A 61,162-nucleotide genomic window follows, 5' to 3' on the forward strand; every position below is an offset into this window, starting at 1 on the left:
CAGATTTATGCATGTGTTTCACTAGCAGGGCTTGTTTCTATGCTGCATTTGAGCTCCCAGCATGTGGACTATTTTTTGAGCAAGCAGTGGGCAGAGAGAGCAGAAAGAGCAAACATACACAAATCAGAGAGTTTGGTTTTATTTCCAAACAGGCATACACAAAACCATAGGGAGTACAAGAGGGAGAGGGCAGCATATCCTCTTGCTTCAGTATAAAAATGAACTTCCTAGGCTGACCTAGACACCTAAGAGTAAAGGCAAAAATATAAGCTACGTGACTAGTGGGAAGAGAAAGAGCCAGCAGGAAAAATCTATCAGAGCTTTCCATGGTTCAATCAGTCAGAGCCTGCTTCACTGGGGAAACAATCAATTAAGCACTTCCACTGGGGCAGCCACAGACGTGCTGCTCTGGAGGCAGTAAATCTTGGAGTTCATTTGTTCCCGCCTGCACTCTCAGCTTATTTACAGCATCACAGGAATCTTCCCCCCTGTTTATCCTCACTTCTGCAAGTCCCTCCCAAGGATCTTGCAGTCCATGTCGATCAATGAAGAAGAACTCTTAGAGATTAACAATTTCCAGCTTCATTGCAAATCCCCATTTCCCTTAAACAGGCAGCCAAAACAAACAGTTTCCTCCAGGCATCCGGAGGGCATTACTCCTTTAACTGTCCATCCCATTTCCAGCTGTCAGTGCATTTTGGCTCACTTTAAGGCAGATGGTTTTGGTTTAGGAAGTTTTGGCCCAGCCAATAATCAAAGAGCCCTGCAGGACACATATTTGCCCTGGCTCTGAGGAGCAAAATGTAGCAGTGAAATGAGAAGCAGGTGACACCAAAGCTAAGGGATGATGTTTAGAGCACTCAGCCCAAGCCACTCTGAGGCAGACAGGAGCAGGGAAGGACTTGAGCATGGCTGGTCCCACAAATATAGAAAAGAGGGAGGTGGAAGACAGCCTGGAAAAATGCACAAAAGGAGCATTTAGAGAGTGTGACCTAGTGGTGCTGAGTTGTGCAGGTGCAAGGGGTTCAGACTGTGTCTCTGGCAGATGGATGAGCATGGAGAAAGGTGCACAGAGGTGGGGGGGGGATGATGGTGGTCCCCATTAGCACCTCAAAAGGAGGTCTCAAAGCACTAAAAGCAGAAGGGTGTTCAGTCCTAGTATGCTGGTGAAGGAAACAGAGTGTTGGAGACAGAGATTAACTCTCCATGCCTGTGTCTGCCATCTCTGTGCTTCCAGGATGTAGTGAAGCAAGCAATTTAGATGGACACAGCATAAAGCTGGGATTAAACTTCTATTCCCCATTTAAATTTTTTATTGCAGTCTTAAATGAAAAAAAAAAAAACCAGCTGTCAGCACTTTTAGGTAACTTCTGTGCCTGGCAACCTGGAAGCAAATTTTGATTCACAGATGCCTCTTGCTCCTCTGATCAAATGTGCTGGCGGGACTGGTAGACAGGAGCTGTCTTAACAGTTTTAATGCACCTAAATTTGTGCCTGTAGCTGCTCTTAATGCCTTGATTGGTGCTATTGAAATCTCTTCTTAAACATATGGTAATACATTCCTCACTGATTCCTTTGCCTTTCAAAACTCAGACCTGGAGATATCATTGTCTGTAATAAGTTCATTCTGTTCCTTCTGCTTTACTGCCTGCCTAGCCTAGCTTTGATGAAGTAATTCATATAACTCACCAACTCCAGAGCAAGTTTTGATTAGTTTTTGAATTAAATAGCATGTTTTCTTTTAGGAAGTCCTGCAAACTCATCTTGGCATCTGATATTCATACGACCTCTGCCATTCTGGATGCATCACCAGTAATGAAGAACCTGGATGTCAGGGCTGAGTACAGTTGGCTGTAATTACCCCAAAAACCTTCATTTGGGCCTCACATTTACCCTCTCTGTCAGCAGCTCCATTTAATCTCCAAGCCTGGGGGGCTTCTAGCTCTTGCCTAGGCTGTAGGTGAGACTGTCTCAGACCTGATCCTGAACTGTTGTTTGGCTTTCCATGGATGACTTTGGAGCTGGTGTGTTGACAGGAGGCACTGCCATCCCCTCCTGCTCTGCCTCCCATGGCAGGGGACTCTGCCTGGCCATAGGTTTGTCCCTGGCACCCCTTCCCTGGGAGCAGCCCTGCTCCTGCTGCTTCTGGGCACTGGCAGCCACAAACACAATTTAGCTCTGATAGGACTTTCAGTAGACAGAAAACTTTTAATGGATTGATGAATTAACTGTTTGAGAATGGAGAATACAGGCTGTTTAGCCACACTTTTCCTAAGGGAGATATTGGACTCTCAATATGCATTTTTGGAGTAGGACAAGCAGGCCTGTCATCTCAGTGGGATGACATTTAGTTATCAGGATGGGGGGACAGACCAAGCATGAGGAACATCCTCCTTTGTTCCCTGAGGGAACAGCAACCTTTTTGTGCTGACAACTAAAACACTCTGTCTAATACCATCCCAGGGTTTTGTTGCACTGAATAAATAAGGCTACACTGCTTTCCTTCCCCAAGGCAGGACTGGGAGATGCTGTGATGCCTCTGCCATAGGCAGCACCTGTGGACAGCTGGCAGCCTTGAGCCACTAATTCTCCATAAAGCTTGTTGGAAAAAAATGCGACACGGGGAAGGATCTAAAATTCGCTCATTTCACAGAGCACAGCAGCTTCTATCCCACAGGGTGCTGCAGAATGGGCTCAATGCTGAGCCACAACAGGCACCAGCCTTCCTATTTAATGTAACACACCAAGGAAAACCTCCCGGTTTGTGTGCTTTCTGCCTGGGAGCTTGTATACAACCAAATAGCGGCTTTTATATTTTGGGAAGGGGTTTTTTGTGTGTCTAAAGAGAGGTACGTGGGAGAAGGCTGGGAGCCGGGCTGCTCCTCCATTCACACCGGGGTCACTTATATCCCCTCTCTTTCGGAAGAAACCTTCAAGGTTCTGCACCTGAAATCTTCAAGGTTGTTTTCTGCCGTTGCACTCAGTGAGATTAAAGCCAGGACCGCGCTCTTCCTCCTGCATCTCCCCCTCTGTCAATTACACTTTCTCGGTGTATAACTGAGAAATAAATACATTTCTGTCTATTTCAGAAATAAATAAATAAATAAAATTCTATTTCAAAAATATAAACACATTTCTATTTAATAAATAAATACATTTCTGCCTATTTAATAAATAAATAAATAAATTTCTGTCAATTTCAGAAATAAATCAATTTCTGTCAATTTCACTTTCCCAGATCAATTCACACGCAAATCTACACCTGCGTTATCCCAATGCGAAGGACCTTCCCGGCCCGGGGAAGGCGAGAACACAACCGGGGCTGCCCCGGGCCGGCTCGGGGCAGGCGCAGCGCGGAGCCGGGGCCGCCCAGGGCTGAGGGAGCCGGGGCCGCCCGGGGCTGAGGGAGCCGGGGCCGCTCAAGGCGGGGGCAGCGCGGAGCCGGGGCCGCCCGGGGCTGAGGGATCGCGGAGCCGGGGCCGCTCAGGGCGGGGGCAGCGCGGAGCCGGGGCCGCCCGGGGCTGAGGGGACCGGGGCCGCTCAGGGCGGGGGCAGCGCGGAGCCGGGGCCGCCCGGGGCTGAGGGGACAGGGGCCGCTCAGGGCGGGGGCAGCGCGGCCGCGCCGGGCCCGTCCCGCCCCCGGTTCGCGATTGGCGGCGCTGCGGCGGGGCGGGGGCGGGCGGCGCGCAGGGCCGGCCGGGCGGCAGCAGGTGGCTGCGCTCCGCTCCGCGCTCCCGCTTGCCTTGCCTTGCCTTGCCTCGCCTCGCCTCGCCTCGCCTCGCCTGCCTCTCCTCTCCTCTCCCCGCCGCCTCAGCGCGGCCCCGCCGCCGCCAAGACGCCGCGGGCCGTGCTTCGAGTGAAGAATGGGGCGGCCAAGCTCGCCAAGCCGCCCGCGGCCGCGGGCGAGACCCCCGGCGGCGCCCCCGGAGCTGGGCTCTTCATGGAGCGGTCGCAGAGCCGCCTCAGCCTCTCCGCCTCCTTCGAGGCCCTGGCCATCTACTTCCCCTGCATGAACAGCTTCGACGAGGAGGACGCGGGTACGGGGGGCCGGGGAGCACCGGGGGGCGGTGGTTCCCGGGGCTGTGTGTCTGGGCAGGCCAGGGTGGGTGTGCTCCGTGTCAGCGCCATCCCCGACCCCGCCGGGGGTTCATCCGTGCGGGTGTGCGAGGGATGCTGGGGACCGCTGGATGCGGGTGCCTGTGGAGGTTAGAACTGGGGATGTGCTCCAGCGGTGGAACACGCTCCGGCTGCCGATCGATAGGAAACACGGGTTATTTGCAAATGGAGCGGCTCCCGCTCCATCCTCCTTCTGTGAGAATGAAGGGCAGAGCTCAGGGAGGAGGCGTCCATCCTGCCGGGTGGTGTGTCCGCTCTGATTTATACACCATCAACTCTCGGGCTGATTGTTCCCAGGGGTTGTTAGCGCCGTACACCGTGCTGCTTTTGGAGAGACGAATAATGGATTCCGTTTAAATGAGGGCAGAGTAAATCCCAAAACAATAAGCCTTTCAGAATGGATGCAGTGATTTTTTTTTTGCCGGCATCAGAAAGACCTTTCTGGCCTCAGACAGTTGGCGGTGGTCATAAAATGCGACCAAGCTTAAAAAAGAGGAGCACTGGTAGGAAAAAGTAGGAAAGGCATTGGGTTGAAGGGGCGAGGAGGGGTGGTGGGAGCTGGGGAAGGTGCGGGGAGTAGAGGGCAGCGCAGCCGCTGCGTGGGTAGGGACAGAGGGAGGGAGGGCGTGCGCGGGAGTGGATGGAGAGCGGTCGGTCTGAGAGCCCTCTGTCCATTCCCGGCGCATCCCTGCTAACTGAGGGGTGTTTTTCCCAGAGCACACTGTACTAGGGACTGAACCTGTGAGTCTTGTGAGTGGCAAATAATAAAAAGTTGGTAACTAAGGCGTATTTTAACGCTGACTGTCATGGTTGCATCCCTCAAAATGCCGGCATGCTCCTTTGTCTAGTGGCTCATCCCAAGATGTGCAGATGCCAGCAGGAATACATCAGCCCGCCAGCTGCTACACCTGTAACGATGTTGTTTTTAAAGGAGTTGACGTAAGAATCAATTCATCATCTGTGTGATTAACCTAGACTTGTCATCAGCATCATGCAGGGGTGGCAGGCAGAGGATTGTCTCCTCCAACAGATGTAGTTTAAAAAATTTTTATCTAAAAATTTTGCTGATGATTTATTTGCACTTCAGTTTTGGCTGGAATGCCGAGGAGCGTACAAGACAATAATGGGAGCTTTGGGAAGTCTCAGCGCTGTTGCTTCAGGAATGATTGATAGTGAGACATGCTCAAGTATGAGAACCCAGCACAATGCCTGGGACAGCATTTCATTCCCTGGTGTCCAGCCCCTCCTGCCCTGAGCAAGGTGATAGTTTAGCTGAATGCTTCCTCTTCCAGCGCTAAAAAAAACATTTTTGCGCTCAGTTTTATTTATTCACGCTTAGTGAATGTTCATGATTGGATGTTAATAAGCTGCTCTTGATACGACACAAGTATTTGTCTCTGAATTGAATAAATCTCCAATTAAAACCTCATTCTCCAGCAGCTTATGAGCAGATCCTGCCTGTGTGAGTTGTCTGGTCAGTGAAGCTGCTGAGGGTGGATTCAGTGCGATGGGGATGTTGCAGTGCTGCTCCTGTATTTCCTGCCTGTGAGTGTATGCTCAGACATGTATGAGCTACCAGCCGGGAGGAACGTGTGCTGCTTTTTATTTTTGGTCTTAAAACTACAAGTGTGTAATTTTCTCAAGCAAGTAGATTACATGGAAGAGAAATTATAAGAGAAATGCTGAAATTGTGCCAGATAAGATTCTGTATTATTCATACCCATGCATGCTTCTGAAATAGTGAGAGATTCTGATCAGTTTGGGTTGCACAATGATTTCTGTCAAAAAAATGGATCTTGATAGCTCATTCAGGGAGATGAATACTGCACTTGGCAAGATGTTCTCTATAGGAGGAGGCAGAAAAAAAAAAGAAATTGATCCCAGGGGCATTGACAAAGTAAACAATCCTATTTCAAACAGACACATCATCCATTTTGTCTGAAGCTGAGAACCACATCTTTAAGAGAATAGCCGTCCTACAGAAAAAGGAGAAGAGCTGATAAATGACCACGCTTAAGGGAAATGTGACGTTTTCCTCTGGAAGGGGAAAACAGCCTAATGATCGTTTAAATCTACAAACAAGAAAAATTCTTGAGGTATTTCATTTAAGTTACTATGAGTGGGTAGTATCAAAGGAGCCTAAAAGGAAATTTACAGATGTGCTGAGAGCCGTGGCTGCATTTGGGCAGTGGTAACAACACCTCTGGCTTCCAGTGTTTCACCCTTTTAGTCTGGAAAAATGACACTGCTTTTGAAAAATACAGAATATACTTTTACTTATACACTATTTCCCTTCCTGCCATGGCTCTTCTTTGCTGTCTACCTTGTGGACATAGGGTGAGAAGACTCTCCTCATCTTCCACAATTCCTTTGCCTGGTAGACCTGCAGTGTGTCTGGACGGGGTTCTGAGCAGTGAATCTGGGTGCAGATGATCTCTTCATGTGCAGAAACAGGCAGCCAGTGGAGGCAGGAAGGCAACAGAGCAAGAGACAGATATTTGAGTGGTTTCAGAGCATGAGGGTGATGAAGTTTCAGATATTTCATGTCCACATGTCTCTCCAAAGAGGTGGATGTAGACTTCAGGGTTCCAATACCCTTTTCATTCCTCAGCTGCATCTACAAAAGAAGATGCTCTGAGCAGATGCGGAGCTTTTTTTGCCAGGAAGTTGCAGTGGGGCTTTGAAATAGCCAAAATGCACTCAGCAGATCAAGGACTCGGGGTTAATAACTCTTTTGATCTCAGCATGGTAATGTTGCTGGCTGAGTGCCACTGTCTTCGCTCCACTGAGGTCCCCAGCAATGTCAGTGAAGTTTAAGGATTTTTAAACTCCAGTCATTAGCAGAATAATTGTTGGTTTAACTTATGCAAATGTCTATCCTACATTTCAGTTATGGAGCAGTAGAGTAAGAGTAGGTAAAAGTCAGTCATGCACTCTTTGTGGGCACATTTCTAGAATGCCTGTTTCTGACACAAATCTTGTGAACACAAATCTGAGCTGTTCTGACGATCTGCCATACGTTTGGTCTTGGCTGGAATCAGCTGTTTGGAATGCTGATATCCCTGTGGGAACATGTCAGAAGGAGCCAAACTGCTGAGGACTGAACTGCCAAGTGGCAAGGGCGTGTAGGTTAATAACAGGATCCATGATGGCTGTGGGCACCTGCCTTGTAGGCAGCTTATGGTGCACCTGGGTGCAGCTCATAATGAAAGCTGAGGGAATGGGGTGTATGAAATCCCTCTTTGACTGATGGTGGCCTTAGCACAGCCCTCCCCAGTTCAGGATGAAGGTCATCCGTAAGGCTAATGGTGTGGAGGAGAACCATTTTTGTGGGGCACGAGGTTTGGAAATGTAGCTGAAGCAGAACAGAAAGTAAGGATTTTGAAGAGAGTACCAATAACCGACTTAGAGCTGCACATGCAGATCAGGCAGGCTTTGAGCAGGGGAGAGGAGGTGGTTTGAGTAGCTGGGACAGTTGATGTGGCAGTGCTGAAGCCGCTGGGAGCTGGGAAGTCAGAAGCAGTGCTCAGCTCTGGAGGGGTGACAGCTTCCAGACCAGGACCCTGTGTACTACAGAGGACAGGAACTACACCTAAAGAAAGACAGGTAGGTAAATGCAAAAAAACACTGGAAGGGATGGGTTTCCTTTCTTGTGCAGGATCCAGCAGCACTGCTCAGGTCTGGGCGTGTGCTCCAGCTGTGCTCTGGCCCAGGTGGGTGAGACCCTGCAGTGCACCAGCTCCTTTCATCCTACACCCTGGTTTTCTATGGAAGGACACCTGCTTGCACTGACAGAAGGCATTTGTAGCGTGCCCTGACAAGGATGGAGATTTGGATGTCTGGAATTGTGGCCATGGGTCACACTGCCCATGCAGCTCCCCTGGAATCCAGGTGCAGCTTGAGCATCTACACCAGGTTCCTTGCACACACAAGTGTGAGGAGCAGGGCTGCTCTGTCAGGCAGCAGGGGAAGGCACAGAGCAGCTCTGAGGGACTGGCAAGTGTCCCCTCCCTGGTCAGGACCTCAGCACAGGGACTGTCCAGCTTGGCAGACCCCTGTCCTTGCTGCAAGACAGGAGAATCAAATCGTGTCTCAGCCAGCTGGAACCAAGTGTCTGGCAGAGAGAAAATGGTTTCCAAAGTCAAAATGTCTCCTAGATACTGACAGTAAGCCTTCCTTGTGTCAGCTGCTCATTCAGAAAAGAGTTGAATTAGAGATAAAATTCAGCCCAGGCTGCTGCTTTCACACATTATAAAGTACTGGCAGAGGCACTGTGTTACGATCAATTGCTTTGAAGAGAAACTATGTGAAATACAAATTTAATGGATTGATAAAAAACATTTAAACTATCGGGGTGTAAGAAGGGGCTGTGGATATTTAGGTTAGTTTAGGATATTCGTTTGTTTGGGTTTTATGCATTGAACTTCCTCATAATTTTAAACATTGACCTGCTCTATAATTTCAAACATTAAGCGTTACAAAGCTATTAAATAGAGAGAGCCCCTATGTGTGTTTTCATGTTGCCATGGATATATCTCAGTTGCAGCACTGTATTGGGGTACGTATGGTTTAAAAGAAAATTATGATTCAAGACTTAACTAGTCCATTTTTACTTTTTTATTTTTTAATATAGCCCAAGTGTGTTAAGTCCTTTTTGTGCTTACTTTGGGTTTGCTTCATCCAGAGTTTTTGGAGCTCTGGAAGCCTCTAACCAGTTTTGTTAGTTGTTTGTAAGATAGGTAACCGGGCTCATGTGGCAGACAAGTAGGGAACAGGGGAAATTATACATCCATCTGGAATGTTAGCTATTTTTTAATCAATGTTTTATAAATGATTGGATAGTTAATTCCTGCAAAGATAGCCCCTAGAGCTCACCTGGGCATGCATTGCCAGCTCTCTTGGTTGGTGCGGGAGGCAGTAAAATCCAGGGGTGCCAGCTCTTTTGGTTGGTACAGGAGGCAGTAAAATCCAGGGGTGCCAGCTCTTTTGGTTGGTACAGGAGGCAGTAAAATCCAGGGGTGCCAGCTCTTTTGGTTGGTACAGGAGGCAGTAAAATCCAGGGCTTTTCCCTGTTCGTGCACAGTAAGGAGTGTATCCTTGGCTGTAGGTTATCCTGGTGATTGTAAGAAATGCCTCTCTCCCTGCTGGGCACATTCTAGCTCTAGGTAAACATGTTTATTTCATAAATGGATTAAGTTGAAATAAAAAAATGAGAACAGTTCTGGAAGAGCTGCTGTCAAATCAGTCTTCCATCAGAGGAAATTGTATGAAAGGGACCAGCAGCCTGGAAGAGGAGGCTATGGGTATGACCTGCAGAGGCTGGTGATCCAGATCTGGTTATGAGTTAATCCTGATCCTAAATACAGCGACTGATTCTTTACCTGGTCAGGCAGAGCTGAGCAATCTTTGCTGTCCCTTCCCTGCCCTGAGCACTGGAGCAGCTTTCTGCTCTCAGGCCCTGCTGCTGCTGCACGTGTGCTCAGGGGAGCGCAGGTACAGACAACAGGTTTTGTCTTCAGTGGCCATGGGAGGCTGAGAATGAGTCAGCACGAGGAGCAAGCGATTGGAAACCTTGTCCTTGTTTGTGTTGCTCTCGGTGCTGTGGCTGCACGTGAGAGCCGTGGTGCTGGGCCAGGTTCTTGCTGTGCCTGTGGAAAGGCAGAGCAGGATGTCAGCGTCAGTCGCAGGGCGCTCGCGGTCCGTGGCAGAACCCGGCAGATGGGGACGGGGGGACAGATGGGCGAGCGCGGGGAAGGGTGACGTGGCATCGGCCAGGGCTCAGCGTGCCAGCCTGCCTTCCTGGCCCACCAGCTGCTCCCCACTGCTGTCCCCCATGGGGCATCCTGCAGAGCACCCCCCGACCAGCAGCATCCGCCTGTGCCGTGTTGGGAATTGTTAGAAATGCTGATGTAAGGTGGAGGAAGAGCAGCAGCTGCTAGCCCAGGGAGCTCAAGCACTGTGCCACAAGGTGCTGCCTAGAAGTTTCCTTGGTGGTCAGCTGGGTGTGGGTTTACAGGGGAGAGGGATGTGGATGGGTCATGGGCCTTGATGGTGGCTCTGCTGTCCCCTGAGCTTTTGCAGCACACACGTGCAGCCATGGGGAGCACAGCGTTGTGTCTCCTTCCCTGGAAGGTGGCCTGATGTACTTCTGGATATTCAGAGGATGATGCTGAGTTCAGCTGTGTGTGCAGGAGTTGTTGAGGGTGGGTTAGATGTGACCCCTGCCAGCCACAGGAAAAGGATGTCTCTTTCTCTTGTTCTGCTGTCAGCTGGTTTCCAAGTAGAAGAATCTGTCCCTAGAAAGCTTTCTATCTAGGAGACACTGTTTTTTTACTGCTTCTATTTCATGTGCAGTTAATTCTAATGCAACATTTATTAATTCAAAAGCACTCTGTTCTCCAGGCAAAAAAAAAAAAAATTATCTTTGCTCTGTCAGATTCTTGCATCAGGACAAGTTGTGAAACGCTGTAGCTACTTTGCTTCAACATTCCTGTTTGACAGAATGTGTGGATCTGCTTTGTGTAGGGAAGAATTAAGTTTGATTGGAGTAGTTGTCTCGAGGAATAATTTATCTGTGCAATTGTTTTCTGAAGCACTATTTGCTTATATTTGAATGCCTTCAGTTAGATTAGAAATGTGAACAATTTAATTTAGGAAATGGTCTGTAAGTCATTGATGGTTTTAGTGGGGCAGTGAGACCTGACTCACTCAAGGCTCTCAGCCCTGCCGTCTCCTCCTCTCTCCCACAGACATCTGTTGAGAAGCACCATTAGCATATTTGAATAAGGATTTCTGCTCCTCTGCGGAAGTGTTCAACACATTTTGAATATCCCATCTATCCAGATGATGTTCCTTGGGGTTTGGTTTTATTTTCTGGGAGGTTGCTATACTGTATGGCAACACGTGTCACGACTGGGGTTCTGCAACACAATGATCCATCAGTTGTGCCATTGCTTAAGTCATCTGCTGATGACACACAAAATAGGCACTCTCTGCTGTCTGTCAAACCATGCCTTGAAATCTGCATTTAAGTTTTGTCCTTGGCTTGGCTTTTGCAAAACAGCACACGTGTAAAGGCTGAGTAGCCCTGATACAGCCTCCCCACACGGGGGTACAGCAAGCTCTGTAGCCTGACCTTATATTCAGATCCAGCCACAGTTAAATCACTGAGATGGATAATGTTCCACCTTCATGCCATCCGGGTGTTCTATTAGCTTTGTCCAAAACACAGAGCACTCATACAGCCTTGCAGAAACCAGTCTAAAATGTCTGAGTGCTCAACAATTTGGAGAGTACACTGTGTACAGAGGTAAATGACACATTTTTCTCAAAACTGTTTTGTGACTAAGAGAAATTTAAGCTATTGTCTGTGTCCTTATTCTTGCAAATGTAGAGGTAGAGGGGTCACTTATATCTGTTCCCTAAGTAACTAATCTACTCCTAATCAGAAGAATAGTTTATCCTAAAATTTAGCTTAAATTTGAATAAAAATAGCGGATTGCTGTTGCATTGCTCCCAGCAACATGGCAAGCAATTGATCACTGCTCTTCAAAGCAACTCTTCACATCACAAAGCTGTTCTTTCTTGTGCCAGTAATTCCAAGCCAAGAAATGGCTGTAATGACAGCTAGTGCTGCCTGGCATCCCTCTCCCTCCTTTTGCTGTTTGGACCAAAGAAACCTGATGGATGGATGGTTTTGTTTTCATCAGGTGTTTTGGTTTTTTGTTGGTCTTCTTTTTTGTTGTTGTGGGGTGTTCTTTTTTTTTTTTTTTTTTTTTTTTTTTTTTGAATAAAGCAGTTTTCCAAATGTTGGCCTTCTTGCTGGGCTTGGGATTGTGCAGGAGGAACAGTGTGGTCAGTGCCCTGGTTGCTGTGCTGTCTGGCCCCTTGCAGTGAGAGTATCTGTTTCCCACACTTTATATGCACTATTCCTGTAAATACACACTCCTGGCTAACACTCAGGGTATGATCCATGCTATTTTCCAGATCATCCCCAGCATGAATGCTGTTGGCTACTCATTCCCTTTCTGGCATTTGTATGTTAATTTTTTCAGTGCTCTGAAATGACTGGTTTTTACACGTGCCTTTAGTGATTTTCTTTGTGTTGATTTGGAGGGCTGAGCTATTTCATCCCATGGATATTGGTCTGAATTCAAAATCTGTTGTTTAGAGAGACCCATGCTTATGGAATATTTGTGGGACTGGGAGGTGGGGTAAATGTCTGTAATGAGATGCTTTATCCTCTGGGCTCCAGGAATGCAGCCATGTTTGTGGATGAATTTGGGCGCTGGAGGAGATGCTCTGTAAGAGATGAAATCCAGCATCCTTGAAGACCTTTGCGTTCAGAGTGGGCTGTTTTGCCAGGCACCTTCTCATCACTTCACTCTGTGATGCTCAGGTCAAGGGACTGCCAGGCTGTCATTCCCATTTAGCAGCTGCAGTGAGGATAATCGTGGTTCTTACTGTGCTTCACTTTGGTGACATCTGATTGAAGAGGCTACTGTCTCTGTGCCCAAGGAACACGTGGTTGTGTCCCTCTCTGGAGCTGCCCATCCTCTGAGGAGCAGCAGCTCAGCTTTTGGTAGGCTCAGACTTGCAGAATGATCCAGCAGCAGTGTCACCAAGGGACAGGAGTGTGGGGACAGGCTGCCCCTCGCTCAGCTCCCTGGGCAGTGTGGATGAGGCTGACATTTCCCAGTGGTGACAGTTTCCCAGTGGTGACAGCTTCCCAGTGGTGTGGGACTTTTGCCAGCTGCCCACCAGCAGTATGCATATTTACAGTTAGCAGGGAATGTATCCTGCCACGTGGATGGAAAACATGTTAATTGTGTTGCAGCCAAGATGTCTAAGAAGATTAAGATTTTTTTTTTCCCCTGTTGTAAATCCAGCTCCTTGTTTAGCACTTTTCAGCATCCTGGGAGGATTGTGTGGGTGGGTTTTTCTTTTTTTCTTTTATTGTTACTATTCACCTTTCTTTTCTTGTATTTCATGCATGTTATCACAGCTCCAGTGGAAAGTTAGTAAACCTTCACTCAAGATTGTAAGGTGGCTGCTTTATATCCATATTTGTGTTTTAATCAGATTGTCAGAAGAAAAAAAGAGAAGGCTTTTCCTTTCTAATGCCTGTTGGATTTCCAGCTGCTGTAATTGATTTATTCCTGAAAGTATCATAACAACTCAGACCCAGTAACTTTCCCTGTCCCTTAGGTTTAGGATGTGCTGCTGTCCCTCTGCTGAAGCTCTGCTGCCTCCTGCCCTGAGACCTCTCCAGTAGCCTGTGGGATTAGAGCAACTGCTCTGCAGAGCCCTTCCACCTTTATGGCAGTTTGAATTAAATTCACAATAAGGGTAGACAGTGCTCCAGACTAACTTTTGAAGCTTGTCAGTATTCTGCTTTTCCCCAGATCCCTCCAAAGCAGAAGGAATTGCAGGAATTGCTGTCACAACCCACTGTTGCATTACAGTGGTGAATTTGGTATGTTTGCCAAAAACCCAGACATTTTTGTGTGGGTTGGTCCCCACACATCTGCCTTTGTGGATCATGTAGTCCACAGTACATCCCCTCCAGATACAGGATTTGTGTTGTAATGTAAGTAAAGAGGAAAGGCTTAGATCGCGTTATCTAGTGTACCTTGAGATAAAACCAAGCATACTGCCATGGGCAGTTTCTACTAGAGTCATGCTTGTTTTAAATATTAAATGTGCAAAGTTGGGCTTTTTCAAAAACGCCTATGAGTTTTGGTCTCTGGCATTTGTTGAAAGTGAGTGGGATTTGGGGCTGTGTCTGCTTTTGGCAGTTCAGAAGATCACCCCACTGCTCTGCAAGTGTGGGGCTGAGGCTGCTGCCCTGGCTGTGCAAAGCCAGCTGGAGCAGAGGAGCAGACCCTCCCTGGACCCTGCAGTTCAAGAAGTTGAACTTGGATGGGGGAGTGTAGCATTCACATTCTCTGAAAAAAATCCCTTCACTCAGGACTTTTCTCCTGGGAAGCTGAGAAGCCTCAGAGAAAAGGAAAACAATTCTTATCTCATTTGCTTCTACTGTGTTGTGCTCACATGTGGAATGTGTTTTGAGGTTGTTTTCCTGCTGGTGATTGTTTCATTGGATTCTGGTGTGAGTTGTTTTGACTCTCTGGCCAATTGGGGCCAAGCTGTGTCAAGACTCTGGAAACCAGAGTCACAAGTTTTCATTATTAGCTTTTTAGCATTTCTGTATTCTTTAGTATAGTACAGTATTCTTTAATATAATAGAGTATCATAAAGTAATAAATTGTCCTTCTGAGAACATGGGGTCAGATTCATCATTCCTTCCTGCCTTGGTGGGGACATTCCCAGCAGATGCAATAGGGGAGCATTGAGAACACTGGTGTGGAAAGCAGGGCAGGCAGCGCTGGAAGTGGGCGTGCAGGCCAGCGCTCAGCCTGGCAGACAGAGCCTGTTAAATCAGGGTGATTTATGGAGCAGTGGCTGTTAAAAGCTTCCTCGTGCACTTTAGGAAGTGGAGCTGCCAGATTGGTCAAAGTCCAATGCCCAGACAGTTTGAATTGGCTGCCGGCTGCGGGAACAAGCGTGGCAAACTCGCACAGCCGCTTCCTCCTGCCTTTGCAGGCTGCCACATCGCCGCTGCTGCTCGCCAAACAGACAGTGTCAAAATGTTACGTGCTATGAGGACATTGCCATGGCAACCTTAGCATCCCATGACACCCGTTCTCCTGCTGTGGTGTCAGCGCAGGCTGTGTCGATGTACTTTCCTCCTCCATCTGGGGCCTTGAGGAGGGCTCTGGTACGGGATCATGTGGATTTCTTCAGTTGTGGGGCTGAGGGTGGAAGAGAGGCTCTCTCTGGGCTTTTGGGTATCTTAAGTAAGGCAATGATTCCTTCTTTTAGCATAGCAGTGCTCTCATGATCATGGTTGGGCTCAAAAGCACCTGGATCTGCTTTCTGCTGCGCTGAGGAAGCGGCTTTCCCTCCATCAGAAGGGCACAGCTGCAGTAGCCGTGTCCTACCTGGCATCAGAGCACCACACTCCTGTCAGGCAGCTCTGAGATCACTCAGTTTGGACAGACACTCTTTGGGACAGTCCTTTGGCCTTGCTTTGGGACGTCCTTTGAGCCCAGAGAAAGCCTGTTGCTGATGTCGATCTGTAGCCTGCTGGTCTGCTCCCTCCTCCCCTTGCTTAGCAGGAGCCATCAGCTGCCCTGGGCTGGTTTTGGACACCTGCCTCACACCTTTTGGTGGAGTTTCCTCCATGGCTACCTGGAGGTTTCATCATATCTTGATCAATGTTTTGAACTCCCCTAAAAAATATTTCAGTTTTTGCTGCTACCTCTGTGTCCCGCCAGGATTTTCAGTATTCCCCAAGGTTTATTTTCTCCTTGTCTTCCTATATTTCTGTATTTCTGCCAGGTATTCCAAAATTAGCATCATGTTTTTTTTCCACACATGTTTATTGGCTCTTTTCCCTTGACATAGGGAAAGCTGTTCTCAATATAAGCTAGAGCTTTGGCAAGAAATAACAAAGGTGGAGATGTTTCCTGTATGGCAGCCTGTAGACCTTCCACCAGTGCACGTTCCTCACTTCTACTTGGTATTTTATTAGAACAAGAGAGAGATCTGGGGTTAGTTATTGTGCATGTGAAGATTCTGCAAATGGCAAGGACAAAGAGATATTTAAATAAGGATTTGCCTGCCCAATGTGTACAGGCTGTGGATGTGCAATTCAAGGAATGTGGGTACACAACAAAGCTGTTTTTCACACAGTGGTGCTACAGCATAAAGGGATCATCTCTGATGGAACCCGGAGCTTGTGATCTTCACATCTGGTCTTAAGGGTCTGAGAGGGTAAATGTGAGGTGTGAGAAAGTACCTGTTGAGGCTAGGGGAAGGAGCAGGACTTGATTTTTCAATAATTTTTGTTTGTCCAGACCACTTCTGAACTGTTTCACAACAATAATTCTCAGCTCTCCTGTCTTGCCCAGTGCTCTGCTTTGAGTCGTGCCAGAGTCCCAAGTTAATAATTCTGTAAACTTGTTTTTCATCTGTTTCCACTGAATTCCTGGCATCTGCCTAGTAACAGGAGTAGGTCTGTTCCTGTGACCTGGCTGCCTAGTCTCTGCAGAAACACTTTTACTGCTCCTGCACAGGAGACACTGCTATGTCCTAAACTCAGTTTTTCCCAAGACCCAATCCAAGCCAAGTGCCTCTAAACCTGGCATCGTGTGGGCCCTATTTCAATATTTTTCTATTTCTGTCTCAGTACTGCCTAGCTTACCTACTAAAACACACTATGAAATATTGCATGGTCGGTTAAGGCAAAATCTGGCTTGTTGCTCTAGGAATAATACCAGGCAAATTATCCACAGTCCATTTTATTTGGTGAATTTGACTGTTTTCACAGCCTGTTCACTGCAGCTGTCTGCTGCAGAATGGCAGCAAGCTTGTTGGACAGAATGACTGTAAAAATCAGGAAGTCTTATTTCAGGACATAATTTTGTTTAATTTCCTGAAATCTAGAAAGCTGTATATTTTCTAAAACATCTTTGCTCTGGAGCTCTAAGGCTGGGTTTCCAAAGATTACCCATACAGGGTATGCATACCTGCATGAAGAATGTTGGTGAGAGGTTGAATCCTGAAGCAGGGACAAAATGATGGTCTGAAAATGCTTCACTGAGCAAAATATTAATAACTTCACAGGCTTGTGCCAGTTTTTTTAAGAATGTGCTTTTATATACAAGCTGACCAAGACAGGAGTGTTCTGTGAATATCAGTTATGCAGATGAAAGCAGCATTTGGCATCTAATACTCAGTTAATGGTTTGAAAACTGGATTTTGCCTGCTTTAATGCTAAACTACTATGTCAGGAAAGATTATCAGCCTGTTATTTCAGTTTGCAAAGGGGGGGAAAAAAAAGCTTAACATTTTGATATAAATACATCTTGGAGGGTTTAGACATCCTGAAAGGTTTGGTGACCTGTTCTTTTAACTCCTTATAGTCTTCAAATTTGAGAGGAAATTGCGGTCAAAAGTGAACATTTTATAACCTGCTGGTCTGAAGAGTCAACCTGCTTTTTCCTCTTGACATTCCTCTGCTTAGTCCACTAAGGCTGCAGTGCAGGAAGGGGGAAAAGAGCTGCAGAACTAGGACAGACTTGGGGTATATTTAACAATGTTCTATTTCGATGTGACAACAGCTATCGAACACCTACAAGATTGCAAACTGTGATTCACTCGGAAGCTGATATAACTGATGTCACGTTGTATTAATAGCTACAGAATTGTAACTGCTTTTAGCACTGAGATTCATTAACAGCCTCTACAAACACTCTTGACAATCAGTTGAAAACCTGAAAATATTAGGTGTATGTAAAAATGGATTATGCCATAAAGGAACCTCCCTGTGCTGCCAAATGTGTTTACAGCAAGTTCTTGAGGGTGTTATGCATAATGATTCCTCTTCATCACTTTCAGGAGGTCTTAGTGATAGCAAAAGGTGTTTGAGAACTGATCCACATGCTAAATTAATTAGGAGCTGCTGATCTAATGGGGTTGCATGATGTGAGTGCATTTGGGGATTATGGTGTCCGTGGCATTTTTCTTGGCATGTGGGAGCTGCACAACCTTCCTGCATAGTGCTGGTGGTGTCTTGTTCCTTCACCTGTTTTAGCTGCACATTTTGGCTTCAATGGGTGTGGCAAACCATGCCTGGACAGAACTCTCCAAGGGATACCAAGTGCAGGGTCTTCTGCTCCCCTCTGAGCTGAGAGCCATGTCTGAGGGGATGGAAGAGAAGGAAATGGCTGTGGAAGAGAAGGAAATGTTCAGTTCTTCCTATCCTTGGAGATACTGAATTAGTAGCTGACAATGGTGGCACATAATGGCCCTCTCTGGCCTCTGTTGGCTCTCCTCTGGGCTGAATGAGCTGGCTGCTCTTCCAGGCACTTCATGAACTCATCTCTTCATTACACACATGTGGCTTTAAGCTTTGCATCCCCTGCATGACAGGTCGGGACACGGTTGTAGAAGTGAAATGAAGACTGAGGTGCAGGAGAGGAAGTGTTCAGGGTGACATTTGCTCTGTGTCAAGTTGTGTAGTCAAGCTTGTCACTGGGAGTGAATGTGTGGACGTGTAAAGCTGGGCTGACATTTCCATTGCTCTGGGTGTTTCTGAGAGTTGTTCCATCACGACTGGCCACCTACTTCGCTCAGTTCCTTCTTTCCCATATATCACAGTACTTCTCTTCCTTTTGGCCATGAATAATTGCCTTTTCTTTAAGTTTTCAGGTGATATCTGCTGTGTCTCATTAATTTGTCATCAGGTTTTGGCATCTCTCATTTGGATGTGACCTTACTTTTGGTGGCCTGTGACTCTTAGGCTGTGGTGTGCTGACTTCTGGAGATGGAGTCTTCTGAGACTGGTAGGAAAGGTTGGCTCAGGATGCAGCAAAATTGCAAATAACAGTACTTTGAAACCAGTACTGTCTGCCAAGCATGCAAAGCTCTGTATTTGGAGAAGATGGAAACCCTAAGCCTTTTTTTTCCTTTTTCATTGTTCTTTTTTACAAGATTGGAAATCTTGGTTTTGAGTACATTGTTAAATGGTCATTTGCCCTTCCTCTCTAGAGTTACAGGAAGTTGTTCAGATAATTAAGTACAGTTGATAATCTTCCAATAGCATTGTTTATATTTTAAATATCTCAATAGCAAGGGATTCATTGGGCACATAAAACAGCAAGTGATCAAACCACGTCTGGCTCAACATGTCTGTTGAAACAGCCTATGACAGTTAAGGAGTGTAATTAGCAAGACACATAGAATGGGATTGAAAAAAGATGTGAAAATAAGCGGAAGGATTTGAAAAGGATTAAGAATGTTAATGACAAACCAGTAGTTAAATGGTGCATGATTAATGACTGTAGAAGTAAAAGGTTGACTAAATATTGTGACTCTGTAATGGCTGCCCCAAAGTTATAGAAGAATACTCTGTTCAGAAGAATCCAGACCTGGATTTATATTGACACATATACTGACTCTGGATTTAGACCTGTTTCTTAGACTTGGTTTAGGTGAGCATCCCCTGAGATGCCTTTCATGGTTGACTTGATGACCTGAGATTCCTCTTCCATCTTCAATATTGATGATCAGGATCAATATCTCACCACCCCACTGAAATGCTGAATCCCCTTCTGAACTGTGTTACAGGTAGACTGGACAGGCAGTTTGCAGTGTTTCAGTAAAGCTGTTCTGAGGAACATCAGGCTCTGTGCTCAGTAGCTCCCAGCTTACAGAGTTTAGTTTTGTCCCTGAGCACTAAGTTGCTTTGATTTCAATAATTCATCTCCATCCAACTGTTTTATTGTCACTTGATTTATTAATGAGTTGACTCGGACACTGTCCTAGTGCTTTCTCACAGCTGAGTGAAACCAAGGGTTGTGCTAAGCACAGATTGTGTGAAAAACACACCATTTCAGCTGGCCCCTGAGGGGCAGCATGGTTAGACTGATGTGCAAGTGCTGTAACTCCCAAACTACAACCTTGTTATCAGTAGCCCTTCCCAGCACTCATTCTCTCTCTCTCTTGTTGTAGAAGAACTTCAGATCTTGCTTTCTTTTTTCTAGGAGTGGATTGTGATGGTTAATTGGATAATGTTTGTAGAACAGTGTACAAAACCTGCCAAGGGTCACTGTCCTCGCTGGTATTATTAGAGCTGGAGGAAGACTGCCAGAAGGTATTGATTACTTGGTAAAAATAAACTCTTCAAACTTCTTTGGGTTTTATTCATTGCTGCTTTTTATCTCGGCATCCTGCAAACATTTCAGAGGGTGGATTTGTTTGCCAGAAGATCAAAACAAAATATTGACAACTACTGGTGCCAATTTGTAGCCTCCCGTGTGGGTGGCATCAGAGGAATTTGTGCAGTGCTCTGGGAAGTCTTTCGAGGCTCTGAATCCCCTTGGATCCTGGAAGTGTTGTTTGAGCAAAGCTTCCAAGTGTCCAGGTGGGATAGCCCATTGAGAACCAAGCACAAGAGGATCTCTTTGGGGCTTGTGAAACTCTATTGTGTATAGAAGCTTGTAAAAACTTCCTGAAGCTGACATTTTGATTTCTTTAGTGAAGTCTGTCGATTAACTGAGTAAAGCTGAGCCTTGCAAGGTGCAGTGGGTGCTGCTGAGAGTGCTGTGTCTGGCTGGTGGGAAGGGCTCAGTGCCCTCTGTGTTTTCTAGTTCATCTCTCAGCCATGGTTTACACTTCTCACACACCTCACCGTGGAAAACAAAATGTCACACTTTGAATTCATTAAGCAGCTGTGACTGTTGAAAGGGAAAGCTGTTCCATATGACAGTAAAATACGGGGAAAAGTCACGGATCTGTAGCAGAAAATACGTGGGAAAGACAAATATTGCATAATGTTCAGAAGGGCCAAGTCATGCTTCATAAAGGGAAGTTTCTAAGGAGAATGGATACAACAGGAGGACAATTCAATCAGGAATATGGCTTATGTGATAGAGGGAGGATGCATTAGTCAGTCATGGATCCAGAGGAATAGAATTCAGGAGTGACTTCAAATCAAGTGTGGCCTTGTGGTTTCTCTGATGAAAATATGCAGTTGGAGCAGAAGCAAGATGTTACATCCTTCTCCAAAACAGGCCAAGGACAAAGCACAGACCTCCAAACATCTGCATGTGTACTGACCTAAAAATTGCTTCAGCAGGGAGACTAAACCAGGCTTTGGTGGAGACTGCAAAGTGCTTTCTGTGCATGTGTCAGACTTGCAAATGGGTTCACTTTGATTATCACAAGTCCCCTTCATGTTCATTCTGAGACACTAAGCTTCTTTGAATGAATATTTGGTGAATGAGAAGTTTTTAAGTGGACAGACTGTCATCCAGCAATCTTAAGAACTGACTTGTCATGGAGCAAAGGGCAGGACTTGTCAAAGCAGACCAGTGGTGCTTGAAGGTCCAGTGCTGGCCTGGCCTGCCAGTCTGCTTCCTCAGGCACAGAGCACCTGCTGGGGCTGCACTGACCAGTCACACTTTGGTAATCTTGAACAGGTACCAGCTGCTTTTCTTTTAAAATTCAGGACAATTCATGAGCAAAGGAAGAGCAAGAAGCACCAGCACATGCTGTCAACTCACTCCCTCAGTGCTAGTTGCTCAGGTTTGTTCCAGAAGTAACTGAGATGTGAGCAAGTATTCCAGCTGCCTGCTGCATAAAGAATGAGTCAAAATGGTTTAAAAAAAAAAGGCAGATGACAGAATTAACATCTGTCTGTTTGGGTACATGGCTGGTGAAAGGGAAGAATGGTGCTAGTGCTGAGAAGTGGCAAAGAGGTTTCTGTTATTGAGATTTTTATTATTTCAATATGTCACAACCCATCAGTAACTGAAAGATGGAGAAAGAGCCATGGGAAATGGGACAGTAAATACCTGCCAGCACAATTTTAATGCTCTTTCAGTTGAGCTGTTTAAATGTAGTTGCCTGTTTGAGGAAATCACTGAATTTCAATTTTAATGTTTTTGCTGTTTGGTAGGTTCTCTTGTGGGTATTGCAAAATCATCCCTGATGGTCCAGGCACAGGTGGAGTTACACATGAGCATGGGAGAGGAGTGGCAGATTCTCTGCAGGTGTGATGGGGCTTGCACAGACCATAGAGGGCACTCAGTTTGCACAAACTAGAGAGGAGGAGAACCTGGAAGCAGCTTAGGAAATGGTTGGGGAACTACTGCAGTCTGAGGACTGATCTCATTTCTCTGCTGTGGCAAAAGGAGTAAGAGATCTTTGTGTCTGTCAAGGTAACTGGAGAAAGTCAGGCAAAATTTCTTAGGATGCTTCTTCAGGATGCTCTCCCACCTTCCACTGATTCATGGCTTAGGGACTTTCTCTACTCTTGAATTTTTTCCTCATTGATTTAATCCAGTTTCTTTTTGACCCCTCATAAATGTCCATGAGCCCCCCAAAGTCCTGCAGTGAGGAGATGCCCAGCAGTGCCCCTGTTGCCTCATAAGGATATCTGATAAAGTTGGCATGATGAGTTCTTGGCTGTGGGTTGCCACAGAGCCGTGGCAGGGCAGACCCTAATTATAGCACATTATGCTGGTTTAATGACAGTAATAGAAAGTCAATTTATAGGCAAGAGCAAATTGCCTTTTTATATGGGGAGGAGGATAATTCCTCCCATGTGTTGCATTATTAAATTTGTAATCTTCATTTCTAATGCTTTTCAAAAGTGAATATTAACAGAATCTAAAATGCAGCTCATAAATTTATGAGCTGCATTTTTTTCCCCAAACTCTTCAAGTTCTATAATTTGTCTTAAAAGGTGAACTTCAGCAAGGTTAGGGGTTTTTTCCTTTCTTTACTTAATAAATTAAAATCTCTTACTTACTACCTACCTCTGGACAACCTTAAAGGCTCCAAAGATACTGCATTTTAAATAGCAGTAATGGATATCTATTTCCATTCTTGCTGAGTGGAAAGTTCTGAATTCAGGCTTATTCCCTGGTGATGAAAGACACTGGAGAGAAAAAAAAAGTGACACGTTTTCATATGTCATTTGCTAGCAAGGAGGCTGTTATGATGCTCTTTTTTGTTGCCAGGGAAACAGAGCCTTGAACTCCTGTCTCTGCAGGAGGAGGAGGAGGAAAGGATTATTTCACTCCTGAGCTCGATTTGTAATTGTGACTTGTGATCAGAGGCTGTGAATGGGCTGGGACTGAGGGTCTCACCTTCAAGCTCATTTTCAAAACTGTGTGTCCTACCTCCTTCTGTGTGTTTCCCTGTTGGAATGAGTGTGAAGGGTGGGGCCTGGTGGGGTGGGTGGCTGGCACAGGTCGCTGGCACAGTTGCTGTACAGCTGAGTGAAACAGAGTGCTGCGAGCCCAGGTGGTGATGGAAGGGGATTGTACTTCTCTGACCTTGCCAGTAACATCTTGAGAAATCCCAAGGCTTCCTTATGTCTGCCCAGAACAGAAACATGAAAGTTACCTGCAGGTATCTGAAGGGAGGAAGTGACAGTGATGCAGGCGCTTCGTAAGCACGGTGTCCTCTCCTGACCTTCTTCCATTACTGTGGGGAAGTCGTTGCCGGCACATTTGATAAAGAGATTGCCATTAAACTTTTTTTTTTTTTGTGGTTACATTAAAACTATTTTTTCACTCACACACTGCCCTTTAATGCGTATTTGATCTCACTGAACTGTCAGTGTTGCCTGCGAGGCTGATGCTGTCTGTATCACAATTGCTTCTTCATCTGCTCTCTTTTCTGCTCTCGTAGTAGAGAGAGATAAGCAGGGCACTCTAAAGCATTTTGTTCGTCCTTGCTCCTTCTACAAAATTTGTTCAGAAATATTTGGGACAGATCATGGGATTTTGGTGAACTTTCTGCCAGGTACATGTCATGGAGTAGCTGCAAACAGGCATTGCTTCTCAGGATGCTGTGCTGGTATGTGGCTGTTGTTCACTGTGTGTGATTAATGCAAATTCAGTTCAATAAGATATTGAACACTGATGTGCCTCTTCTTCACAAGGGACTAATTCTTACTACATCTAGTTGCTGATAATTGAGAAAACGAGATTTTGGTATTGTTCCTAAAGTGTATTAATTAATCTATATTAATCTGATAATTTTTTGCTTCCATCCTCAGTAATCTACATCGAGACATGATATTTTGGTTGGTTTTCCACATTCTGCAGCATCTTTCAGCAGAGATGAACACATCATGTTTATTTTCCAGCTCTGGCCAAAAGGCTTTTTCTCCTCTATTGAAAGCTCAATACACTGCATAGACAAACAGTGAACTGAATTTCCCAAAGGACTTCAAATAATCTGGGATGTTTTTCTCTCTGAGTGCTGCTTTTGTGCATGCAGCAGGCAGATGTAGGAGGCAGCTATGTGTCTGCCATGTTCATCTGTGGGAGAGTGTGTCACTCCTGTGAGAGCTTGCATGTGTCTCTTCAGGGTTTGGGCTGTGAAATTTTTGCTTGAATGTTTTTTCTTAGGTGTCTGCTAGTTAAATTCCAGCGCCTCTGTTTTTGGTATTGGGTGGTGTTTTCCATGTGTGACGGCCTGACTTGTCCCCAGTTGGAGATATCTGTGATGGATGATTGGCAGGGCTGTTTGCAGTGATACAAACTCACTTTGATTTCTTAGTCACCCCGAATGACTTAGCAGCGTAAAGAACCATGGCTCCTGTCCTGCTTCTGGGTATTGAAGCCTGACCTTTCCTTCCAGCTGTCATGAGATATCTGCAATGAAATTACTGCAGTCATGAAGGGCTGGGTGCTCTCCTTTCACTCCACCCCAGCAGAACCTGGCACTTGATCCAGAATCTTGATCCTGAAAGGGATCTGTGTGAGAGAAACACTGTGAGTGCACTGGATCCATTTGCAGGCTTTTGGGAAATGCAGTCACTCTCTGAGCTCTCCCTTCAGCACCACAGGTGTGCTATAAACAGAGGATTTGTGCAGTTCTTGGTACCATTTGGGAAGAAAAGGGTTCCCTTTCGTGCCCCTGTGGTGTGCTGTGGTGCTTGCCTGGCACAACAGGCACTCCATAGCCATGGACCTGTCATGGGATGTCCCTGTGGGAGTCAAAACAACATGTAGAGTTAGAGGGGAAGAGCATGCTCCTGTAGCATTTGCTACAGGTATTCCATGAAAGCAGCTTTGGTGAAGCCCAACACAAGTAGTTGTAGTATCTGGTGAGATTGTCTGCAGTTAGGAACTCAGTGCCTGAAGTTGTTTAACTTCTTTGGAAACCAGACCATTGGCTCCCCCCTCTCTCCTTCCATAGTGCATCAAATAATTGCTTCCAAATGGACACAAGTTATTAAGCAGTGTGTATAATTAAAGTTTCACTCCTTGTGAATTTGAGCATTCATTTCCTTAAGGAAAATATGATGGAGTAATTATTACCCAAGCTAAACACAAATCAAATGCTGTTCTAAACGTTCTGCACGAGGATTCTAGTTTATGAATGACTCCAGGGTTCTGTGTGGCTTTGTGCCTGTTAAGGAAATGGGGCTGTGTTTTTAATTGTATTTATAACGAGTGAACAAAAGGTTGCATGACTCATGCATTGTGCCAAGACTGTTGCTCTCTGCACTCACACACACGTGGTCTTGACAAAGCTGCTCGCTCCTAAAAGAGCATCAGTAGGACAGAAGAAAAGGCAAGAAATCTCATTAATAAATATGGCCTTGTCAACTGCTTCCTCTGAATTTTGTCTGTCAAAACTAAACTTTACCTGCTGTGTAGTAGCTGTGATTTTGAGGGAGGCAAGTATTTCTTCAATGCTTAAGCTGCTGTCTCGACTTTCTTCCCATCATTACTATGTAGCAGACACTTTCTAGTTTCAGCTAAATTTGGGGGAGACATCCAAGATATGCAGACTTTAGAAATGCTGGAAAAGATGGCTCTGGGTAGAGAGAGAGAGAGACATACACTAGTGCCTCTGGGAGAAAAGGCCTGATACCTAATCTCAGTTTAAAATTCACCTTGTGGATGGAAGCAGACTGCTGGTGCTGAGCATCCAGTGGGACAGAAAGGTGTGTCAGCACCTCTGGCAGGTTTTGGTGGCTTCAGGAGGCTCATGACCCGAGTTCTCTTCTGCAGCAGGGAAGCACAGCTTGCAAACAGGCTGCTGAAGTTACTTTGCCCCTGTTTGCTTCCCAAAATTGAAGAGCCAGATGCTGGGCTCTGCCAGGAGGGGCACTTGGTGAGCAGGCAGGTCCAGCAGGCTCAGGAATGGCACAGCAGCCTCATGCAAAATTTCCTGGCTCAGTGAAGTGTAGGCAGAGCAGCTCTTTTATCTCATGCCATCTTTCTCTACAATGGCTCTTTCTAGTAGCTTTATTTTTGTGAATTCACCTCATTTTTGTGATCCTTTTCTAAATCAAGAGGTTTTCTGCAGCTCAGGCTCATTCATATTTCAGAACCTGGACTTAGGCAACATCCTCAGTTATTAATAGTGTGAGATGGATGGCAGAATTAGGACATCAGGGTGCTCTGGTTCAACTCTCTTGTAATTAAGCAGAGAACCTCACCTGGCCTTCACAACTTATGTCGGTTAGCTGGAGGACTTCCAGCCTTGGGGACATAAATTGGCTCAACCTCTAATTCTCCTTGTGAATTAAAACAAGAAGAAAGCCCTGAGATGGTGTTGGCACACTAACCAGCCACTTGTCTTTCTACTTTGATGTTTTCCTGATACCCACATCTTGACAGCTGGCAAAGTTCCAAGAGTTTGGAACTGAGAACATGGAGAGCATCTCTGGTTGATATTTGTATGTACAGCACTTCCCTCAGCTTTCTAGGGAGTAAATATTACAGTGTTGTAGTTTAAGTAAATCAGTTACCTGTGCCAAATGTACTTATTCTCTGAGCCCATTGGGTAAATTTTCCTGGACTTGGGCTGAAGACCCGCTGGGGTTCCCAGATGGGCTGATGTCAGAGGGGAGTTTAACTCTTGGTGAGGCTTAAAACCCAAAATGCAAGAAGTGGAAAGATTGAATCCCCCAACTGCCATGCAGTGGGAGAGTGTGTGCGTATCTGTGGTTTACTGCACTCCAAGTATCATGGTAAGATTACATTTTGAAGCCATCACCCCTTGCCCAAGCACAAAAGCAGCAGATGACGAAGGGTCTGGGATGTGGGATGTCTGTCCCAGATGTGTCCCAGACAACATCAGCAGTTCTGTGCTTGTCTTTCCCTGGAGACCTGGGCTACAGACAGAGCAATGTTCAGGTTTCATTGCTGCAGAAATATTAGAGCAGTGAATTTTCTGGGTGGCTATGGACGTTTCATTTAATCAGACTCTACTGCAAAGCCTGGCAGATGGGGGGAAGAGAAGGGGGCAGTGTGTTCCATTTTCTTATAAAAATAAAAATGCAAAAGCATCCATCAGATAAAGCTATTTGGATCCTGCTGCTGCAAACAAAATAGAGACATGGAAAGAATTCTGAAGAGCTGGATCTAGCTGCAAAGTGGTTCCCATGAAGTACTCTGAAAGAACCAAACATTTTTGTTAGTGTTATGGTACTGCAGCTTTTTTGTAGTGAAAAGTGAAACAATTTTTATGGTAGTCACAAACTCTATTTGAAAGTCATTGACAGTGAACATATGTGTTTACCTTTTTGGCTGTTGGCTTTCTCTCTTTTGACAGGAAAGGAAAAAAATCTCCAAAGGATTTTCCTGGCTGCGTGTTTGCTGCAGAACTTTTTCTTTAGACACTTCTAAATGAAAATTTTGGCCGTTAAATTTTTTATATAGATGAATTATCAAAAAGGTCACAATTAAAAATAGCATCATGGGAACTATTTGGTTTTAACCTCAAAAGGAGGAGAAAAAAATATGCTTAAAATAAGAAAATGGAGCTTTTGAAGAAAGGAGGAGAAATTGATACTCTACCCATGCCCCAGACAAGCTGTAAGAGATAATATCATCTACTGGGGTGGAGACTTGCTTAACTACAGGCACAGCTGGATTTAAACCAAACTGCAGCTCAGACCAGCATGAAGGAAAAAATGCTGCTTTAAGTGTCTGAGGAGTTGGGGTTTGGGCTGGGTTGTGGGGGACCTGGGGAAGGCAGCCTCAGAGGCTGGTCTTGAAAATAACCCTGTGAATGATTTTCAGTTGTCTTCTGATGGTGATTATGGTCCTTGATCATATTTATTCTGGGTTTCAGCAAAGCAAGCCTTCCAATGCTGTGTGGAACATCTTTGGGAATGATTTTTGGTCATCTTCTAATGGGGGAAGAACAGAAACCTCTGGATTCAGGGGGAGTTGGTTTGACATCCCCACATCTGAGTGAGGACAGGCCAGTGTGAGCGCTAGGATGAGAAAAAGCTTTTCTGTGCTGAAATATCTGAAATACCCTTGTGGATCAGGAGCAGTGGAGTTGGAGCTGTGCTGCAGTGGGAATTTGGAGGTGTCTCATTGGCATCTCCAGAGGTTTCCCAGGCAGGGTGTCCTGGCCCTGCTCTGCATTCAGCTGGAGTTGGTAGCTCTAACAGCAATGCAAATAGTTGCTAATTTTACTATTTTTCTGGCTCTCACAAGAAGAGTTGATTGAACTTTCCTAACCCTGTGAATGTACCTAACCTCCACAGATTAGAATTAACATGCTGATTTTTTTTTCTATCTCACAAAGATTCTGTGCTTAATTTGGAAAGAAAGAGTGTGATTTTGTTGGTGTCTGAAACTAGGACAAGGGGAACGAAGCATGCAGCCTGATTAGTGCCCCTGCTTATCCCCAGCCATTTTCTGTCATTCTGGTGGATTACTCAGGCTGTGATGATAGCCTGGCATGTTCTGGAGCACAGTACAAACTGCCTCTCTTTAGGTGCTCATAATTCACACTCCATTAGGATGTTGATGTAGGGAATGCTTGGCAGGATGTCAGGGCTTGCCAGGCATGATGAGATTGAGTTCATCTCGTTAAACTGCATTCTGAAGTGACAATCCAGTATTTATATATATATATATATATTTTCCCTCAGCAGAAGCAGCCTCTTAGGAGAGCACCAGGGCTTGCTCTGAACAGAGCAGCCCTGCAGAGGGGCCTGTGCTGCCCACCCTGGCAGCCAGCAGCTCAGTGTGTGCCAGGCTGTCACAGGTGTTGGGTATTCATGCAAGGCAGTGGGAAGGCTTCTCTTTCTCTCCTCTGAAGCTGAACAATGGAATTTTTATTCATCTCAGAACTGATTCATGGCACACAAGTCTTAGTACGTGTCACGGGGAGTCAGCGTCTGACTAAACAGGAAAATTTTTTTTTTAAACAGTTCAGGAGCAACAATGCAGTGACAAAGTTTCAAGTGGAGAAGTTAATGTGCTGACTCTTTTCTCAGAGTAGCTGAAAGTAGGTAGGAGGTGGAATGGTCAGTGCTTTAGCAGTCTGATGGGGAGCTGAGCTGAGACTCCCACTGCTGCATTTTGCCCACAGACATCCCAAATTGTTGGACTTGGGGACCTCCCTCACCTCAGCAGGTGATATTATCCAGGCGGGTGCTTCATGGTTTTTCTTCATTTTCAGCCCCAAACTGTTTCATTTTTTCTCAGGGGCAGATCTCCATGGGGAGGAAAGCTAGAAAAACCTCCTGGGGTCAAAACCAAAGAGTGAAGTTAGTGACTGCATAAAATGGAAGGGCTTGTGAGCCTGTGTTTGAGCCAAGGATGGAACAGGCAGATGAACTGAAAGGAGATAGCTCCAGGCAAATCTCCTCTGCAGGCAGCCAGGTCCTGTCCTGGCTCTGCTCTGCCTGATCTACAGCATGCTCTGAAGGCTTCCTTGACTCTGCCAGATGGGTTTTTCTGTGGTCCCTTGCTGGAGCTGTCAGTTCTTCATGCTTCATAAGCTCAGGTTTGTGTTTTGGGGCAAAGCAGGCGATTCATGTGCTGAGGAACCCAGGTGTGAATCCAGGGAGCAGAGTCTGCCCAGGCTGATGCCCTGCAGCATGTTTGGATGGGAATTGTTCCATACTGCTGCACCTGGATAAGAAGAGCAGTGGGGATGCAGTCTCTTTGCTCAAGCTTGGACTGACTTTCTTGGAAAATACAAAATATTATATTTTCCAGAGCTTTGCAACAGGAGCAAACAAAAGTAAGCGTCCAAGTGATTTCCCTTCCTGATTTTCCCCCTGGCTCCTCAAGCTGAAGTTTGGGAAAGGATAACAGCTACTTGGTGTCTTGGGTGGTCCATGTTGGTGCTGTATGTCCCTATGCTTTGGGTGCCACTGTGCTCTATGCTTGGAAGTGGGTGGGTAATTTAGGAGTCAGGCTGATTGAGTTGAAAGTCAGTCAATGCCTAATCTCAGGGCTAAATCAATACCAATTAATTCTAAAGTACAGGAGGGTCTGTAGCACATGCATCATGCTGGGTTCTTTTTGTGATGGTGGCAAGCTGCAATGGAGGAGAAAATTGAAAACAAAGTGGAAAACAGAAGGATTGTAACAAGTACCTGGGTGGAGGAAAAGGAAATGCTGAGATTAGACAGTGTAGGGATAACAGTGAGAGACACTTCTGTCTCTCAGAAGTGCCATCAATAAACACCTATTGTAGAGTAATTCTGTGTAAGAGTAATAATTATATAATCGTGACCTTGTGATGAGTTATTGCCAGACTCACAGATTTTTCAAGACTTGCTGGCCTCTGAGCATGGAGAGGCCTGTCAGCAGCAGAGAGGAAGAGCTTCAAAGAGTTGTGTGTGGGAGTGATGTCAAAGAGGACACGAGGAGTGGTTACTCCTTCCTTGGGGGAGAGAAGGGAGCAGCACCGTTCTTATTTTTCCCACCCCATAATTTCAGGCAAATCCAGTTCTTGGTGGCAACTCTTGCACAGGAGTGGCACCATCCTTGGGAAGAATTGCCTCTTGGTTGGCAGTTGCAAGTTTAGTTAAGAGAGCTCTCCAGAAGAGAGAGCTCTGCTCTGCACAGGGCATCTCCACGGTCACCTTGCTCCTCTTCATTTGTTACTGGGCTGCCTGGAAGGAATTTCTGGTTGGCTGGTCTGGCTTCACTCAAAGATGAGAGGAAACATGATAATGAGATCTAATTCATAATGAATAAAATGATGGGATATAATTAATATCAATCAAGAAGAATGTAGGGAAAATGGGTCTTGTGAGAAATTATTTTTTCGCCAAGTTTTAGAAGACACAGATACTGGGTAAGTGTGGTAAGTATGTTAGGGTTTTGTCCTAGAACAACATGGCCCTAAAAATGTGATTGTGATAAGTGGATTAAAACCTTGCTTCATGTATCAAAAAGCAATTGTCAAGGAAAATCCTCAAAGACTGGAGGGCTCTCTTGAAGGCCTGATGGTGCTCAGTGTTTTCATTTGATTTGGAGCAAGCATGAGTTTAAACCTCACTTAATTCACAGGTGATGTGGACATCAGATAAAGAGTAAATAGTATTGAGGGTGGGAGAGCTCTATAAAACTGTCTGGAGTTTTGCTTGCTTTCTCTTCAAATAAAATTCATTTTGTTACGTATTTTTTATTATAATGTTCTGCAAGGTCTTGCCAACAGGACAGGCAAGGGACTGCAGAGCCTCCAGATGAGATGTCTCCTCCAGGAGCTTGCTGTGGTCTTGGGAGATGCCAGCAGAAGTAGTGAAGATGAGAGTACAAGCTGATTTTTACCTCTGTATGTGTTTCTGCACTTAAATGCAGACTTCAGTTCTGTTCTCAAAAGGGTGTTTAAAACCTAGGGAGGTTGTTAGAAAGATTCAAGGCCAGGAGAAAAAAAAATGCCAGAGCATGAGACATAGAGTTCTCAGTCTGTTTAACTTGTCAAAATAAGATTGAGAGATAACTCATCTGCACTGCAGAAAAGTCTGTATAGTGAGAACACAAAGCAGCTCTTGGGGTGGAGAAGGGCACTAAAAAAACCTGATGTGTGAAAGCTGAAACCAGGCAAACTTAAGCCACATCTCTAAATGTCAGGTAGTAAAATAAACTGTGCAGGCAAATGGCAGATTCTGCATCTCCTGATATTCTTCACACCCAGAGTGGATAGTGCTTTAGAAGATATTCTTTAGCCAAACGTAAATTGTTTGGCTGAGCAGAGCAAAATCAAAGCACCTGTCAGCACTGAGAGCTTGGCAGAGCGACTCCTGGGGCCTTCTGGTTGTTGGCATCAGCGAGGTGCTGTGTATCTTCATCCTGGATATTTGACCAAAAAATTTCTTCTCCCCAAGGTCATCCCAAACTGAAATCCTCTCTTAGTGAGGTGTTGCACTGCAGGCTTGGCTGACTGCTTAACCTCTCTTGTTTGCTGCTTAATTGGAAGAGGTGCAGGGAATAAATCTGGTGACGCTGCAGAAAATGTCGATACTGCTCTTACTCGTTTCAGATACCACTGACAAATTAAGACAAATGATTTTGCCAGGCAACACCCACATAGATGCATTTCATTTACCTTCTGATTGGCAAAGGTGTCAAAGCACAAAGATTTCAGGAAGGGGAGGAGGCACAGCCCCTATGCCATGCTCCACACTGACCAGAGAAGGTTGATGGTCAGTGACCGTTGCTTGTGAAATATTTTTGGCTCACAGATGAGAAGTGCAGTGTCGTCCATATTTATTTCTTTTCCAGGTGTGCTATCCCTGATCTGTCCTACTCTTCCAGCTGATGGGGATAGTTTAGGAACCTGTGCCTCCTTTCTGATGGCATTTCTAGTGCATATGGTGATCTCTTACCCTGTTTCAGTCATGCCTCTGGCTACTGTGGTTTGGGAGCTTGCCTTTTTGACAAAAAAAAAACATTCTCCTTCCGTTTGAAGAGAACTTTCAGCAAAAAGAGACTGTAGGGGGAGAAAGGTTTCTCCAACCTTTCTCTCCAGAATAACGAGAGATCATTTGTAAGATGCAGGAGTTTCTGTGCATCCCTGTCTGGAAGAAGAGGGAGGAGCAAAGGATTTTTCCTTTATTTCCATTGTCTTGTTTTACAGAGATTCTCAATTAAACTTTTGCCATTTTTTCCCTCTTTTTTCCCCAATCTGCAAAAGCAATCAGGACTACTAGAAGATGACCCAGCCAGCAGTGGAAAGCTGTGCATGTGGTGGTCTACAGCTGAACTTGACCTGTGCCAGCTAAATCTCTAGTATAGTGCCCTGGTGCTCCCACAGTGCTGCCTTTCCTTGCCTTTGGGCCCTTCTGCTTTATTTCCCTAGCTTTCAATCAGAAGATAAGATAGAATAGAGCAAGCACTTTGTGTTGCTCCAAACCCTTGCTCTGTCCCAAGCCTCTCATTTGCTGCCAGCTGTGGATGAATAGTCTTTTAATTCTGAGTGTCTCCAGGCACATCTCGTTAGATTGGGGAAATAGGAGATTTTTTTTTAAGCAGATGTTGTGTGGCTGGGCAATGGGGCATTTTTAATTTGTTTCCTACATTTATGTCATTTGATGCTTTGACTGTGGCTGCCAGCAGAGCTCTTGTGAGGAGTAACCTAAAGGGCAGGAGGATGAGTGCTCTGAGTGCGCACGTAGAGGAAGGATGGGCACTGGTGCATGTGGGTGACTCAGAGATTGTTTGTGGAGGTGAATGCAAGACAAGTGAAATGGACCATCAAGCCTGCCCACATGGCTGTGGGATGTGCCCTCAGAGGAACCTGCAGACCCCATCAGAGGCTCCAGTGAGCTGCACAAGGCTAAGGAGGGCGAATCAAAGGGAGCTGCTCTGCACTGATTGGGAGAACAAGCATGGCCATTTCACAAAGCTTCGCTTTTGTTGATGCCCATATTGATATTCTTGCCTGAAGGTTTGGGTTTTGAAAGCACGTGAGAAATATGTTTTACATTTGTGTGACTTCCTGATTTATACAATGTGCTTCATGCATTGCTCTAGGCACACAAACAGCACAAACTGTAGTTGATGTTAACCCAGAACGTGCAAATTCGATCCCCTCAGCTCACAGGGACGTGTGTACACAGGCTGCACCATATGTGGGGACAGCAGCTGGTACAGAGCCCTGGGGCCAGCACATTTACCCAGTTGGAAACCTCATGATAGTAGAGGAAAAGGTACTTTGCAGCTGTATTGATAGGAGAATTTTTGTCTTTGCATTTCCATGTAGATATAATTGGAGAAGTGAGATAGGAAGCATTTCTGGTATCTTACGGATTTTTTTTTCCAAAGTCCCTCTTCCCACCAAGATCTAAAGAAAAGTATTTTAGGTCAAGCAGCCTGCTACAAATAACAGTGTATTTTAGGCAGGTTATTACAGATACCCTCATATTTCCAAAGTAGTTCAGAAAGTGATTCACCAGAAGTTCCACCTGAATATGAGGAAGAACTTCTTTACTGTGTGGGTGCACCGGAACAGGTTGCCCAGAAAGTTGTGGAGTCTCCCTCACTAGAGATATTCAAGAACTGTCTTGACGTAATCCTGTGCAGTGTGCTCTAGCATGACCCTGTTCCAGCAGGGAGGATGCATCAGATGACCCACTGTGGTCCCTTCCAACCTCACCCATCCTGTGATTCTTTGAAAGATTTGCTTTCTTTAATATTTGGCAATCCTGAGTTCTCCAGACTCAATAGCTGGGTCATTTCTCCTCTGGAGGTGGTACTCAAAAAAGTTGGAAGGTTTCTGAGAGCACTGTGGGTCAGAGGTTTGTTGCCTGAATCCAGGGTAATGACTGAGCATCTTTAGAGGATTGAGATAATTTTTGCTTTGTTCAGAAAACTTGTAGCAGATGTGTTTCAGGATGAGTGCTCTATGTGGGATGAAATCTGGAGCTTCCTAACACCAGCTACAGCAATTAATAGTAATGGTATTCATTACATATTCATTGCATAACATGGTTTGTTCTGAGAAACAGACTGCTTGAGATGGAGGATGAAAATAGCAGCTGTTAATTTCAGAGGGCTGAGCCTCTGAAGACTGCACCCAGGAGGAACCAGAACCTACTTAATTCCCTCTACGCTGTGGCTGAGGGCGTCTGTCAAGGGGAATAGTCCTCTCCAGGGTTTTCCACTGCTGGTTCCTTTCTGGTGTCACCAGGGAACATTTTGGCTGTGCCCAACCATTCCCCTGTGGCAGGTCTGGGAGGGGGCTCCTGCTTTGACAGCACCTCTGGTGCTGCCTGATCTTTTCCTCCCCTTGATGCCCACCAGGACCTGCCACGCTTTGTGCTGTTCCACACAACCTGAGGGAGCAACATGGGATTTGGGAAAGGCTTGGAGGCATCAGCTGTGCCCGTGGTTGCTGCTGCTGTGTTCCCTGACTGGGTAGCTCTGGGTGTAGCCAGCTGGTGTGGCTGCCTTCTCAGTGGGTAATTAATTGGTGTAAATGGTTGGAGCAGGTAGGGGGGGGGGTGTGCATGCTCTAATTATCTGCTGGGCCTGACATGGTGGAGCAGTGAGTGTGTTCCAGAGGCGACTCAGGAGCTGATGATGAAGCAGGGCTGGGTAAGGGAAATGTTATTTCCTTTGTAATAAAGGAATTTTATATTTTATAATAAAGGAATTTATTATAATTTTTATATATTTATAATAAAGGAATTAATTATAATTTTTATATATTTATATTTAGATAGAAAATATATAAATATAAAAATATACATGATAAATTTTATATATTTATATTTTAATATATTTATAATAATATATAATATAATAAATGCATAATTTATTATAAAATTTTCTTTTTTATAATAAAGGAATACAGAAATATATTTCCTATATAATAAAGGCATTTATTATATAAAAATGCCTTTTATAGATATATATCTCCTATAATAAGGGAATTTATTATAATTTATATATTAATACTATATGTAATATAATAAATATATAATTGATTATAAAATTTTCTATTTTATAATAAAGAAATATATTTTCAATATAATAAAGACTGGTCTTCCAAAAGACCTCCTCTGCTTCTCCTTGGCTCTGTGAGTGCAGAGGCTGTGGGAACAGAGGCTGACAGCGTTCCTCCCGTGTGTTCCCAGATGGTGATGGTCGGAGGCTGAAGGGAGCCATCCAGAGGAGCACAGAGACCGGCCTGGCCGTGGAAATGCCCAGCAGGACCGTGCGCCAGGCCAGCCACGAGTCCATCGAGGACAGCATGAACAGCTATGGATCAGAGGGAAAGTAAGTCATCAAAAAGGAGCTGCCTATTCACTCGTGGGATGCACTGTCCCTGAACCTATTAATTTTCCTGCAGCATGATGGACGATGTGTTTTTCTGGCTTGCTGTGCTGCAGGTGTGCTGCCCATGCAATAAGAGCAGATCTCTCTGTCTGCATAGCTGGCACATACTTGACTGTTTATATTCTTCTTTTAGTGTCCTCATTACTCTGAGCTGAAGCAGATACCCATTACTTTTAACCACTTTGTCTTTGGATGAGTAATTCAGGGTCAGTAGCAGAGGCTCATTACTGCTCATAAATTATAAGCCAGTAGTTTTTAATGTTGCACAATAGTTTTCCATTTCCCCTGTTTCAAAATAGCCCTTTGGTTTGGAGCAGGCAGAAGTTTCAAGGTGCTGAAAAGGGTGGAAGTAATAAAATACATGATAGTGCAGCAAAATTCTCATATCAAGATATATATTCTGGAGCCTGTGTGTACTTCGGTAAAAAACTTAATTTTGTTTCATCTCAGTTATATTGTCCTAAAAGAATGGGTTTCAGAAAAGATTTTTGACTTCAAGAGAAGTTACAACATGCTTACTTTTGAGCTTTTTACCAGAGTGCAAAGCAGGGGATATTTAGGCCAGGACTTTGAGACCTGACTTGTCTCCAGTTCTGGTTTTTGTATTTCCATTACTTGAAGCCATATATGGAAATTTAATTATTTTACTAAGATTCATGGGAATCTTTGGAAGCAAAAAACCCACTGTGTTTAGAGAGGAAGGCAGTACATACCATCTGATTTTGTGCTTTCTAGGTGTGTGGCCACAATGTTTCTATACCTGAAAGGTGTCCTGTTCAAGCCAAGGACTACACTTGGCATCACTCTGTATGCTCTCTCGAGTCCTGTGTGGTATTCCAAGTACACTGTACAGCTAAAATGCTGAGATAGTCCAAAAGCACTCTCAATTAATGTAATTCTGGTGTTAAATAAGTAACAAGCTGTAAATTAAGGGAGACTTTCTTTAGCTTTAGAAGTAGGCTAATCCTGGAAAGGCATCATAGATCTGTGCTGGAGGTTCAAAATAGTAATGAGGCACAGACTGCGATAGCAATCTTGTCACTCCAAAGCTGTGATGTACCTTATCTCTTCTGTGAGCTGCTGTCTCCAGGGAAATTTTCCTGCTACACCAGCACAGTCCTGTGGCTTGGAGTTCTGCCTCCGCTACTAGATGCAGAGGATTAGTGATTAAGTTCATTCCCTGGGCAATGAGGAGTAAGAATATGCTTTCATGCAGGGCAAAATTCTTTCTTTTTCATATTTACATAGCTTATCCTCCTGGGAAGGGGTGTAGTTCCCTGGATGGTTTGTGTCTTCTCACTGCTTCCATCAGCTGCTTTTGTGGAAGGGGAGTATTTCTGCCAACAAAATACTGCACCCCTGCAAGTGCTGTCTCACCCTGAAGGCAGGTGACCAGCTGGACAGAAAAAGGAAAAGCCTGTCTTGCAATGCAATTGTCTTTATTAGAACAAGCCTGAGGTTTGGTATTCCAGCCTTGAACCCTGCCAGACCATCTTTGCCAGCACCTCAGCCAGGGATGGGGTGGTTTCTTCCCTTCTCTGAAAAGTGTGATTAAGTGGTTCCTGGATGCTTTGTTCCTGGGTGGGATAATTAATCTCTTCTGGGAACCCGGTGGGAATTGCAGCTATCTGTCTGAGCCACAAGTGATAAGCAAACAGGGCTGAGAGTACAAAGAGCTAAGAGGGCTCAATTCTCTTGAAACATGGTGGGAGGGGAGTTTCTCTGCTTTCTTTTCCTGCAGCAAAGAATGGAATTGTTTGGGGAATAGCCTCGAGGAACAGAAATGTGTTCTCCTAAATCAGATTTCTCTTGACCTCTCTCATTTGCTGTAGCTGTCTTCCCAGGGAGGCAGAATGAAGATTCATATGTCTCAGTTAGCTGTGGCAAGTTGATTTTCTTTCTAATAAAAGCTGGGTTTGTGACTGGTGCACATTCTCCCAGGTCAGAGAGTTTTCAGCAGTGACTGTCAAGCCCCTGGTTTTCACCAAGGCAGTGCTATTCTAGCTCATTCCACCATGGATCCCTTTGGTGTGTCCACACCTGGAAAAAGATGGATTCACCTCTCAACTTCCATGTATTCTTATGATCCTTATCAATTCAAGGACTGACAGGACAACTTCCAAAGGTGGCATGCTGAAGTGATCAAAGATTTGTTGAAACTTTGCTGCAGCAGACCTAAATACCTGCCCTCAGCCATACAAACTGCTTTTAGAATGTGTTGCTCGCTGACTGCTTTTTGATGCAGGGAGCTGCTCTGTGCTAGTGCAAGGTATGACAGTTTAAGAATGTTCTGAAGTGCATGATTTTGAGCAATGCTGCTTTCATGTGAACACCAGCATGCATAAAATCCAGATTTTTTTTTCATGGAGAGGCTTATTATGTAGGGATATACCTCTGAGGTATGCTAGGCCTTCTTTTGAATACTCCCTTTACCTGAAAATGAAGTATACTGGAGACTTAACTGGGCTAAATGATGATAAATCTCCTGGAATTAAAGCTCATATAGCATGCCAGGAAACGCTGACATTGTGAACACACTGCTTGGTGTAAATTTTTGCCAGACAAGAAGTCCTCCAACCTTCTTATCCAGAATTTCCATTGCACACTGGTTGCGCACTAGTATAGGAAATGAATATAATAAAACTCAATATGAGACTTTGTAGAAGGAGAAGTAGATATTTACCATGAACAAAGCTGTTTTCAGTCATTCCCATGTCCAGGTTTCATTCCTTCATGCTCTCCCCACCCCTTGTGGGCACCAAGCCTCATGAATCCAGGTGCTGGAGCCAGGCTGGGTTGTGTGCTGCAGGGAGGACCGGGGACACCATCTGTCAGGCCCTCACTGTGTCTGCTGAGTGGTTCTTCACAGCAGACTGGCTCTTAGACTGTGTTTTTCTTACACTTTCTAGGACTTACCTGCTATTTTGGAGTGATCTTTCACCTCAGGGTCTTGCACTTTTTCATCTCTGTGGATCTCAAGCAGCACTGCCACCTTTTAGTTCCCTTTTTTGGGGGGTCTTCATGGCTACAATCTGCCCTCAAACAGGGTATGGAAGTGATGTTCTCTCTAACCTTGTTGTCTGTTCTTCCCCCTTCTGCTGCAGCCGGGTTGGTTGTGCTTTCATGTACACAGATGTTTCCATTCATAATTCATCCTGGAACAATCTTAGCACTGGTTACAAATCCTGCAGCAGGGAATATTTTCTTCTATGTCTATTCTTAAAGATTCGCTTGAGGAAACAGTTGCCCACTGTAGTAAGTGCCTGTGGGGTAGTCTCAGGACACCAGGATTGCTGCAAGGATACAATTCCCAATATAGGAATAACTCACAAACAGCCCTGTGAGATTCAGCAGAATCTCAGCTCCATCCTGGCTCTTGCACCATCTGCATCTTGTTTTGGCTGGATTTTGCTGCAGCTGCACGAGACCATGTACAGCATTCAAAAAGCACTAGATTCTGGACTTGTATGTAACTTGTTCCTGCCAAACACTTTTCTTCCTGAAAATGGAGCAGAAAGATAAAAATGGACCTGGAACAAAAGCCTGCTAGCTGCCATAGTGCCTAGTGAGTGGTACTCATAGGGCTTTTGTTCTTGCTGGCTACTGCTGAGATGATTAAGTTCTGGAGAGATCAGGTGATTTTTACCTTAGAAAAGCACAGCAGGTAGTGACTAACAAAGACTTGAAGGATTGTTCTCATATTATCTGAGATGAGTGTGCAGGTCCAGTGAGGAAACATCTTGTGGTTTCCATCTCAGCTCCCTTCTCCTTGGTGAGGGCAGTGCTGCCTGAGCCCTGCCCTGTTGTGTCCTGGGCAGGAGCAGGACACAGCCTGGCACAAGTGCCACCTGCAAGGGCATCTCACACCTCTTGGCTTCCTTCTCTCTCTGGTACCAGCTCTGCCCCTGGGCTGGTGTGAGCCAGCCCTGGGACTTAGGCTGGGGGAGCTGCTGCCCTTCTCTGCTTCAATGTGGAATAGTAATTAACAGGAAGCAGGAGAAAATACTGGCCTGGGTTGTGACCACATGAAAATTCACTTCCCTTCACCAGAAATTCTCCATCAACGTTCAAGAATGACCAAAAGACTTGATTCCTGAATGCCCCATTCAGGAGATTCACATTGCAGCTATTCCCTGAATGTTTCTTGTTTGATTTCCAAAGCCAGGAGACTTCAAGACTCTTTTATAACAGATTATCTTCAGGCCTCTTTTTATCCAAGTCCTTTAAAGAAATGTAATGAAACATGCTAATATCAGTTCAGGCTGCAAGAAATCTATGTCTTTTGAGATGGAAACCAGGAAAGGCATGGAGATTATTTCTGTAATATATCAAGAAATTCCTTAGCCTGTTCAGCAGCAGCACATCCCTTTGTGCAGGCAAAGCTTGACCAGAACAGCTTGGAAAGGATGTGACCTTGAGAGCTGTAGTTCCAGCAGGAAATACAGTGAATCCCACCTTCAGCAACCCCTTGGGAGCAGACAGAATTGCTCACTGAAGACAGGTAGCTATCTTTTATTCAGTGCATCTAGATGACTAGTGATTGCTAAAAATGGAGCTAGCCTGGCAAGGTGGGGAAGGGAGTGGGGGAGGTCTTTGTGCAGAATTCACTGCATAGTTTTTATAGCACTGTTTCAGTGGCAGAATTCATAGAGCAGAGCAGAAGGAGCGGGATACGCGAGCGGAGTACAATGTGTTACAGCACAGAAGACAGCACGTCACAGTGCTAAAAATGCTACAGAAACTGGAGTGGCCCAGGGAGAAACAGAGCTTGTTGAGAGGCAGAGTTGGAGATCTTGCCTGGCACAGGAGGGGTGTGCAGTTGGTGGGGTTAGGGTGGGTTTGGGTCATGGAAAACCTTCCCAGCCAAAGTGAAGGCTCCTGCAGCGCTCACATCGGCTTTGACAGGGGCTCTGTGCCCAGTCCCTGGACAGTGTAGCTGCATGCATATTGTTCCTGCACACCATAAATATTTGAAAGATGGGGTAATGGACATTGGCAAGTTCTGCCTTCCTCCTTTCTGATAGATTCTGCTTGGCTCCTGCCTGGGAGATGCAATTTAAAAGACGTTAACATGCAATATGGATGAGTGTGATTGTTACACAGAACATTACTGCTCCCTGAAATTGGAGTTCTGATGGGGTTTTTTTAATGCTCAGATAAAATAACTGTCAAATATGTTATCAGTTTCAGAGGAGACTTCCCTCTCCCCATTTCTTCTGGTTGAAGGAATCTGTTGCTGCCCCTGTTTTAAAGATAGAGCTGGAGAGTTTAGCTCCGTGTTAGATGTAGATGTGTGATGTATCAGTTAGCTGTGCAAGTCAAACCACTGAGATGCATGGCTGTGTTTAGGCAACTTGCTTATTAATTTTGGCAAGTTTGTGCCATGAGAGGATAAAGAAAAAGAGGCTTTTTTATTTACAAGAACAGAACAATAATTTCTGAACCCTGGGCCCAGACACATCCCATGCACATACCAGACACAGTGGAGCAGCTCTTTAAGAATGTATCACCTCTGGAGACTTGAGATGATGGCAAATAGGTGTTTGTGTGGATGGTGTAAACGATTCCATGAAAAGAACAAGGCAAAATGTCATCTTCTGAAAATAGCTGTTGTCTGGGTGTGCCAGGGGGTGGCTGTGTTGAAGCTGTCTGGCCTCACCACCTCGCTGAACCCAAAGCAGTGGAGTTCTGTGGGAGCCAAGGTGTGCAATGTGTGAAACAGAGAGACAGGAATGGGTATTTGGTCCAAGGGAAGGACACAAAATTCTCTTCTCCTGAGAGAGCTCCTGGACAAAAGGGTGTTACACCCAGCCTGTGAAGGGAGATGAATGCCTTGCTCTGTATTTCCTTTGCACAGGCACAGCAGTGAGTGTGTGGCCATTACATGTAAGTACAATCAAGACCACTCTCAAAGTCATGTAAGACTTATAAAAAAGTGTGATATCAAGAGGAATAGAAAGGAGTATGTGGTCTGTTTTTCAAACTGATAATTCACAAAGGATGTTTAGGACTGATGTGTAAAGAGGAAAAACTGGGAAAAGATTTGGAAGGAAAAAGTAAAATAATGCACAGGAATAAACTCTCAGGGAAGGATTTTAAGAACAGGTTAGAAAAGCAGCTGTCCTAGATGGTGTAAATAAGGCTGCTCTGGCCCTGGGACCTGGGTGTGACTGGCTGACCTGTGGAGATGCATTCTGACCATATTTCCTGTGAGTATTACAAGATTTTGACAAGCTGATTCTGCAAACGCTCTCAACAGCATAATGGGATACCTGGCATACAGAGTCCCAGGAGCAATTTAAAAATAGATTTAGAAAAGAGGTCGGACAAACTCTGCACGGACAGGAAAAGAAATTAATGATACATTTTCCCTAAAAGTGTCTGCCTCTGCACGCTCTGCATGCTAATCTGCAGCCACCAGCAGGCAGGAGTGTGGAAGGGACTGAGCAGAGCTACATATGCTGTGTGAGAGGGATCAGCACAGCTGCTCTGCATTTTCCTCACGGCATTTTGCATTGAAATCAGTGTTGTCCATCTAAGCATTCAAATCCTGATCAGTTTACAAGCAAACTCTGAAAAGCTGGTTCTCCATCCAGTCATATACAAGGAGCAGCTGCTGTGCCATGAAGGGAGCGACTGCATGATTTGCCCACAGATCTTTGCAAGGAGCAGGTCAGGAAATGCTGCTACCCTGAAGGAGCAGAGAAGCAAGCAGCTGGCAAGGAGCCTTTAAGCCACTCTTTAATTACTCTGTAGAGGACAGATCTCATACTCCCTGACCTACAGCATGCAGCACGAGAGCACAGTCTTCAGAGGCTGCACAGATTTTGTAAATAATCAGGATTAGGAATGTTGTGTTTAAAAGAAGGAGGTCTGGGCAGTTTCAGCCCCAGTTTGAGCACACAGCTTCTAAGATCCATAGAATGTAGAATATGCTGAGTTGGAAGGGACCCACGAGGATCCTCAAGCCCAACTCCTGGCCCTGCACAGGACACCCCAGGAATCCACCCTGTGCCTGAGAGCGGTGTCCAAACGCCTCTAGAGCTCAGACAGGCTCAGGGCTGTGACCACTGCCCTGGGGAGCCTGCTCCAGTGCCCGACCACCCTCAGGGTGAAAATCCTTTCCCAATATCCAGTCTAACCCTGCCCTGACTCAGCTCTAAACCATTTCTTCAGGATCTGTCACAGGTCATCAGAGGGAAAAGATCACTACCTGCCCCTCTGCTTCCTTCCTCTCATGGGGACGTTGAAAACCACAGTGAAGTCTCCCCTCAGTCTCCTCCAGAATGAGCAAGCCATGTTACCTCCAGTGTTTCCCCTCCAGTCCCATCAGCATCCTTGTGGCATCTTTTGAATAATGTTCTCTAATAGTTCAATGTCTTTTTTGTATTGTGGTGCTAAAACTGCCCCCAGGACTTGAGGTGAGGCTGCAGCAGAGCAGGGCAGGACAATCCTCTCCCTTGCTGACAATGCTGTGTCTGATACCCAGGACAGGACTGACCCTCCTGGCTGCCAGGGCACTGCTGATCATATTCAACTTGCCATCAACCAGGACCCCCAGGTCCCTTTCCACGGTGCTGCTATCCAGCTTCTTGTTCCCCTGTCTGTATATACAGCCAGTCTTATTCTGCATATAAACATGTCACAAAAAGACAGAAGGGCTTTATGGCTCTGTCCTCTGTGCCATAAAGCCGGGCCGGTGGTTGGTGCCTGCTCTGCACGGCCCCGCAGGAGTGCGGGAACTGCGGCGCTGCCGTGGGATGGTGTCTCCCTCTCGCGGCTGGCCCGGCTCCCTCTGTCGCTCGGTGTGTCCCTGCTGTCGCTAGGCGTGTCTCTGATGTCCCTGGCTCCGTCTGTCACTGGCTGTGTCCCTGCTGTCCCCGGCTCCCTGCTGTCCCCAGGTGTGTCCCTGCTGTCCTTGGCTCTCTGCTGTCCCCAGGTGTGTCCCTGCTGTCCCCAGGTGTGTCCCTGCTGTCCTCGGCTCCCTGCTGTCCCCAGGTGTGTCCCTGCTGTCCCTAGGTGTGTCCCTGCTGTCCCCGGCTCCCTGCTGTCCCCAGGTGTGTCCCCACTGCCATGCCTGCTCTTGTGCCGGGCCAGTTCAGGCACAGCAATGGTTTTTTGATGCTGACTTGGTGTTTGCAGCCTGTGCTGAGCCTCGGTGGGAGCTGGTGCCTATGCAGCCAGGGTTAACCTTGCTGCAGGTTTCTGCTGTGTTGGTGGGCTCAGAGATCCCAGGATCAATAGTATCCAGTAATATTATTATTGCTAATACCCAGTGTTATCTTTCTGCTGTCCCTGCTCTGCCTCCTTGCCTACAGCTGAAGACCGTGGTCTGAGCATCCTCCAGCAAAATGTCCTTCATTTGTCCTTGACACGCAGGAGGCATTGCTGACCTCCCTGTGCTCTCCCTCTGCCTTCTGGCCAACAACAGCATTACATTCAACTTAGGACCAATTCCACAGCAAACCCATCATCTTTAACTCTGTTAAAATCATCCCCATTTGGCTGTGGCAGAGCAGAGCCTGTAAATCATGATTAGTGAAAGCAAAGGGCCAGGGAAGAGATAATTAATTTCACTTTGCTGTTCAAAGGCTGCGCTGCCCTTGCTCGGTGGAGGATTTGTGCCCTTTAGACAAAAGGCTGACAAGTGTCACCTGTTAATCTTCTCTGTGTGCAGCTCTTTGCAGCGTGAGATGGTCCTGTCACAGGGCCCTGCTGGCCCTGGCAGCTGCTATTTGCAAGTCAGCTGCAATGCTCTCCCTCTTTATTCCTCTGGCTATTTTTAGCATTTCTCTTTAGATGCAATAAAAAAAAAGACATCTCATATCAGTGATAACCAGGTTGTGTGATTGTTCCCCTTAAGGGACAGACGTGTTGGGCAGTGGGAGGGGCAGGGCTTTCCAGGATTGCTCCAGTGTGTGTGAAACATCTGCTGGCTGTCACCCAGGGTGGAGACACCGCTGTCACCTGCGGCAGATCCCTTCAGGAGCCTGTCTCCAGCACATCCAGCGGGTAGTGGTTCAGCTGGAGAGCTGGTTTCTGCATCAAGGGCAGGTCAGAACAGCTTGATATGTGCAAAGGGCAGGCAGGAAAAGCCTGCTGAGCCTGCAGCATGTTCCAGAGTGGCAGGGAAGGGCTCTTGGGAGCATCAGGGCTGCATTTAAGGAGTTAAAAGAAGTCACAGTGCTCCCTAGAGCTCTTTTCCTCCCTGCTTTAACTGCAGGAAAAACAATTGAGGGAATGAGGAGAGCCTGTCTCAGTGATCTCACCATACATGTCCCCCTCACCTCACCATCCCAGCTTCTCTCTGAGCGTTTGACAGACAGCTCACCAAGCTGAATTTTTGCATCTGAAATTTAGTCTATTCTGCTGAATCTTTCCTGCTGGGTTTAATCCACATTCATACTAAATTTCTGCCGTTTTATTTTCCCCTTCCCTCTCCCCTCAAGGGAGAAGCAGTAGCTTTCTTGGAGATAGCTTATGATTTTTCCAGAGAGAAATTGTTTCCATTCCAGGGTTATTGGCAATACCCAAATATATGTCCAGGAATTGGTCAAAGCCAAGATTTAGAGCTGCTGCTTCTAGTGTCTAATAAAGCAGGACTGCAAAAGGTCAGCCTCTGTGCAACATAGCAGCCAGTTCCACCAGCTAATGGCATAATCTATTATAGAAGTAATTCCTATGTCTTCCCTTCCCAGTCAAATGTAACAACAGTGGGGAACATTAACTGTCTAATTTAATACTGAGTTTCTTATAGTGCTAGTAAACCCATTAACTAGGGCTGTTATCCAGACTGATTGAGTCTTGACCTTGCCCTGTGTTTTTAAGTGAGCTTTGCCGTTCCCTTGGGATCAGCAGCTCCATTCAAGCAGCAGCTCCACTGCCCTCCTTGCAAGGCTCTGTGCTGGTGGCCCAGCCTGGGTGGCCCTGCAGCACTGTCCTGCCCTCTTGCTGTGGATTGCACTGCAGAGCATTCATCATTGCAAGGTCATCCAGAGCTCTGACTCCTGAATTTATGGAGGGTAACAGCAGCCTTTGCTTTGCTGTAAGCACTTCCAGTTGCCATTGGTTCACCTTTACCCCAACAGTCCTTGCTCTTGTGCTTTTTAACACTGTCCTTCATACTCTGCTGCTTTTTTCCTCTATATCATCGATGCAGGCTGCAGCATCAGCTGCTCTGTTAGCAGGTATTTTTGCTTTTTCCTGAGCTTCTCCAGCTGCTGGGCAGAGCCTTTGCTAGCAGCATTCATAGTTAGCATCACATAACAGCTTGGAAGGGACCTTAAATATCATCTGGTTCCAGCCCTGCTGCCATGGGCAGGGACATCTGCTAGAGCAGAGGAGGGATGGGCTGGTGTGAGAGCACAGGTGCCTCCTCTCACACAGGAATAGTGCAGAGGAGTGCTTGGCATCAGCCTTTGATGTGATTCTCCCTGGCAAGTAAGAGGAAATGGTTTATTGAATTGTTTTGAGTGTTCAGGGGCCAGAGGGGTTTCTGTGGGTGGTCTTCTCCCCGCTTTGTGTGTCCTCTGCAGTAACATGGCTGAGTTTCCCCTAGAGAGGAATTGCTCCAAGACCTGGTTCTGGGTGTGCTGTGAACTCTCATAGCCCTCAGCTTCGCTCAATCCTGGGCTTCCCCTCCTCTGTCCTGGTCCTCAGCATCTTGCTAATTAGCCCAAGCATCTGTTCTGAGCACAGCAGTGAACATTTCCCTGAACAGCCATGAGTTGTCTTAACAGATTGTTATTTACGTGCTGGTTCAGGTCACACACTCCCCAGGGCAGGAGTGAGACCCGAGTTTGGCCCATTTGTCTTCCATGAGCTGAAGAGAATAAAGAAAACATTTACCTTCTGGCTGATGGTCCATTCATCTTGTGCTGCATCTTACGTCTTTGTCTGTCAGATCTTTCTTTTTCCTGCACTATTTTGAGTTCTCTAGGCACTAGTTTTCATCCTTTTTTGACTGTCTGTGTGCAGCCCAAAATGCCTGAGCCAGCAGGGTCACGGAGTCTCGCTGGTCCTCATGTGCACAGAACTCACTTCTTCCCTCCTTGTATGGGCAAATCACGAGCCTGATAAAGCCTGTCTGGCTCTGGGCTCCCTCTTCTCTGCTTCCCCCATGCCATGTCCCTGCAGATTTTCCAGCCCTGGGGCTCTCTCTCTCTCTGTGTGTGCACAGTTTATCCTGGGGAGCCACAAATCAGCAACGCTGCCCTGGTCCCAGGGATGGCTGCCATGGGGGGCTGACAGATGCCAGGTGGGTGGTGGGGCAGGAATTGTGTGCCCACAGGGAGCAGAGTGTGGTCCTGGACATTGAGGATGCACCTTGTGCTGGTAGGGAGTTGGTGTCACAGGAAGCTGAGAAAAATGCTAAGCCTTCTCTGCAACAAATGCCAAATAAATGCTGTTTCTGTTGTATCTCAAAATATCACCTGGAGCGTTTGGTGCAAACAGTGGATGCAGGGTGAAAGAAACACTGAACAGAGGAAAATACACCCAAGCAGAGCCCCTCCCAAGCCTGTCACCCAGGATGCTGAGACTCCCTCATCCCTTTGCACAAAGGTGACATTCGTGAAGAGCTCAAGGGCAGGTTTTTCCATGCTGATGGCTCAGCAGCTCTGCCTGCACAGCAGCAATAACTAGGTTTCTCAAAGAGCCAGGTCAGTGTAGAGGGGAGGTGCAGTATTCTGTGGAAAAGTTGGGCTATTTAATGCAGTGCCCCTGCCACAGGGAGCAAAGCCACTCCATGAACCCATGCTGGTGACATGTCCTCTTCAGTCCCCACGAGTGGTGAGCTGCTGAGGTGTGTGTGCTGGCATCCTCCTTCCCTGTCAGAATAAATAAATACTCCCATGGGGCTGAGAGCAGGTCTGCAAATAGCTGAAATCCCAACCTGAAATTAACACACTGCTGCTTGAATGGGGTTGGAAAAGAATTCCTTTTCTTTTTAATGTCTTTTAAATGTAACTGGCTAGCAGGGGGGCACCAGCAAGGCTTTGTGGCTGACTCAGCTGTGTGAGAGCCTGCCCACCCCGCAGGCAGGGCTGCTCTCTGCCGTCACTTGTACCCAACCTGCAGCCTCCTCACAGCTTCATTGTGAGAAAGGGATTTGGGGGATGGGGGCTGCATCACTCCCTGGCTAATTGCCCCCATTCAGGGAAGTTTGGAGAAGTGGAGGAGGTTTGTCATTGTGCCTGGCTTTGGCACGCAGCAGGCAGAGAGCAGCACCCGGCACGGCAGCGTGGGTATCCCAGCACACAGCTCCTGACGTGGCTCAGCAGCTGTGTCATGGCTTGGCAGATGCCTGTGGGACAAATGTAGGTGTCAAATGCTGGCCTCAAGCCTCCTCCTTACCATTTCCAGCAGGTTCTTCTACAACCTCCAAAACAGCTGCGTAAATCAGGGTGCAGCTGGGTAAATCTTCATTTGTATCAGTGTTACTACTGAGTTTGACTCTTTTGTGTGGCTACACGCACATCCCAGTGCAAGACCAGTACCTGTAGCTTGCCATGGGCCAACCTCAGTGCCTGGAGATGAGTTTTGGAGGCTCTGTCCTCCCAACAGCTTTTGTTTTGCTGTGGTGGCTGTGGCAGAGACACTGCTGGTGTTTGAGGATGTTGTCCTATTGCCACCCGTGTTCAGATCCTCTTTGTGGCTGCAGTTGTGGAAGCAGATATGAAAACCACAGTGTGGGTAGGGTGGATGCTTCTGGTGTTGAGCAGGAGGAAATAGACCCTCTAATCAAAAAGGAGATGTATTGCTCTGTGTGTGTGATAAATGGATGGGGAATTGAGTCCCAAGGGGATTGATGCTTGCCCTGCTCATCTCACTTTTAACTGCTGCTCTAGATGGATTATTTCCTCTGCAGAAATGAGGATTGGGAAGGAATGGCTACCAAGAGACATCCTATAAGCTATTCTGCAATCTGTTACCTGGAGAGGTGACAGCCACATATGAGCCTGAGATAGCAGAGATTTTCCTTAGAGACAATTAGTTATAACTAAACAAATATTGACCAGCTGGTGACCGCAGCCTTTATTGGGGTTTTTGAACGAGGAAAGAGATTTTAAATGCATTCCATCTAACTAAACTGTGTGGAAACCATCGAGTTTTGCTCAAAAAAGACTCCATAGATGTCATTCATTTAGAAGATAAATCTGGTTCTTTAGTTACTGAGTTGCTTTAAAATGCAGATTAACCACTAGCCAAAATAATTTTCTCTTGCAGCTTGAATTTCAGTGGAGTCCATCTGGCATCTGCTGGGCAGTTTAGTGACTTCCTGGGGAGCATGGGCCCTGCACAGTTTGTTGGCCGTCAGACCTTGGCCACCACCTCGATGGGTAAGGAGCACAAAGGAGTTGGGTGGCTTTAACTGAGCCTTGAGCAGACAGCTCCTACAAAGCCACCTAATAATGTGTCCAGCATCTGCTGATCTAACACTGTCCTGCTCCATTTCTCTGTTAAATTGAGTGAGCTTGGCTGAAAGGTTTTGCTGACTGCAGCAAATGTGGCATTAGGAGGAGAGCAGCAGCTTTATGCTTTTCTCCCTGAGCTCTGAAAGACACAGACTGAGTAAAATGCAGCTAAAATCCTGAAAATGCATCTTGTGGGGCTTTTCTTTCTCTAAGGCCCATCAGGCTCTGTAAGAATTTTGTTATGGTCCACTATAATTGCATTTTCCAAAGCAGCTTGCAGTCCTGGGTTCTTCCATTTGGGAGAGATGAGAAGCTTGCTGCCACAAAGAGTAGGACGCAGAGCCACCAAAGCCATTTTAGAGGGCTCCCAGTGAAGTTTGCTGTAGAAAATGTGGCCTGGAATCGCTGTGGAGCTGCTCCAGAGTAATACAGGAGGAAATCAGGCACATACATGTGCAGAAGGGACATGAAGATTGTTTTTTAAAGATTTTTGTAACCCAAAGAGTATTATTTTGAAAGTCTTCTATATATTTTGACATTTTGGTTTAGGGGATGTGGAAATTGGCTTGCAAGAGCGAAATGGACAGCTTGAAGTGGATATCATTCAGGCTCGAGGACTGACACCAAAACCCGGCTCCAAAACACTGCCAGGTAGGATGTTTTGATCTCCTGCAGCACCTCCCTGAGCCCCACCCTCCCACAATGCTGGTGAACTGGGAAAATTTGAATTTTTACTTGGCAGGACTAAGCAGCATATGCGTGGTACTGCAAACGAGGCTGCTTGGGCAAATCTTTTCCCTTCTGTAACTGCCTTCCTTAGAAACACCTGAGACATGCCACACTGTCTTTTCTAAAGTGAGCATGAAGATTTTCTTCATATTTGACCATGTTCTTTGTTCCAGCTGCTTACATCAAGGCTTACCTGCTAGAGAATGGCGTGTGCATTGCGAAAAAGAAGACAAAAGTGGCTCGCAAGTCACTGGACCCTTTGTACAATCAGGTGTTGCTGTTTGCTGAGAGTCCCCAGGGCAAAGTATTACAGGTAAGATGAGCAAGTCTCAGGTCTGCCCCTCTCTCTCTTCCACCTCTCATGGAAGGTACTGAGTCCTGTCATGCTGGTTAATTAACATAGATGAGAAAAAGCCAATGTTTGCATTGAACCAAATGCATTCATTATGAACTTAACAAAGGGAAAGGAATCCCTCTTCCTTCATACTCAAGCTGATGATTATTTGACACCTTACCAGGTACCATGACTGCCTGCCAGGAAATTATTGATTTTTAATTTTTTTTAATTCTTTTTTTCCCACCCAGTTAGGATGCTAAAATGATCTTGCAGCATGGGTTGCCTTCTATGCTCATACACATTCAGGGCACTCTGCTTTGCCATCACCCAATTACATATCTTACCTTTTTATACCTTTTCTGTTACTGCCATGTGTTTTCTGCCATACTCATATTTTCAACTCTGTACCTATGTTTCCAGAGCAAAGAGTGATTTGCATTGTTAAATCTTATAAAAATAATTTCCATCCAATAAAACCTGGCTAAAATCTGTTTGTAATACTAATGTAATTAATCCTTGAGTTTCTATTCTTTACCTCCACTGGTGTCTAAATTGCCAGCTAACCTGCTGGACCCTTTTCTTCAGTAACTTCTACCTCATTTACCTTGATTAGGAGCATTTTCCCCTGATGCAACAAAACTGCACTTTTATGACTGGGAAATGGAGTGGGACCTGGCTTGGTCTGCTCTTGCCTTTCATGGGTTTCCTTACCTGCTCCCTTGCTGCCAGGAAAGGCACTTATTCCAAGAATAAATTGAGGAGCTTGGCTTTTTTTGCTAATGGACATGTCACCAAACCCTCTTTGTGCAGTGCCTTGCTCCATCTCCTGCTGAGATGTGAACTTTTGGTTTTTGATTGACATTCATTGTCTCTCCTACCTCATTTTACAGAAAACTGCAGTGTTATGGTTGTAAGGAGCTTAGGGAAAGAAGCTGTCAGGATTATCCAGAGATCACTAATTGTCATCATGACCCATCCTACTCATCCTCTCCTCCTCAGAGCACGGACTCACTCTGCAGTCAGTCGTCACCTTTGTCACGACAGGGCCCCCTGGCCAGACCTCCAGCATGCCTAAGCCCATGACCCTCACTGCATTTGTTCTTCCACCCACTGGTCTCCATCGTGTCGTAAGTGTGACTCAGCTTTCCCTGCTCCTCTGCCAGCTCTGTCATTGCCCTTCCCCTGTGTCTGTGAGCTGTTCTTAGCCCTCTGTCCTGCTTGCCCTGCATGTCCCTCACATGTGCCCCTCATGTCCCTGGCTCCTGCCCTTCTCCAGGTGAGTGGCCATGCCTCATCTCCATCTGCCCCATGGCACAAGCTCTGTGTGCAGAAGTTAAAACATGCTCTTCTCCTCAAACTTGGCTTTTGGCCCAAGTTGTTGCCCACCTTTTTTTTTGTTGGTTTATTTTTCCAGATCAGGAGCTCCTCCTCCCCTTATCTTCCAGGCCACCTTTTGGTGTCCAAGGCCTGTTATATGGCAGGACCAGATTTTACCTGCAGGTGTTGGACTGCAGCCCTGAGGAGACTTCGTGCAGGTGCTGCCCCTGCCCTGCAGAATGGTTTCTTATCCACATTCACATTCACCTCTGCTCCATGGGAGAAAAAAAATCCAATAACATTAGGATTTGTAAACATGCTTAAAATAAAAAAGTAGTATCATCAGGCAGAGCTTTACGTTGCCTGTTGGTAGAGTAAATATTTCTGGTCATCTCAGGCTGTAGCAAAGCTCCAGAAAGTTGGGTGAGTCGAAGGATTGGTCAGACTTGTGCTTCCCAAGGAAGTGTGAAAGTTGGAGGATTAACTGTGCTCCCCCTTCTTGTCCCTAAGGTGATAGTCTGGGGAAACTATGGACGCATGGAGCGCAAGCACTTCATGGGAGTGGCCAGGGTTCTCCTGGAAGAACTGGATTTGTCAACTTTAGCAATCGGCTGGTACAAGCTCTTCCCAACCTCCTCGATGGTAGATCCCACCACAGGCCCGCTCCTGCGCCAGTCCTCCCAGCTTTCCCTGGAGAGCACAGTGGGACCCTGCTGTGACAGGTCTTAGTGAGTAAGGAAGGGGGAACTGCTTTTGTTTTTTAAACATGCTGTCAAGGTTTTGTTTGCTGGAACTCTGACCTCAAGCGCAATGCATGTTCAATCAGTTCTTGTGGAGCTGGAAGAGGAGGATAACCCAGTGACCTTAGACAGAAGACGAGGGGGAGGGCACTGTGCCCTCTCCGTCCGAGGAGGAGGTGCCATGGGGCATGAGTCCTAGTTGTCAAATTAGACATACACCTCTTGTTTCACTTCTCTCGCTGTCATTCTTGGACCCTTGTTTCAGATCAATATTAACCCTGGAAAAGTTGCAGCATTCGAAAGAATTTGGGGGGAGTAAGGAATTGATTTCTCTTAGCTGTGCGTGTTAGAAATTTCTAATATGAATTCTTTCACAAGAAAGTACCTGAAAAATTTTGAGGTCATCATCTGGCCTAAAAAAGAGCAGGAACGGAAAGTTTAGGAGGAAGCGTTAGGTCTTTTTATAATGTCTTTCTTTCTGAGAGGAAGAAGAAGAAAAAAACCTGCAACTCTTTCTTTAGAATCAGTTCCCTGTCACTGAGTCATGTTAGCTGTAACACTGTCGTTGCTGTGTTTTCAAACTGTGCCAAATTACCAGCAAGTGTCTTTACTGCATTACGTGTCTAACACTGCTGATGAAGCATACTTGGTGGGAGAACAAGTAGCACCCACTTAGAGCAGACAGTTTAAACAGAGTTCGAGTTTAGCAGGCTAATTAACCACAATTTTGCTCACAAAAAAACCCCAAAACACTAGAAGTGGGAGCTGAACATCACACTTGCAGCTTGAGGTGTTTTGTATTGTCAGATAAGACATTCTGCAGTTTGCTGACTCCCTTACTTGTTGCTGTGCATCTTTCAGTCATGATGTCTTCTATCTCCTGCCTTTTTCCTTCATCTCCTTGGTACTGGTACATATCTGCTGGAGATGCTGCCCTTCCTTCCCAGACCTGAAACAGGACTGTTTGTTTTATTCTGCCATGGGAGAGGAAATGGGGGGTTCTGGGGGTGCACAAGAACAGAATCTCAGTTTGCCATCTGAGATAAAGGTGCTGGAGAGCCCACAACCTTCCCTGTGGAGAGAGGGGAGCTTTAGGCAGTCCTGGCACTACACAGGCATTGACAATTGTCCTGCAGGAGGAGACGTGATCCCCAAAGTACAGAGAGGAATGAGGAGAGTGAGGAATGTGATGGCACAGTGGTCACAGCGCGTGTGTTCTGTTCATGAAATGAGTAAAGCACATTTGCTGAGCTGTGGCAGCTGCTGCCAGCAGAGCCACGTGCTGGAGGAAGTGCTCTGGAGCCTTCAGACACTTAAATTATCCAGAATCACAGAGAATCTCCAAAGATTTTCTGTTGATAGCTCTGTTTTGGCTAGGTTTTGTCTTAGTTCCTGAATGAGGATTTGATGACTGCTGTCCCAGAATAAACTTGTAGAGATGTTTTGCTTTGTGGTTTAAAAGTGAAGGTCCCGTGTCCCATGTAGGAATGAGCAGATTCTTGGCCTGTCATAGAGCATTTATTTCTGCATGTGGACCTCAGCTTTTTTAGAGTAAAAGCATGAGTGTTGAGTGGATGGTAAAAGCAGTTGCTTTTGGTCCTAGCTTGTCTATGGCATTTTAAATTATTTTGAGATAAATTACAGGATAGATGCAAAAATTATATAGGCCTTACAATAATCTGTAAAAAAATATATAATATAAAGGAGAGGGAAGGAGGACAAGGGACATAGAATGACTAATTTTTTGAGTCTTCAGTGGCAAAAGCCTCAACATTTCAGATAAATCTCTTAATTTCCTTGATCAAATATGTCTCTGGCCTCTCACTAATTATTTTTTCTAATGTATTAGACAATTTCTATATATTAGCTGAAGAAAGTTTGTTGCATGCTGGTCAAACTATGTTGTGGCGCTCTCTTTTTTATTTTTATTTTTAAAAAAGAAGCACATTTACTGTAATTCAAGTCAGCATCTTTTCCTCTTGGTATGTAGTGAGTACTAGGCAATATTGTACAATATGTGTATGAACTAGAATAGATTAGGTAGATTTAGTGGTTTGTAGCACTGGATCTTTTAATAACTATGACTTTAAAAGGACTGTGGGGAGCTCCAGGTACACACCAGACCTGGCAACAGGGCTTCTGTCTTAAGTTATGCCAAAAGCTTTGTATTGGTACTGAGTTTGGACATTATCTACCAGTAAGAGCTAAGTTAATCCTGAGTTTCCTGTGCCCAGTAAGACGAATGCAGCATTTTTGCAGTTTTTAATGGGGAGTAGGAGACTATAAATGCCAAAAATGTTTCCCCAGAAAACTTTGTTTAACGACTGTCTGTCGAAAAGCTCAGTTCTGTGTGCCTGGCAGATGCAGCTTGTCTCTGTTTCCTGCCCCTCTGAAAGCTCTGCAGGCTCAGTGATGATCAATTTAGTTACCACAGGACTCCTTACACCGAGGACTATCTTCCGTCTGGTTTTAATCACGCTGAAGGGTCACTGTCAGGGTGAAATAAAGAAGTTATGGTTCTAGTTGTGTTATTTTTGTTAACATCTCCAATTCTGCCATTTGGAGGCAGTTTCACAGTCTGCTCCGTGCGATTTTCTTCTGCATTTTTGACGTGGTTGATTGTGGTCCAGTGCTTTTGTTTGACTCTCTCCAAGTCCTGTTTCTCCCCAGTAAGTGAACCCTGCAATCCCTGGCTGCCGAGCACAGCACAGTCACATGGACTGGCAAGTGCTTCCTTCACAAAGCAGACTCACAGGAGCCCTTCTGCAAGAGCCCACAGGACACACAGTGAGGCTGGGGGAGTTCCATGGTACCCTGCAGTTAAATTCTTGCTTCACCCATACACAATTCCTGCACTGGCCGTGGGGTATTGGAGTTTAAAAAAGAACTCTGCTAGTTGCCCATCGAATGAAGACTCCCAGTGTAGCATCCAAGACAAGTCTCAGGCTTGGAATAGCCTATGTTTATAAAGCCTAACCCAATTTTACCCAAAAAATTTGGCTACCCAGTTTCTGTCTAAGGTGATATGGTGTGAGAGTTGGGATTACCAGTGTGGTTGTGTATAAAGCAGTGTTTTGCCATAGTGATGAGCAGCTGAAAACTGAATTTTTGTCCCCTTTGCAATCCCTGGCTGAGTCCTTTCCTGTGCCTGAGTTTTGCTGTTGGTTACAGCCAGGGAGGGAGAGAGGAAGAGCAGGAGACTTAACTAAAAGAACAAAAAGGTGTCACAGTATTTTTGGTTGGTGAGTGATTATGAGGGATGAGACTGAGGAGGGATAAATACCTGCCCAACTCAGGGGTGATTCTCTGTTCCTTGTGCATGAACTGCTACATTGTAAAGGTAATGGGAGCCTTGCTGGCCAAAAAACCCATGGAGAGCAGTCCCTGAATGTTATCTGCATTATGGAAAACAAAGAAATCTTGATGCTGAGAGCAGAATGATCTCTCCCCAGTGGGAATCCCCTGCACACAGGGAGAGCAGCCTTGCATGTGGCTTTGTCCTCTTTGTGCTCTGAGCAAAAAGCAGCCATGACCATGGTCCTGGTTTGTTCAGGAAAAGAAAATGTGATATTTTCCCAGTCTCCTGGTGTTTCTTTCCCTTTGCCCCAACACAGCTGGGATGGCCAAGGTCCTCACTCTGCAATTCCATCCATGGGTCCTCGTCCTGCAGCTGGGGCTGCTGGAGCATCCCTTTGCACTGCAGGCACTGTGGGCAGGGTCAGGGCCAGCATTTCTAGGCCAGGGATTGTTTCAAAGGACACTGCAGAATTATCTGCTTTGAGTGAAAATATATATTTATTGTTCCTAGCTACCAGATCCTTTATCATTGTACTGTTCTAAATTTGCAGGTCTTCTGGAGTATGAATATCACAAGTTCCTGTAAAGGAGCTGTTTTTAAGATGTTGAGGCAGTTAACAGAATCTCAACCTAGGCATGTTTAGTAATGTTTAGACAGCAAGACAACTTTTTTATGAGACTCATTTTAAGTTAGTTTATTACATGCTGTTGGTAATATTTTAAAACAGGAAAAATATTTTTCTTTAAAGACAAAATGATATGTATGTTTTTTAACAGGTAACATAATTTAGTGTTTTCAAAACTGTTTGATGTTCTTGGTATGAAGTTTACTCATTCTTTTGATTTCTATGTTCCTTGTTATATTTTATCAACTTTTTTCCAAAAGAAAAGAGGCATATGTAAATAAACACCAGAAAAGAGTCCTATAAGAAATTCTGTTCAAACTGGCCATAAAATTATTAGTAAATATTTGTTATTGTTCATTAACTCTCAGCTACTTTGTTGAAAGAATAGATGTTGTATTTTCAAGATGAGAACTACTTAGCTAGTTTTGTCATAATCCTGTACTCTGTATAAAAATCTTTTTATAAACAAAGTCTAATAGGCTACCAAGCAATAATATATTCCATTGGGTGTGCACAGATTGTGACTTGCAGGCTGTAGTACATATTGTTGATACAGTTTATAATTGTCTTCAATCTGAACAACATCACTTTTGAAAAAGATCCATATTAACTTTGATTGTAAAAAAACAAAGACCGGGCTGTTGCCCTGTGAGATATATTCATTCTATAGATTCTCTGTGAGTGTCTGTGCCCATCGACATGAGATCTCTTTTAGGTGAAGAAAGAAACAGCTGTAGGTGACTTCATACTACAGAGGTAAAAAATAGTTTCAGTATAAACTTCATGACTGTTTCAATCTCCTGTTTTTCTTAGGCTATCTAGTATTTGTAACTTGACGAGAATGGATCCCACTGCCATTGTAGCCCTGATAAAGCAAAAAAGCCTTTGCACTCTGGGGCCACTTGAGTTCTGCCTGACAGCTGCCTAATTTTCCTCAAGATACCTGGGGCAGGCTAAAGGGAGGGGTTTTTTTCAGAGCAGCTGGTTGGGCTGCTCTTCTTTGAAGGCTCTGTGGGTTATTTTGTCCATTTCATAGGTGGTATTTGTCCATTTTGTTAGAAAATTCCACCCAAGGCAGAGAGGTTGCACCTTTGCAGGGGATCAGGGGGGACCAAGGTGTAAAACAGGCACAGGCTGCTCTGTGCCTTGCTTCAGAAATTTGCTAGTGCTGGGCTCTCTGATTTTTTTTAAAGTGACAGGATCAGGATACTGAATTTTAAGTCAGCTCCATCATTGATGCAGTGATAGAATAAAAGAGCTTCAAAACAGCATCCCAGTCCATTGCCTGTGGATTCCTCCCAGCATTTCCCAAGGACAAGTGTCCATGTTGTTCTCAAGATTGCCAGGCTGCTGGCTGTGCAGGCAGCAGGTCCCAGTGGTGCTGGGAGCCCCAAGGAATGCTGGAAGAGTTCCTGGTTTTTGTGAAATGCTTTGAAAAGAGACAGAGAGAGATGTGTGTGAATGCAAAGTGCCATCAGTAGAGGAGTCCAGGGCCTATTGTCACCTGGAGGGAGCATCTAGAATGAAATTGCAGCTGCCAGATTTGAGGCAAGCATTTGGAAATGAGAATGATCAGTGAAAAGAGAATGATCAGTGAAAAGAGGATGATCAGTGAAAAGAGGATGATCAGTGAAAGGATTTTTGTGTTTACCCCAGTGCACACCTGCCAGGGTGTGTGTCTGTGAACACGGTGATTCCACAGGGAGTTTGCAAGTGATTAGGTGTTCTCAGAATGTGGCTTCAGCTCTCACTGCCAGACTCCTCTGCTCAGTGGCCGCGTCCCAGTCACCACCAGGCAGCCTCAGATCCATCCCCGGCTGCTCACCCAGGACAGCAGCATCACACTCACCCTGGGGAACCTCCACTCTTCCCACAGTACAGGCACCCTCTGCCCTCCCTTGCCCGTGGTAGCTGCTTTTATCCTGGTGGAGGAGAGGAACTGGGGAGTTTCTTTGTAGCATTTGGTTCTTTGCACTTTAGTGGCTGAAACAGAAGGACCTTGCACCAGCCCTTTCCAGAGCACCAGCAAACAGAGGCAGTGACCCCAGGACTTTCCCTTTGTGACTTTCCAGTGGCTAAAATGGCAACCAGAGCAGTCCAGCTTGGCCAGGTGCATGGACAGCCTTGGCATTTACTCTGGGTGTGTTACACGGGCTGAGCCCCCTGTGCAGGGGCAGGGAAGGGCTGTGTCTGGCAGAGAGATTGTGTGGGCACACACTGAGCCCAGGCACCTGTGAGCTCCACTCACTGAGCCATGGTGGCAGCAGAACCAACCAAGAGAATGACTGAGGCACACCTTGCTGAAGCCATCCCACAAGCTCTGCAGGAGCTGGATTTTGTGGTTGCTTGGGCACCAAATGTTAGGATATCTGCCCATGGGGACTCCAGGTCTCACTAAATGCCAGCCTGGAGCTTCAAATCCTTCAGCAGTTTTTTTCTTTGAGGTGTTGCTTCTGACCCAGTGCTTGCACGCTGGTCTCTTCTTTGGTGATTCCATCCTCTTGACCTGGAGCTGGTTTTAGCTTTGGAGCCAGGGAAAGTGAGGTTTGGAGGGTGAATCTTAAGGCATGTTCCCCTAGCCTCACCACACTGGGATTGTCTTCCTCCTGCTCCCTGCCTGGTGAAAGGGCATCCTGGGGATGCAGTGCCTCCCTGAGACCCCTCACGCAGCACTGCCATGGCCTGCCACCCACCAGGGATGCCCATGTCCTGCCAATGTATTCAAACTGCTCCCTTTCCCATCCTTGGAAGGAGCCAGGGCTCCTCTGCAGGGCTGGGCAGCCCAGGCAGGCAGGGTGTGCCGTGCCTGACAGCCAGGAGAGGACAGGGAGCTGCCTCTGGGCTGGGAGAAGGGAGCTCCCAGTGAGCTTTCCTCTGCCTTCCCTTTGCTTTCCCCAGCACCCTCTGCTCCCTCCATGGGTCCCCACTGCCCTCTGGACTCGAGGCCTTATCCCAGCCCGAGGGGGCTGAGGCTGCCCACACACCCCTGCACTGACACATCCATCCCCCACGGTGTGGCAGAGCTGGCCTCTGCTCAGGGATGGATCAGCCATCCCCTGCCCATCCCTGCCCCGCTGCCAGGGCCTGGCCACTGCAGGGAAATCTGCTTTCACAGGTTCAACCTTTTTACTTCATTACTCCTCCACAAAACCCAGTGACTTTGCAGGCACACTGCAACACTCCTCTTGCTTTTCCCTAGGAGTGGGGGCAGCTGAGATCTGCTCTTTTTGGCCTCTGCAACCCTCTCCAAAACTTTCTGGAGGTTTTTACCATCATTTGGTGGGGTGTAATCTCTGTGGAGCCAGAGGGAGCACAGGCAATGGAGCTGGCAGCCTGCTAGCCCAGGTGGCTTGGAGGTGCCTGGGCTGCCTTGGGTGGAAGGTGGGACACTGGCCACTCGTCTGTAGTCAGGAGAGGATTCTGCTATACTTTTTTCCTGTCTGTAGGTTTTATTCAGACAATATGTAATGAATAAGTGATTTACAATTCAGTGTTAAGCTAATGAAAACGTTGATAATGGTGATAATAAAACCTTTTTTTTTTCCTATGGTGTGTTGGAGGTTTTCTGTGGAGTGTGTCTGCCCTCTCTGTTGTCACCACCGTTATCTTCAACCTGGGATTTCAGCTGGACCCTTCCTTCTCCTTGTGCCTGTAGGGAATGAGAGCAGCTCAGCCTGGTGTGTCCAGTGCTCTGTGGAAGAGCTGTCACCCTGGCTCCCTCAATCAGCCCCTGCTTCAAACCTGCATTTCCCTGAGCCACTTCTGGATGTAATTTGGCCACGGACATCTCCAGGCACAGAGCTAAGCTTGCTCCCACTTGTGCTCTTCTCACCACCCCAGTCTAAAGCTCCTGCTGTTTTCTTTTCATGACCCTTCATGGTCAGCCCTGGCCACTCCAGGGTGATTTTGAAACCCTGGAGGTGAAGAGACTCTACTGGCAGAAAAAAGCCACCCCTGGCCCAGGCTGTTGGGAGCATCCAGGGTGGGTGCAGGGGAGCCTGGGGACCCCAGGGAAGGACCCTCAGATGTTACTGGGTGTGCAGCTGTGCCTGGATGACCTGGAGCTGTGAGCCCTTGGGTGGGAAATGTCTGGGGGATGCTGCTGGAGGGGTCTGTGGAGGAGGTGGTGGTGCTGACAATGGGCACCGTTCTCTGGGCAGCTGCTGCAAGTCCTTGTCCTGTGGGAATGAGGGATCACAAAGCCATAGTTCACTAAGGATTTCTTAAAAGGTGTTTGTCATGCCTCCAAATCCCTCTGCAGGTCACCAGGGTGAGACCAAGGGGCAGCTTCTCACCTGCCCCAGCTACAGTCCCTGGGGAAGCAGTGATGGAAGGGGAGGAGGAGGAGGAGGAGGAGGAGGAGGAGGAGGAGGAGGAGGAGGAGGAGGAGGGTTTCTCCAGAGTGTCAGGGGGCAGCCCAGCATCTCCCACCCTCAGACCACCCTCAGCTTCCCAAGCAGGATGGGGCTCAGGCTGTCGCTGAGCAGCCAAGCAGTGCTGCCTGGAAGCTCAGGCCACATGGGAGCAGCAGCTACAGGCAGCTGCTGTCACCTCACCACCAGCACTGCCCTCCAGGCTGTGGAGGTCACACCACCAGCCCTGCTGCCTCTGCTTGGCTGCATCGTGGGCTTTGGGACACAACCACGGAGCCACTGAGCTTGGGCAGTGCCCTGCTGGATCCAGAGGGAGAGTGCAAGGCTGGCTCAGCCTCTGGGGTCAGGTTTTCTCCTGCTTCAGCTCCACCAGAGGTGGATCTCACCAAGGCAATACCACACAGGTGACTTGAGCAGGAATCAAGAACCTGCTTCTTTCCACAGCTGTGGGTGAGGGTGAGAGGTGGCCACTGGGAGGATGTACAAGGCTCAGTGTGGAAAGAGGGAGGGATTTCCATCTGCTCAGCTCTGATGGCAAAGGGCAGCACAGCAACAGCCAAACCTTG

General features: G+C 46.2%; 1 protein-coding gene across 1 annotated transcript; it reads left to right on the top strand.

The window, feature by feature from the left end:
- The first annotated feature begins 3,721 nt into the window (after window positions 1–3,721).
- Window positions 3,722–59,770, top strand: RIMS4 (regulating synaptic membrane exocytosis 4). The gene is made up of 6 exons (XM_063172231.1): window positions 3,722–4,037; window positions 35,561–35,702; window positions 48,990–49,102; window positions 49,727–49,828; window positions 50,080–50,219; window positions 52,071–59,770. Exons 1-6 carry the CDS (start codon window positions 3,941–3,943, stop codon window positions 52,287–52,289), a joined length of 813 nt encoding a protein of 270 aa, XP_063028301.1. The 5' UTR covers window positions 3,722–3,940; the 3' UTR covers window positions 52,290–59,770.
- The last annotated feature ends 1,392 nt before the right edge of the window (window positions 59,771–61,162 follow it).

This window comes from Melospiza melodia, chromosome 19, assembly GCF_035770615.1.
Source record: "Melospiza melodia melodia isolate bMelMel2 chromosome 19, bMelMel2.pri, whole genome shotgun sequence".
NCBI lineage: Eukaryota > Metazoa > Chordata > Aves > Passeriformes > Passerellidae > Melospiza > Melospiza melodia.

What these genes read in the sequence shown, in the direction of transcription:
- RIMS4 (XM_063172231.1), top strand. Translation starts at nt 3,941, where the DNA reads ATGGAGCGGTCGCAGAGCCGCCTCAGCCTCTCCGCCTCCTTCGAGGCC. An exon ending in CGGCTCCAAAACACTGCCAG is followed by an intron (nt 49,829 to 50,079) that starts GTAGGATGTTTT and finishes TCTTTGTTCCAG; the next exon opens with CTGCTTACATCAAGGCTTAC. An exon ending in CCCAGGGCAAAGTATTACAG is followed by an intron (nt 50,220 to 52,070) that starts GTAAGATGAGCA and finishes CTTGTCCCTAAG; the next exon opens with GTGATAGTCTGGGGAAACTA.